Source organism: Cardiocondyla obscurior, linkage group LG02 (genome assembly GCF_019399895.1).
Source record: "Cardiocondyla obscurior isolate alpha-2009 linkage group LG02, Cobs3.1, whole genome shotgun sequence".
Lineage (NCBI taxonomy): Eukaryota > Metazoa > Arthropoda > Insecta > Hymenoptera > Formicidae > Cardiocondyla > Cardiocondyla obscurior.
In genome coordinates, this window is record NC_091865.1 from 5,197,166 (window position 1) to 5,260,959 (window position 63,794).

General features: G+C 36.3%; 2 protein-coding genes across 2 annotated transcripts; both read left to right on the top strand.

The window, feature by feature from the left end:
- Positions 1-10,033: 10,033 nt before the first annotated feature.
- LOC139109807 (lipase 3-like) lies at positions 10,034-31,902 on the top strand. The gene is made up of 8 exons (XM_070669151.1): positions 10,034-10,561; positions 10,786-10,984; positions 14,011-14,125; positions 17,577-17,820; positions 18,820-18,978; positions 27,899-27,983; positions 30,652-30,794; positions 30,988-31,902. The coding sequence occupies exons 1-8, from the start codon at positions 10,382-10,384 to the stop codon at positions 31,138-31,140; spliced, it is 1,278 nt and encodes a 425-aa protein (XP_070525252.1). The 5' UTR covers positions 10,034-10,381; the 3' UTR covers positions 31,141-31,902.
- A 376-nt stretch (positions 31,903-32,278) lies between these two features.
- Positions 32,279-34,822, top strand: LOC139109909 (uncharacterized). Its single transcript, XM_070669360.1, has one exon. It carries the CDS (start codon positions 32,279-32,281, stop codon positions 34,820-34,822), a length of 2,544 nt encoding a protein of 847 aa, XP_070525461.1.
- Positions 34,823-63,794: the final 28,972 nt, after the last annotated feature.

Genomic DNA, 63,794 nt, shown 5'->3' on the forward strand with positions numbered 1-63,794 from the left:
GAACCTAAAGAATCTAGAAAATTTAAACAATACAAACCATGTAAAACCGTACAAAAATAGACTTAGGTTTGTCCCGATGATATAACGTGGTAATGTAAAGAAAGAAAAAACAAAAAATCTTGGCGCTGCGAAACCAAATCTTTAAAATCTTAAATTATAATTTTGTTTTTTGCGTTATGCTACGCATCAGATTTGATTAGTTTCATTACCTGCGAATAATACAAAAGTTTACATGTAAAATAAATATTTTGTTAAAAATACATACGTGTTACTTAAGTTATTGTTATCGAGTATAAAATATGAAGACGAGATAAACATGCAAATAATAATACAATGCAGAGACAACTTTTTGTACGCTTCTCTGTTGCTCTTCCAACTCCAAATCTATCTGAAATTTCTTTTTGAAATATCTAGCGATTGTAAGTTGGACTGCATGAATTGAGGTAAGATAATGGGCAACAAACAAATGTGGCAGGGCAGCAATCATACCAAAATTTTGTATAAAAAGTTGAGAAGTATTTCTTTATTTATCGACATAAAAACCCTACCCTGCGTGGGAGGAAAGAAAAACCAGAATTAAACAATTAAAGAAACGTTACCTTATATTTCCTATACAGTGATAAGCACAGTAGCAATAGCCGGTGTCACGTGGCACAATAGCCGCGAGAGCAGCTCGCCTTCTTTGTTTCGTATAGCCGTACTTTTTGCCTCTTGTAAATTTCAGTAATACAGAACAGCAACCTAATCTAATCACTCTACAGGGTGATTCAGAACAATTATAGTGTCCGTGAAAGGATATGTTGTTCAGTTAATTTTATGAAGAATTTTCCTCTTCGAAAAATTTTTTCAAGGTTTCGTTTTTGAGTTATAAAATTTTATAATTAGCTACACATCGAACGGCTACACATGGTAGGCAGAGACGGCGTAACTCAACATGAGACGTGAAGAACCCGCGACCATCTCAGCTGACCTCTTACGCACGCTACACAAAATATTTCAAAGTTTATAATTACCCTTGAATTAAGCACTTGCTTGAAACGACCCGTTTGCCGTGGAAACCGAATATCGCTCGAGCGAGCTCGATCCGGAGCGCTCGTCGGGATCCCAGGATTCGGTTGAGAGGGTCGCTAAATGCACTCGAGACCGAATTAAGAAATTAGATTAGATTTATTTGGAATATCAAAATATGTACAATATAAGAACGGTTACGCTACGGTGATGGACTATAGATTATAAAGCTCGGTGACGCTTTAGATAGATACGCGGTTATATATAATATTTACAAGACGACGGGCGGTCGGTCGATCACCCCGCCGAGTGAGAGCGTCGTCAGTTGGCGCGGCGGGAGTGAGACAGAATGCGGTGTTTATACGCTTTGCGTTAACAGAAATTTAAAGCGGTTGTTACACCGCAAGGGTGCTGTGGGGTTCGTTCTCCGGAGATACTTATGTTTTGGGGAGAATAAAGTCGCCTCGTTGATATTTCCTGTTCACTTCTTTATTTCTTTCCTTCCTTTTTTTACACTTGTCGATTAATTAAAGACTTCACACGAGATTCTGGTTAGCGACTGACTGTCCGGGCCGCGGCTGCCCCTATATATCTCCTACTGTTGCTATGCCAAAAACCATAGCAATCAGCGGAATCGCGGGTGGCAACCGCGACTGGCCTCGGACTTCGCGTCCCGGCCGGAAATGCCGGGTTACCTTGATCGGCGGTATTCTGCCGATCAAGCTAAACGGTCGCGCGCGTGCGACATTCCGACGTTATTCCCGAGCCTCTGTTGCTAAGGGCTCGGGATATAACACGGTGCCGGTGAGTTTTAAAACGCGGAACAATGATTTTACGTTTGCGGAAGATTGAAATATCGCGGCTCGCGGGGTTAATGTAGAACGCGAGGATGGTAGCGCCTGCAAGGCGTCGATCAACCGAGATGTCTCGGTCGAGGCAGAGAGATCTCTACCCCGGTGTTCTCGAAGGCGTGAAGGTAGTTTTAGGATGCCATGATGATAATACGAATTTTCCTGGTACCGAGAGTACTCGACGGAGGCAGAGTGTTCTCTACCCCGCGAGCCGGAGAGTACGTAGATATCGCGTAGACTGGAATGAGCACCAGGAGTCCCTGGTCGAGGCAGAGCTCGCTCTACCCCGTGACAGTTTTTGCTCGGAGTCGGAGTCGGTATTCACTCGGAAACGAACGGACTAAAACGGTGGCAGGCAGCCCCGACATCGCCTTTTTATATGTAAAAAGGGTAGGAGCCGAGGGTTCGTGGTAGGACGCTATCGCTCGCGGCGCTAGGTTTCCGTCGCGGCGCGGTCCGAAACGAGGAGCCGCGGTGCCGTTGGCTCACTCGGGCTCGTTCGGAGCCGCTCGATTAAGTCCGCGCGTTGGACTTAGCCGCGGAACGACTCGGTGAACTGTCGTTCGTTGTATTCGAAATATGTTAGGGCGCCCCGCGCCCTATAATCCTCACCGGACAGCTGATCGGTTCGGCGGCGTCAGCGGATCGTCGGCCGGGAATGATGCACCGTCGAGGCGCATCGTTACATGTTAATTATTATTAATAATTTCTTTCCATTCCATTTCAACATTCATTCCAACATAAGAAGTCTAATAATTCTCACTTGTAACGTCATTCGGTTTTTCTTCATTATTTATTAAATAATAAAAAAAAGCTAGAATGACGTTGCAAGTGAGAATTACTAGACTTCTTATGTTAATGGAAAGAAATTATTATTAATAATAATTATCAAGTGCTTAATTCAAAGGTAATTATAAATTTTAAAATGTTTTGTGTATCATGCGTAAGAGGTCAGCTGAGATCGTCGTAGGTTTCCCACGTCTGATGCTGAGTTACGCCGTCCCTACCTACCATGTGTAGTCGTCCGGTGAGTAGCTAACTATTGAATTTCATAACTCGAAAACGAAGCCTCGGAAAAATTTTTTGAAAAGGAAAAATCTTTATAAAATTACCTGAACAACATGTCCTTTTACGGACACTATAGTTGTTCTGAATCACCCTGTATACAGTACAGCGGCTATAAGGCTCAGGCCTTCTTAACTTTACAGTCCACTTCTACCAAATCGTAAATTGAAGATAGCACAGCACAAAAACACGTTCGCTCGTGTGTCTCAGAGTCGCCATAGTGCCCCCCGTTCTCCCACCACGTTCTTCTTAAGGCAACTATGCCGACCTCAGCGCGGCAGGCCGCACTCATGGAATCCTCACCGGGAAATTTAAGTACAACTCTCTTTTTGCCAAACTCTATCGCTTACACATCTGTAATAAAATATATTTAATTTTATTCTAAATACATAATAGTAAATAATTTATAGCTTCAAGAAAAAAATAAGAACTGACAAATATAAACCTTTCATATTTGTATATTTATATTTTTACAATAGAAATATTACAATATTATATTACCTGTATAAATTAGGCGTTGCCATCATCCATGTACTTAACAGTAATTGTTTTTCTACAGATATTGGGTGACGTCCAAAATTGTCTGAGTGCCTACTCAGATGCGGAATTAATAACTCCAACAAAAATATAAATGTAATACGTTTTTTCCTGTATACAGGGTGATTCAAAACAAGTATATATTCTGTATAAAAAGAATCCAAAATTTATTTTTTTAAAAGAGGCGCGTAAATCCTCTCTAGAAATTTTTTTTTGTAAGTTGGTACTATTGTACCGAGTTGCTGTGCAACATTTGAACGAGTTTTGTTATTGAATTTATTGTCAGCAATTATTTTTGTTAACCATACTTTGTGTATTTCACGATTTTTACAGTAAGAAACTTAGTTGATCAAAGAATTAGGCTGAAATTTTGTGTTTTAAATAAAATTTCGTGTACTGAATTATTGAAAATGTCACACAAGTCCTACGGTAAATTGTGTATGTCAAAAACATAGGCATATAAATGGTATAAAGTGTTACACCGCGAGGGTGCCGTGGGGTTCGTTCTCCGGAGAGAATTGTAGCAGGATAAAATAAAGTCGTCTCTTGATTATATCGATTGATTTCTTTTATTCCCTTTCTCTTTACAGATCGTCAGTTGCACTGATTATTCTATATTATAAATTCCACGCGTGATACTTGGTAACGACTGACTGTCCGGGCCGCGGCTGCCCCTATATATCTCCTACTGTTGCTATGCCAAAATTCATAGCAATCAGCGGAATCGCGGGTGGCAACCGCGACTGTCCTCGGACTTCGCGTCCCGGCCGGAAATGCCGGGTTACCTTGATCGGCGGTATTCTGCCGATCAAGCTAAATGGCCGCGCGCGTGCGACATTCCGGCGTTATTCCCGAGCCTCTGTTGCTAAGGGCTCGGGATATAACAGAAGCATTTAAAAGGGGTTGAGAAGTGGTGGTGGATTTGCCTCGTTCTGGTGGACCTTCCACGTCTACAAACGACGAAAACATTAATAAAATCCGGAAGCTGGTGTTAAAAAATCGTCGTATGAGTATTAACATAAAAGTTTAAAAAAAAATTTTTTTTAATAAATGTCGGAAACTTTTTATACAAAATGTATAATTCCTGAAGGTACGTGTTCTCGAAAAAATTCTAAGACGATTTCTCTTTTTGCAAAAATTTATCTGAAGCTTTTTTTCCTAGTAAATAAATAAAATATTTAGCAACTCAACGATCTGATCCATGTGGTAGTCAGAAACGTCGCAATTCATCGTGAGACGGTGTAGAGCCCGCAACAATTAGCTCTTATGCACTGTTACGTCCTCGGACTCCACATCTCCTTTTTTCCGACACGCGTTCAATAAATTAGATAAAAAGAGTAAACCGTGACTATTTGGTGACGAGAGAGAACTTCCAGGCTTTCAGAAGAAATAATTTACACTTCGAAATCCTTATCGCCGGATGCTTAAATGAAACTTAGAACAATCACGGCATAGATACCGACGGAAAACTTAATCAGAAAACTCTTTAAAGAATATTAGAAGGAACCTAAAACAATTTGGAATCAATATCAAATATCTGGCGATAAGTGAAGCACTTGAGATCGCGACTACGAAGCGTAAACAAACGAAGAGGGTGAAAGCTCCGCAGTCATAAGAATATGACACGCGACCGGATCCCATAAACGAACGCGACCCGGTGATAACGAAAAGGGGGTCCTTAGGAATTTTCCCCCGACTATTAATGACAATATTCTGGAAGGTTGGAAGGGGAAGCCATGCGGGCGGAGTTTCATACAACCGAGTTTTTCTCTCGAGCCAATAGATATCGGGAACTCCTCACCACTAATTAAAAATCTAAGGACGAAAACTAGAGCTTAAGAAAATCAGAGAAGGGATGAGATCAGAATAACCAATAATTAAGAAAAGGAAAAGTGGAGGGACATGGCCGCCAAATCAGAGCACTGACTCTTTCAAAAATGAAAATCCGGCGCTAGCCCACCCCTTTTCCAAGATTATAAAACCGCGTGTTCCTGCGGGACTCGCTCTCATTTCAGTCTCTGAAATATATATATATATATATATATACATCCGAGCTATCGCATTCAAGTTTGTGACTAGTGACTTCATTGTGTCAACGAGAGAAATTAATAAAGAAGTTGTCAAGGATTCGTCCGAGAGCAACCGAAGACGACAAGAAGTAAGTTTCATCATTTATTCAACCTTATTACTTCCGCCCTTTTGAAATGGTTCCACTAAAGTTCTCAAATTCATATCTTTGAAAATGAATGACGTGGGTATTGCCAGGGTGCCGTTCGCGTTTTCCGAAGTAGGCATCTCTCTAGAATCCCTTAAGTTCTCCGCTAACTCGACTCAGTTAATGGATCTCCTCCTGTCAGAGGTTGCGATATGCCGCCAGTAAATGGTGACTATCAAAATCTTAGCTCGAGTAAGGGTCCATCCGGTCAGAGGTACCGAAAGAATCTTTGAGGCGATGTATAGAGAGATCCAGAAGGAACAATGTGGCGCGTTGCCCTGACATTTTTCCCACTAAAATCATTTCGTTAAATTAAATTCAAATTGACACCTTTTAGTGGAATCAAGAAACCTTCGGTCAATTAAGAAAAGCCGCGCCCGAAGGAATCGGAAGATCCGCGAATTACGAGAATTGGTCAGGAGTTTCTTCGTCCAATTCTTATTCGCGGCAGCGCCAAGGGAGATCACACCGGAACCTCCGAAAGTCAGATCAGAGCGGTCGTGGTCTCCTCTGCCCATCGTACCTCCCAATTCACCGAGTAACACCGAAGACATTGACTCAGAAAGGAATACTCCGGCGCGAACACCATCGCCGTCGCGTTCGAGGTCGACTTCATCGCCTCAATCTGAGCCGGAGCTGTTCCGCCCTACCACTCCGTCCTACACTCCCGATGTTTCCTTGAATTCCTCCGGACCTTCTCCTGGAGTTGCTCCTAGAGCATCCTCCTCTCCCATCCGGTCACCGTCTCCTTATCCTGGGGAACCCGAGGAGGTCGACTCCTTTGCCGAGGACGAAACCATCTCCTGGCATGAGCCTGACAGCCCGGAACATTCCCCTTCCCCCGCCCCGAGCGTAGAGTTCCTGGAGGAGCAAGAGGAACCGAGAGAAGTCGTAGACCCTCTCCTCGAACTCCTCCGGAGCACCTGCACTCCGTGGACGGATCCCGTCCCGGAAAGGGCCTATACAATAGGCCCCGACTCCTTTGATCCTGAGGAGATCAGGAGGGAAGCCAGAAGGGCGACTCCTGATCACAACATTCTCATTTATTATCCCGGTGTGGAACATCCCTTCCTGGCTCCGATCAGGTTGATCGACAGGGTATTCCCGAGGTCGACGGCCCGGATAACAGAAATAATAGAAATAGACTTAGAATATGTTCTCCATCTTAAATTATTATTGTTAGTTTTTAAATTCTATACTTAATTCATTTTCTTTTTCCTCTTTCTTTTTCGTAAATTTTAAAATGTTTAAATTATATCTTTTATTAAGTCCTCTTCCTCTTTCTTTTTATATCATTATCTCTCTAAATTCATTTAATCTATTTTTTTTTTTTTATTCTAAATTTGTATTTTAATTAAGATTAAAATTGTCCATTACATTACTGGAATTTCTGAAACAGTTATTTCATTTTAACCTAAGTATCCTTTGTTGCGAAAAACCACCTCAAGTTCTATCCCAGGGAATAAGAATTAAATTTCTTTCCCTAAAAAGAACAAATACTACGCGCTAGTTTCTCCACGCAACCGACTCGAACCCATTCCTAGTGCGTTTACGCGTGGCCCTCCAAATACGCGCTACGCAAGGATCGGCTATTACGTCACTCTCCAAGCCCTTTCCTCCTCCTTACCTACTCTCGTGCCTTTTTCTAAACATCCGAGTAGCGGTAAATGAACCCACTCAAAATTTCCAACCTTTGACGTAACAGCACGATACACGAAACGGTCACTAGTTTACACGCATTTGATTAGAAAGTGCACGCAAACAAAGCAATCGGTATTATTAATTAAATACTATCAATAATAGTTGCTCTCCATTTACATTAGCACTCAGATAATTCTCACTTGTAACGTCATTTTATCTTTCTTAAATATTTATTGAATGACAAAGATATAATTGTGTCACAAGTGTGAATTGTCTGAATTTAGATGTAAATGGAAAGTAGCAAATTTAATTCAAAGATAATTAATAAAAAAAATTGTAGTTTAGACATGTAACACACACTGCCACAATTACCGCGAGCGATCGACAATTCGCGATGTTATCGCGTAGACGTGCCCAAATTCTTTTAACGTGTTCAGATTTGTCCCTACCAGTCTAAAAATATTAATTATTAAAAAAAATTTGGATGTGAGAAATTCGGTACACAGGTGGGCCTCTGAGGGATGACACGGAATTTATATATCCCCTGGATGCTCAAGCTGCGGAACAACCGTCGCACGTGGAGCTCTCGGCTCTCACTTCTCAATCTCTGCACGCGATGCCGTGGAACCATCGTTTACAAACTGGTACGGTCATTTTGTGTTCTTAATTCGTTCTAAGAGAATTCATTCGTTCGCCATTTTGCAAGGCAAAGCAAAAATGTCCTCAAAACTCATTTAAAAAATGATTTTAAGGACAAAAGATGATATTTTTTGAAAAAAATGTTTCAAACAAAAGTTATTTCTTTTACAATGGAGGATAAGAATCTGCAATAAAAAGTTGGGGTTGCAATTTAAGAAATTAAAGATGATTTTTGCGTTTTCTTCAAAAGACTATTTGAGGTCACACCAGTATCACAATAAATTCCTCTCAAAGCAATACAACTTTTGTCTTAAACATTATTTTCTAAAGTGTTTAATTTGTGAGATAATCGAGGTGGGAACTTAAAATAAGTTTTCCTGTATGTTTGAAATTTATTTGCTATACTTATCGTGTTATTTGGTAATAATTGTCACGTAAATTGTTTATATTTGTAATATTATTTTGTTTTAACTATCATAATAATTTGATGATATTTATCAAACAAACGTTGATAAGTATTAAACTTTGTATTTATACTTATTGTAACATTTGATTGTATTTATCATTGCTTGTTAATAATTGTCCTGCGTTGTTCATATTGACTAAGTCACTTTAAATTTTATTACATTTACTTATAATTAACATTAACTAATTTGTTTTGTATCAATAATTCATGTTTATTTGAGACTATTTCACAAAAGTTCTGAATAACGTTAATCACATTAATAAATGTAAAAATGTGATTGCAATATTTCTTAACAAAAACTGCAACAAACTGCACGTACAGGCAATTCTCAAGTTACTTGATTATTTTATTATAAAACAATGAATTAAAAAATAAATAAATAAAAGTTAATAAAATTTGCAAAAAATATACTTTCCAGAATATAATAGCTTATTACATAAATTATAAACATTTTTTCTCCTGCACATATACAACTGATCACTCAAATATTTTTTTCAGCAAAATACGTCATAAAATTAGAATAACAAATTATATTTACAATTAGTCAAACAATGGGTTCAAGTTTTATAATTATCTCGTATAGTCGTGCCACTTCACTCAACTGAGCTTATGCTTATACAAAAACTATTATTCCGTTTAAAGGACAAATGTCAACAATCAGATTAAAAAAGTACGTTTTATTCTTGACAATCAAAGTCATTGTATAGTTTTTTTATTAACATAGTAACGGAACTAGTCACAAAAAAGTAAAAAAGTATTTTTTAACGTAAAATTTTGTAATTATTTTTTTAGCATTATCTTTAATAATTTGTTAAAATTGTTTAATAAACTCACAAGTTTTAGTTAATTTTATTAGAAAGAAAAGAAAGAAAAAATAAACAAGACAAAGAAAATAAAGAAAAAAGAATTAACAGTTTCAAAATTTATATAATTATATATATTGTTTTTTTGTAATTCGATAAAGTAAAGAAATTAGACAAAATTACATACTAGAGAGATAATCTCGAGTTTCGTCACTGCATACGTTACTGAGTATATATATATTTCAAGGAACGGACCTCGATTCTTTGTAGTTTTATATCATCTCTTGTAACAATAAGCGTATACTTTTAATCTTTGTGAAATATACTTGAATTGCGATAAGTATGTAAATTTTTGGTGTAACTAAAATATAAATTCTTAATTATGTGCAATTAAGAATATCATTTTTACTTTATTTTTCAAATTGTATATCATTTAACTAAAATTTTAACAAATAATATGTAGGTACTTCAATATTTACATTACACATATAGAATAAAAATATTTTAACATCAATTTTAATTTTGAAAATACAAAACGTATAAGTTGTTAAAAACATAGAATTTGTATCAATTTTTCATGAAAGAATTGTACCAGTAAGCGACAAAATAGAAAAAGTAATTTTTAATTTTAGAAATCTATACTTAAGTAATTAACATAACTTTAAAAGATTTAAAATATATATCTAATTTTATTAATAAATTTTTCGTTAATTGTTAAAAATGTGCGAAGTTTTTTTTAAACAAATATTGAATTTCAAGTTAATTTAATTGAAAGTTTTTGTACATAAACGTTTATCTCCAAAAAAATATTCAGAAAAATATACAAAAAAATATTAACTTAAATTAAATTCATAAAAAAATTAATGCATATATTTAATCTGTTCTTAATTTTAATTTTCATTAATATGATCTACCTACTACGTTATTTTCAAAATGTTTGTAAATTTTTTTTTGTTTTTTATTTTATTATTTTAATTTTAATATCTGTTAAAATGTTATTTTTAAGTACTGTGTTAAATTAATTACATCTTATTCTTATTACAGATCGCACAAGAGCATATTACAAAAATTAATTTTAAGCTGCTAACAATTGGGGGTTTTTCTTGCAATCTACTTTGCAATAAGAAGTTTTAAATAAATTAATACAAATTCAAAAATGAAATTTATATTATTTACGTTTGTAATTGTTATAATGTTTTCAGAAAAACGATCACAGTCTATATCATATTTTTTAAGCACATTTCTAAATTTTCTTTGTCCTAAGGACCCAGGTTTGATAAAAGTTAAAAGAATAAATCAAGCTGAAAGAGTGAATAATGCCAAAGTATTAGATTTCGTGAGTAAGAAATTATTTTTCATAAATGCATTTTGCAAATTTAGTTCATTGTTATTAAATTTGTAATACAGATTAAATTAAAGGTAAAACAATTTAATAGTTTTACGTTTATTTTTACGAATGTAAATAAATTTTAATTTTAATTTAATTTATATTCTACTTTTTACTAATTCTTAGAACTAAATAATTATAAAATATAAATTAAAAGGCTATATTTTATGTAGATTGGTCTAGTAGAACGATATCATTATCCTGCTGAAGAGCATAGTGTTACAACAGAAGACGGTTACAATTTGGTAATTCACAGAATACCCAGAAGTCCATTGTCAAATAACCAGAAAAGAAAGGAAATTGTTTTTCTTTTACATGGCATGATTGCTTCATCTGATTATTGGGTACTATACGATCCTAGCAAATGCCTTGGTATGTACATGTGATATGAAATTCATTGTGAAGCATCGTGTAAAATGTTTATCTAACGTCTATGCAAAAAAAAATTTAATTTTAAATTTTATCATTCAAAAATTATTAATATTAAGATCTCGATGTTTTTGAATCTGTTTTAAACTTTAGTCAAATCTTTTTTTATGTAAATGTATTAAGACAATAATACTTAATATCAATATTTTTAATATAAAATTTCGAGTGTTGTTAAGAGTAAAGCTTTTTCTAGACATTTATTTCTCAAAATGAACACAAGAACAAAATATTAAACATAATTTTGTTACGTTTCCGTCGCGTCTGTCCGTTTAAGGGTCAGTCCGGTTATTTTATCCAGGGATCGGACTAAGATTGCTCAGTCTTCAAGGCCGAATAGATAGCGGAGTTTGTAGATGCGATATCTAGAGTCGGTTTTATATAGGTGTTCAGGGGGGGGAGGATAGTTGGTTTCGAATTCGACTAATATGACCTTGTATTCGGGTTTGTTGGAAGATTTGAAATCGTGTAATTGTTAGAGTAGCTCGGAAGGGTTTTTATTTAATTCAAATATTTTCTTTATTCGATATCGGAGCCGCTTTAATTGTACCCGCTTTCCGGCGCGTTGTTTTATCCGCGTTAAATTTGTATTTGCTACAAGGTGACATCTAAACCTTGGTGGCGTCTCTTTGCTCGCTATGCAGCTAGGCAGCGGCTCGCTACGCTCTATTGTAGCGATGTTGGTCGGAGGCTCTTCTAAGGGTATTTTCTAAGTGTATGCGTTATTGAAGGAAAAAGTTTGCTCTTAATGAATTGTTGCACCGGAGAGGTGCACAGGGTTCGTCCTTCGGGACCATCGCTTAAGCGATGATTAGTTTATAGAAGTAAATCTTCCTTTTTTATTAAAAGTCGTATTATCTTTATTTTCTTCTTCGTTTCGTGTTTAGTATAATTTTCGTGGGTCGAGTTATGGGTCGCTAGCTCGTCATAACTCACTGACTTGCACGAGCTTCGGAGCTCATGCATTTTATATTATTTACTTATGTCTTGTCAGCAAAATTGCAGAAGGAAGTGGCCGAGTGCCCTACTGCTTTCTGCTGATAATGCGTGGTGTTGTAAATGCTGACGAGACTGCATCGTAGGCTCAGCAGATTCTAACGGTTTGGTAATCTGCTGAGTCTTTGTAAAAAATTGGCGCACGCAGTGTGTCAATCACCTGCGTTGACGCGTCGGGTTACAACAGAATTAATAAATATATATACCAGGCGGCTGAAAAACTTACAAAAGAAAAAGCAAAAGATTAATAAAGAAATAACACAAATTTAAGAAAGGTGTAATTAGAGGAATTTAATTGGCGTAAAAAACCCTCCCCCAACATGGGAGGAGGGAAAAAGCCAAAGAGAGAAAATTATTACAATTCTTACAAGAGTTTAGAATACATTCATGCACAAAATAACAAAGATTCAAAGGAAAGAGAGAGATTATTACTCACGGATCTGGAGATTATTTAAAAGATTGATATCCGTCTCAAAATTATAACAATTATATTCAAAACTGTGAGAGTTCCCAAATCTAGAATTTGTGTTCGTTCGTTTTAAAATTTTCTGATGTTGTAACCCGACGCATAGACACAGGTGATTGACACCGCGTGCGCCAATTTTTAAAACGAAGACTGAGTCAGCAGGAGCAGCCTGCATCCTCAAATGGGAGCAGCCCAAAATCCTTAGACAGGTTCAGCCCGTTTGATTAAATTCGGGAACTGCCCAAAAATCACAGAAACAAACTGTGTCACAAGGAACAGCTCGTTACACTACAGAAAAGCGGTTATTTCAAAGTTCCAGGAGCAGCTCGATATTGAACTCTGTCACTCCGATTAAAGGAATTCGCACTCACAATTGTAACATTCAAAACATTTACGTTTTAAATAAAATCTCCTAATATCTTTATCCTATTTGACAGATGATAACATATTATCATCTGTCAACATCTGTCAGATAACTGAACATGTTATTAAAAGAAAATCGACTAAATGTCCGTTACTAAAGAAATAGAAACGAAACGAGAAGTCGACGAAAAAAGCGCGAACACTAAGGTCGAGTATAGATTCGTGGGAAGACGAGTCTGATATCGAATTAGACTTAAATAAAATTTTATACCTTTATTTATTGCGTTCAATTCGTTATATTTTGTTGAGGCTATGTACTACTGTTGGGGTCGATATTGATACTAGTACTGATACTGATATTGCTACTGACTTAACGAGTTTTTGCCTGTTATTTATATGGAGGTAGTTCCGGGTCTCTCACTAAAGGTGCGAGCTTACCTGAGCTTAATTTCTTAAGGAGGAAGTGCATGCCGATTTAATGCTGACATTTTTTAATCAATCAATGCTCGGTTTCGTAAATGTGTCGCGATCGTATTGGAATGTGCTTAATTGCAATTTTGTCATTTCGTCGCAGGTCTACAAAATATAAAATTTGCTGGTGTTTAGGACTGTAATATGGGTGGGTAATTTAACTAGCCAAATTACCAGCACAACACAACAGGTTTATTAATTTGCGCGTACAAGCAGAATACAAAACAAAGCTTTAATATAATCGCAAGGCGAAAGCGTAAGATCTAAACGATGTGATTACAGCGAGTGCTCGAGAAGAACTGACTATCGAGATGCATTGTTTAAACGCGTTTGGGGCCCTATTCTTTATTAGCGTTAACAGGAAAGCTTATCTAGCATTAGGTATGATTTTTAAGAACTTTTATTGCGGTTCGGGACTAGCCCGGCGCCGTGCTGATACGGCATGTGCGTGCGTAAAATGATATTATATTCAAGTGCAACCGCATGGCTATAATAAAAATAAAACTTGAAAAAAGAATCAACTTTTGGCCATAGGAATAAACAATGCGTCTTGAAGTCGTTTAGCTGGCGACGTTAAGGCGGTCGCAGATAGCTGATCTGTGACAATTTAATTTAATTTAATTAATTGTAAAGTTAAATACAAATTAAAACAGTTTCTTATTATCTTATGTTACAGCCTGTTTATTGGCAGATCAAGGCTATGATGTATGGGTTGGAAATATGAGAGGAAACAGTTATTGTAGATCACATACAAATATGACGGTATATAATCCTAAATTTTGGCAGTATAGGTAATACATTATTATTGAGATTTATTTTGAAGTATTATTAGAGTTGAAACTAAGTTTTAATCTATCGCTTAAAAATAAAAAATATTTATTTACCAAGCAAGACAACAAGATAACGGTTATTTTTACTGAATGAAGTATATGTGACGAGTTATAAGCATGTAAAGTCAATAACATTTAAAGAAGAACGCAATAAACATGTAAAGCGTATATGAAAATATGAAAATATTTATAACAAATTTTATGAATATTAAATCGAAAATATTACAGTTATGTAATGTTTGCGGATGTTCGAAATCCGTTTGAATTGTTTGAATTTGATATCCGGTTCCACCTAGCGCTGAGCGTACGAGTGTGTAAGTGATAAATGGAGAGTCGAATAATCGTATTCTTTTTGGTTTCGTTTCAGTGCTCCAATGCACAATTATTTAATCGACAATTAACAATTCTACACAACAGAAACAGCAAAAGAGGTGGCTGCGCCGATGACGCGATAGTCTTTTTCGACAAATGAGTTCGAGAGCGATTAGTATAGAGCGGCACGTGTCTGCTTTAATGCTGTTGCAAGACTACTGCAATTGGAAAACCGGTAGCGTAAAAAAACCAATAAATACGCGCGAAAGAGAACAGAACAGGTGTATACCATGTATAAACAGCATGATTGACCTTGAATCGACCTCGTTGTCCGGTCGACCGAATATCGATCTTTAGCGAGCTATGCCCGGTGTGCTCGTTGGGATTCTGGGATTTGATCAGAGGAGATCCGGTTATACAGTGAGACTGGCGTTTACGAACAAAATATACGTTTATTGATGATTAAAACAAATAAGAAATAAATAAGAAAATAAATATATATATTGTGGATCGGAGACGCGGACAGATTGTGCGCGAGAATTAACAATACAATAACAGCATGATCGCAATGCCGGGATGTAACTGTGCACGTATGTTGCGGCAGTAACGTGCGGTTAGCGCAAACAAATACATAAAAGCGCGGAATCACGAGATAATCGTCGATGACGCGATTTCGAGTTAAAGGCCGCGACGATGAGTTCGAACAACACGCGGATAATAATATTTACGATCGCGGTGTATTGTATCGGGTCGCAAATCCAGGGATGGCTGCACCTGTTCGGTGTCGCGTAGCCGAGATCCCTCGGCCGAGACGGAGATCACTTCACCCCGTGGTCGGCGACAGTGCGAAAAGATTCTCTAGTCTTGAATCACGGAGGCTGTTGGCCGAGGTCTGAGAGTTCACTCCACCTCTAAAGATAGCCGTGCCAGCGATTCCGAAATTCGGAGTTTTCTGATCAGATTGAACCTCAGGATCTCCTGGTTGAGACAAAGAGTGTTTGTTTGAGGATCGGTTCGGGATATGATGCTCTGAAGCGAGCGGATCAAGAACGGTTCCGTTGAGCTCCGATATCGCCTTTTTATACCTAAAAAGTGATGACGCCGGGTTTCTGGGACTCAGCGGAGATAGTGACGATCCTGACGTGGCGTCGAGGTCCCTGTTGCGGCGCGGTCGGGAAACAACGGGTCTCGGCGTTGTCGGCGCATTCGGCAACGATCGGAATGATTCAGCTTAGCCCGCGCGTAAACTTAGCCGAGGAACGATGGTCGATATCCCGCCATTATATTTTACTTTTGACAGTTTCCTTAAAAAATGTTTGGGGCGCACCGCGTCTCAGGTCCCCGCCGGACGATCTTATGTCCGGCGTCCGGCCGATGGTGTGACCGGAACGGTGCATCGCCAAGTGCACTGTTACAACCTAAAGAGTATAAAGTCGTGATCATCTTAATTGGTTTGCGTAGCGTGAGAAACAGTCGGATTCCCGGCGGTGCACGTATCAAAAATGTGGCCGAACTTTACATAATGAGTCGCGAGCTAACGAAAACAATACATTGACGGTTAGAAATCAACTTCTAAACACATAATATTGTCTTATTTAAATTTTATTAGCAAAACCAGAGATTAATTTTTTTTCTCTTTGTTTCCTCTTTACTTTAAAATGTTTTGTATCGCATATTTTAATATCACGAGGCACGGTAGTGCCTCGCGCCAAGTATAGGCGCAGCGTACTACCGTGCCTATTATACGCGAGACCAAGTATTGAGAAATTCGTACATGTTTGGATCTCGACAATGGCTGAACCGATTGCTTTCTACATAGGTTTATTGTGTAGATTAGGGTCGATTTATATAATAAAAGTGTTTTTATTTTTTCGCTACGTTATTTACAAACGAAGATATCGCGATGTAAAGTTTGCTTGCAAGAGTAAAATCACATTTTAACGTCGTCGTCGTCGTCGAACCGTACAAGTGTGACACAAGTTTACCCCGAACTTGTTATAGCATCAATTTTATCAAACATTTTTCTAAAAAGTATCAATCGTACAGCAAAAATAGATAAAACAAAAAAGGTGTATTTTATGTACAAACTTATATATAAAGGAACACGTTTAGAAAGCAATCGGTTAGACCGTTGTTGAGATCCAAACATCTCAATAGCTCAGAATAAAAGATCTCGCGTATGATACGCTCGATCACGCTGCTTGTGCACGTAACGTAGAATACTAACGTGTCTCTAGATTATATTATAACTACAAAATAAATGATATTCCCCCCAAAAACTTATTTTTTTAAAAAAAAAGAAAAAAAAAACTTGGCGCTGCGAAACCAAATCTTTAAAATTAAAAAAAAAACAAAAAAAATTAAAATTACAATAAAAGATAAAAAAATAAAATAAAAATATTGAATAAAAAAAAATAAAAGAAAAAATAAGAAAAGAAACATAATTCTAAGAAGACAAAACAAAAATGCTGATGACTTAAAAAATATGTATATTATAACAAAAATATTGAAAATGGGCAATGCAACAAATTTTTTGCCGTTCCACTTTTACAGATTGCGGACTGTTAAATGTATTTTAAAAATACTCTTTAATATACATCCAGTGTGGTTACAAAAATCTGATGCATAGCACATCGTAAAAAGCAAAATTATAATTTGAGATTTTAAAGATTTGGTTTCGCAGCGCCAAGTTTTTTTTTTCTTTACATTATCTCATCAGTTTTATAAAGAGTATTTATTATTAAAGTACACATTTTATGTTCTATTTTGGGGGAGTTTTTTTTGGGGGAATCTTGATTTTGTTTAAATATAATTTCTATTTTCTTCAAGTTCTTGGCGCATTTAATTGATCTCATTAATTTTATGAAGAGTATTTGTTATTAAAGTACACATTTTATGGTCTATTTCTGGGGAGTATAATTTTAAGAGAGTCTTTTTTTGGGGGAGTCTTGGTTTTGCTTCAAAACTTTTTTAAAGACGCTTTTTTCGCTCGCCTATACTTAGCGCTTTTTTTGAATCTTTTTTTAGAAAAGGTTATAAGAATATGGCAGAGAAATTATATATCTTGTAAAATCGTATAATCGTAGTGGTTATTTTTCAGTTTTCACGAAGTTGGAACGAAAGATTTGCCGGCCATGTTTAATTACATTCTTAATTGTACAAAACAAAAAAATTTATATTTTATTGGTCATTCAATGGGAGCTACTTCTATACTCGCTCTTTTGTCATCAAAACCAGAATACAATATAAAGATAAAAATAGCAATTTTTTTAGCTCCGTGTGCTTTTTGGGTGAAAGTAACACCTACATTTAACAATACGATGAGTTTTCTTCCATTTTTAAAGGTATGTCTTAACATTTGCACATTTTTACTGTAAACAGAAATGTTAATACACAAGATGAAACAATCTCATTAAGATTCCGAGATATATTTGCTGTAGTCATAACATATCAAGAGGCACGGTAGTGCCTCGCGCCAAGTATAAGCGCAGCGAGGCACTGCCGTGCCTCTTATACGCGAGACGACGTTTTGAGAAATCCGTAGATTACCGGATCTCAATAACGACTCAACCAATCGCTTTCTTAATAGACTTATTGTATAGATTAGGGTCGACTTATATAATAAAAGTGTTTTTATTATTTCGCTGCGTTGTCTATAAATAAAGATATCGCGATGTTAATTTTGGTTACAAGAGTAAAATTATTAATCAAATCTGATGCGTAGCATAACGCAAAAAACAAAATTATAATTTGAGATTTTAAAGATTTGGTTTCGCAGCGCCAAGATTTTTTGTTTTTTCTTTCTTTACATTACCACGTTATATCATCGGGACAAACCTAGGTCTATTTTTGTACGGTTTTACATGGTTTGTATTGTTTAAAATTTTCTAGATTCTTTAGGTTCTTGGCGCAATTATTTGATCTCATAACTTTAATAGAAAGTATTCAATATTATAATATTGAATACAGTAAACATTTTATATTTTTTTGGGGGGATCTAATTTTGAGGGTAATTTTATTCATTTTGTAGTTATTTTAATTTCGCGCGCTTATACTTGGCGCTTTTTTATACCTTTTTTTAAAATTATATTAAACGTTAGAAACAAGAATTTTCACATTGATAATTATTTTGTGCCACTATAAAAAAAAAGATAATTGAATGAAAACATTTTACATTATTTAGCAGTAACGCGTAAGAGTTTTCAATGTGTAAATTCTTGTTCCTTCTTCTGACTATCTCATTTAAAAATTGGTAGCACATTCTTCAGAAGTGTAAGATGCTAAAGTTGTTATTTATTATGAGCTAATTATTACTATTTAAATTTTTGTTTTGCATATTCCAGGAAATTTTACGAGTACATGAAATATACGATTTTTTACCACAATCTTTAGCAACTGTTACAACAGCAAAAACTTTATGCAATGATAATGCAGTAACACAAACTATTTGCATCGCTGTATTGTTTTTACTATTTGGTTCTGATGCACCACAACTTAACACTGTAAGTGTTATATGTAACACATAAAAATATTACTATAATATTAAAATGACCTATCGTAGTTATCAAACTTCAGCCTAGTAAGCGCGTATTCGCGAGACTACGAGAATGCAGCTTGTCGGGATATCAGAGTTCGAAAGTGTAAGTCCGAAACACCGAGATTAAATTTAGTACAAAAATAGAAACCAATAACATTATTAACATTAAATACGAAATATAATTAGAGGTATCCCGTAGAATAGACAGCGGTGATTACTCGAGCATACAATGCCTTGAGCGCGATTACCCGTACGGAGTGGATGAATAAGCGTACGCAATCAGTGCGGGTGCGTTTTAAATTATTAAACGGGTACGTGGATGTTGGGACACGATACGGTGGTGCGGGTTGTCGTAGAAGGTCGTTGTTAAGAAGACGGATGCAGATCTAATACGGATCGTAAAGCTTCCGTTGAAAACGCGGTGCAGAAAGGCGGATGCGGTGTCGTCTGCCGGTTGTAAGAGGGTGTACGGCACGATCAGTTGCGGTGAGGTACGGTAGTTAAAAGCGGATACACCATACTTTTATCATTAGCTAAGAGTACTCGGCCGAGAATACTCCACTTTGTAGATCACGGTGGTGCGACGGTATAGTATTGAGTTCGATCGTCGATAGCGGGACACCAAGAATGCTCAGCGGACGCAAAGTTTGCTTTACCAGTTCGACTCGGTGACACTAGAAATGAAAGCACCAAGAGTGTCTAGTTAAAGCAGAGTGCACTCTACCCTGTTGTGGTTGCTTTCGCTAGGATGCGGAAGGCTAAAGTGTTTGCTTCGTTGAAATAAGCAATTCGAGAACTGTTCTGATGCTTCTTTATATTACTTTTCTATACGGAAAAAGGGCGATACTAGAAGCGATTCACGTTGTGAGGCTGTATTACGAACAGGTTTTTCCTTTTGTGGTCAATTTGTTTTTTCTATTTTTTATAGTTTTCAAGAAATCCATTCGTCACTCACAATTGAGATGCATCCGATTTCTCTTCATAGATACTTTGAATACGTTAGTCGATTACAAAACTCATTGAAAATTTTATAAGAGAGTTTTCTTATCTTGTTTTTCGTTATCCTTCAATCGTGCATGTAAAAATTTAAATTTGTTATTAACATTTTCTTTGGGCGCAAAAAACCTATGTCCATGTTTTGTTTAGGAGAACGTGTTTTTTTTTTACACGTGTCCAGAAATTTACTTTGATAAATGTAACTATTTATGGTGAAAAATACCAATGTGGTGGACTCAATCGCCGCCTAGCACGGGTTGTAAGGCCGTGGGCCTGTTCGAGGGATCTACACACTTGGTGGCAACTGAGCACCGGGCTAACTATGAGCTTTACTAAACTACTTTATTTGGCTTACAATAAAGCGCTTTCACAAACAATGGGCGGAAAATCGATGGAGCGGGCTACGTGTAGTCGGCTCGAGGTATGGTTGCTAACTGGGATCGGATCATGGCGATCGTCACCGTGACGCGCCGAAATATTCTACGCATGCCCAAACTGAACAGAAAACAGCGCGCAACGCCGCGTGGCCCGTTTACAATGAGCGAGGGCCCGAAAGGCTTGATACGCATGGCCTAACCAATGAATGCTTATCATATAAACTACGCAAACAAACTCTATTAATATTAAAATTATCCAATGCCGCCCGCCTTGAAGCGTCTGCGCTTCAACATTTTATGCGCTTGAAACTGAAACATTATTGCACGCGGCTGAGCTTGATTACTGGATATAATGCAAAGAAATTAAAATATAACCAATTTAACGCAGTTACAAAAAAAAAAACAGAAATATATTATAACTCGCAAATATAACGAAATATCGTTTAAGTGATATGTACACAAAGACAATCGCCGAATTGTCAACGCTGGTGAGAGCCGCTTGAATTGGACCGCAAATGAGACAACTCCTCAGGCTTAGATTGGGAATATAGCGAGCTTTGTAAGTGGCCTTACATAGGCTCCTTGAACAGTTTTTACTAGCGCAGAACGAGCACGCCCTTCTGAATCTCGATGAACTTCCTGAATACGGCCAGTAAGCCATTGCAAGGGAGGCAAGCCTTGCTGCTTAACCAATACTAATTGGCCGATTTCCAGTTGCGAACCCTTGTTTTGCGTCCATTTGCGCCTTTCCTGAAGGGAACTTATATACTCCTTGCTCCAACGGGACCAGAAGTGTTGTCTCATTTGCTCAACGATCTGCCATCTTGACAGCCTATTTACGTTGACGCTGCTTACATCATCCTCCGGAAAGCTATTCAAAGGGGATCCGATTAGAAAATGACCCGGACTGAGATACGCTAAATCATTTGGGTCCGAACTTAATGGTGCGATGGGACGCGAATTCAACACTGCTTCCACGAGACACAACGTGGTATACATTTCTTCGAACGTTAATGAGGCATTGCCTACCACTCTAGCGATATGAAATTTAGCCGACTTAATCGCGGACTCCCAAAGCCCACCAAAATGCGGAGCGTTTGGAGGTATAAAGCTTCACTCAATTTTGGAATCACGTAAATAACTCGCAACACCGTGTTGTGTCTCGTCAGATTGAATGGCATCGTACAATTCTTTGATATTTCGCTTTGCTCCTACAAAGTTCGTCCCGTTGTCAGAATAGACGTGGCTCGGTCTTCCCCTACGAGATATGAATCTCTTAAGCGTCGCCAAAAATGACTCGGTTGAAAGGTCACTCACTAACTCTAAATGAACCGCCTTGGTAGCGAAACAAACAAACAATGCGAGATAAGCCTTGTGCCTTCCCGCGTTCCTTCGTTTACCTTCACGCAGAAGGAAAGGACCGGCGTAGTCGACGCCACAATGGGAAAATGGACGGGACACCGTGACCCGGGGCGCTGGCAGCTCGCCCATTACAGTTTCAGAAAAGGAAGGTTTCGACTTGAAACAAGATATACAAGAGCTTAGAACCTTCTTAACCGTTGATTTTAATCCTATCGGCCAAAACCTCTGTCTGACAAATGCCATGGTTGCTTGAAGCCCACAATGCAGATTCCGCTGATGTTCAGATTGTATTATCATCTTGGTGATTTCATGCCCATGAGGTAGCAATATCGGGTGACACGTGTCAAACCGTACTTGAGCATTCTTTAGTCTCCCGCCAACCCGAATCAATCCTTCGCCATCTACAAACGGGGACAGCGATTTTAATTTGCTGCTATTATCTACGCACTTGTTCAACTTCAAAAGTTTATACTCTGCCGAAAAGCATTGCGCTTGCACGAATCTACATAACGCTGCTAAAGCCCTGGAAGACTCTTGAGACGATATTTGAAAATTGGGCGATTTGAATGGATTTCGTTTGCTCATCCTCAAGCAGTATGCCACGATTCGGCATATTTTGTGAATATTGGAGGTCCGAGCGAATAAATTGTTAATACCGGCAATTTCAGTAACCGTTACTGATGCTACTACGGCTCGCAATTCCGGCACGCTTTCTTCGCGAATCTCTACACTGCCAACAGGCCATTGCTGCTCTGGCAATTTTAGGTAATCGGGCCCGCACCACCACAGCTGCGAAGTCTTTAATTCCCTGGGAAACAAACCCCTAGATATCAGATCAGCAGGATTGTGAGCAGAGGCGACGTGTCTCCATGAACCGATGTCGGTGAGCCCTTGTATCTGCCCCACTCTATTTGCTACAAACGTAGACCATTTTCTGGATTGAGACGCAATCCAATGAAGAGTTATCGTCGAGTCTGACCAAAGAAAGACCGGTGTGTTTAATAAACCGACAGCCCTCTTTACACTATCAACCAGCTGTGAAAGCAACAAGGCCGCTGCCAATTCGAGTCTTGGTAAAGACGTTGCCTTTAGAGGAGCGATTCTAGACTTAGAGCACAACAATTGCGTTTGATAGTTTCCGAACCTATCAATAGTGCGCATGTAAACACAAGCGCCATAAGCCCGTTGACTGGCGTCACAGAAGCCCAACAACTGAATGGAATCAGAACTTGCGTTTGCTTTGACACAGCGAGCCACCTTGAAATTATTCAACTCATGAAGTTGAGAAATGAAATGCAACCATCTCGAGTGGATTTCTTGCGGGACCGACTCATCCCAGTCTACTCCAGCGGACCAGAGGTCCTGCATGATTATCTTGGCCCAAACTACTACGGGACCAATCAAACCTAGTGGATCAAATAACCTTGAAACTTCTGAAAGAATGTTTCTTTTGGTTATAATTCCCAATTGCTTAGAGCCTTGATATGAGAAATGGAATGTGTCATCATCCGTATTCCAAGCTAATCCTAATATGCGCGCGTTTACTTCCTGACTAATGGACAACGATCCGCTAGCCTGATTGACAACACCTCTCAACAGCTCCGGTGAGCTGGCTCGCCATTTCCCTAAATCAAAGCAGCCCCGACGCAACAATTGGATCACCTCATCGCGCATGTTTATTACATCCGAAATCGATTCCCCTCCCGTGAGGAGATCGTCCACGTAGAAATCATGCTTCACGCGAGCGGAACCCAAAGGAAAATCATTTTCATGCTTGTTTGCTATGTCGAGAAGACATCTCGTGGCTAAATAAGACGCCGAGGCCGTGCCGTATGTTAGCGTGATCAATTCGAATTCCTGAATTTGCGACCGATCATCCTCACGCCACAATATTCTCTGGAGATGAGTCTGGGAAGGATGTACGAGTACCTGGCGGTACATTTTAACGATGTCACTAGTAATGACATATTGATGTACCCTAAAGCGCAACAAAATGGAAACAAGGCTGTCCCGAATGACAGGACCTATAAACAGGGCATCGTTGAGAGAAGCTCCTGAATCTCCTTTGCACGAGGCGTCAAAGACGACCCTAATTTTACCCCCTTTTGTGTCGTTCTTGAATACTGAGTGGTGAGGCAAATAATAAGCGTTGGTCGCGACAGATCTATCATCTACTGGTTTCATGTGCCCCAGATGAATGTATTCTTGCATAAAAGCGACGTAGTGAGACCTCAATTCGGAGTTTTTAAGAAAGCGCTTCTCTATGCCGCGGAAACGTTTCAGAGCCGAGTCTCGTGAATTGCCTATGTTATTGAGAACCTTTTCCTTGACGGGAAGCTTGACTATGTACCGACCCTGCTCATTTTGAGACACGTTCTCACAAAAATGCTGTTCACATTGCAGCTCCTGCATCGTAAAAGGGGAATCAAACTCAGGCAAATCCTTTAATTTCCAAAATTTATGAACTTGCTCGTGCAATTCCGCGTCGCTAATCATGGTGTGAAACGACTGAACCGTCATTGTTGCAGGAAGGGAGTTCTTGGGGGATCCTGATAATATCCAGCCTAACCTTGTCTTTTGCAAAGTAGGATGGGCAGTTGAAGGCCTCATCTGGCCCACGCAAATGAGCTCCCAGAATATGCCTGCGCCCAAGAGTATGTCGATTTCAGAGGATGTGCAAAAACCTGGGTCCGCGAGCCTTATATTACGAGGAATTTGAAACGCCGAGCGTGCAAGGTTAACTCCCGGAATGGAGTCTGTTATGCGATCGGTTACAATCGAGTCTACAGTGAAGCTAAATGATTGGAAATGCGAACGAATGCAAAGCTGTACCATTTCACTAGAATGCGATACCTTCCCGCCTATGCCGGTAATGGAAACGCTAACTGAACGCGCAGCTAATCCTAAGCTTCGCACAAATCGCTTGGTGACGAGATTCACCTGAGAGCCAGAATCCAATAATATTCTAGCGGAACACGGCAAGCCATCCCTCGAATCAACAGAAGCTATCGCGGTGGATAAAAAGATGCAGTCCGAATTAACACTGGCAACGTTTGCAGAAACAGGTTTCGTCGGACTAGGAACTGCCGATCGAGACGAAGAGGCAGTCGCGACTGTATCCGATTTAATAACATGTTCGTTCACCGGATTGCTTGCGATGTGCAAAAGGGTATTGTGCTTTCGCGCACAAGTTTTGCAGCTTCCCGAAGAGCATTTATTGGCTACATGAGAAGATGATTTTAAGCAATTGAGACACAGTTTAAATGACCGAGCCCTGTCTATTCTTTGAGAGACTGATAAACCCAGGAATTGTTTACACTGAAATATAAAGTGCTCCTCGTTGCACAAAGGGCATTTTGCCCTTACCACTACGGTGCAAGCAGTCTTAGATCTAGTTATGTTGTGGTAGCGCGTCGTCACATGCCTGACCGATGAATCATTATTCTTTTGAGTGGCCTCAAGGATTTGACAATACCGATTGATAAAGTTAATGAATTGTTTAAACGTGGGCAAAGTGTCGTCAGTTAACGATTTTCTCCACTCCTTGAAAGTGATTGCATCCAGCTTAGAGCTGATAAGATATATTAGGAGATCGTCCCACGAATCAGTGGGAAGCTTCATTGCCTTTAGCGCTTGAATGTGACGTGAAGATCCGTCAGATATGCGGCGCAAGTCCATCGCGCTTTCCCTTTGCATTTGAGGGATTTCGAACATTGCCTTGAGATGACTCTGGACAATCATACGTCGATTGTCATACCGTTCACGTAATAAATTCCAAGCAACCAAGTAATTGTGTTCCGATATTTCGAGAGAACTAATAACCTTATGCGCGTCGTCAATCGTTGAGGCCCTCAAATAATGAAGCTTGTGAATGTCCGCTAATGACTCATTCGAATGCACCATTGACCGGAATGTATCATGGAAGGCGCACCACTCTTCATATTTTCCCGAGAATTTGGGAATATCTACCTTGGGCAAACGCACGCTATGCATGCCCGGTGCCGGCGCAATTAAACTCGTTGACGGCGCGGGTGATGACGGGGAAATCGAAACGCTAGATGATGACGGAGATCGCAGCATGGAACGCATCTTAGCGGCGAGTTTATAAAACTTGTCCTCGAAGTCATCCCTATCCGCGACTTCTTGCGGCTCAAGAAATTCCAGAGCGGTCTGAAACTTCTCGTATTCGACCCAGTACGATTCCAATTTATTTTTGCGTTCCTCAATTTCAGACAAAGTCAGCGGATTGAGCGTTTGAACCGACTCTACAAAAGTATTGATTCGCGTGACCGATGATTTCAATGTAGCGCGCCGCTTCTTCAACTGTGATACGTTCAACTGATCGGTCATGGTGAGCAATTCAAAGAAAACGTGGTATTGAGGATATGATCGCAAATACCGCTAGTAAAATATACGCGAAAGACAATATCGACACGCTAACAGAGGAGATAACACTTTGAATATACGCAAGATCGACGATTAATACCGCGCGCTAAATGAGCCTATTTGCTAATCGCAACGAAATACAATTTACAAAATAAAGATACAGACAATGACTTGCGAGCTTTGAAGATCCCTTGGGAGAATCGCCGGAGATGACCCTTGTGTGATTCTGCGTTGCCTGACGACCGGAACGATGGCACGAAGACCTCAGGTACAGCGCCGGGGAGGTGCGCAGGAACGTCCACGTGTTGATGCGCAGATGCAAAGCCGCGCTGATGCGCAGAGATGCCGTCGTATATCTGCGTTGAAGACGCGTTGCAGCGACGCCGCGCTGATTGGCAGGAACACCGCCTTAAAGATGTGTTGCAGCGACACCGCGTTGATTGGCAGGAACACTGCCTTAAAGATGTGTTGCAGCGACACCGCGCTGATTGGCAGGAACACCGCCTTAAAGATTGGGCCGTGTGACGTCACGATGAGGAGCGGGAACACCGCCTTAAAGATGCGTTGCAGCGACACCGCGCTGATTGGCCGGAACACTGCCTTAAGGATTGGGCCGTGTGACGTCACGATGATGAGCGGGAACACCGCCTTAAGGATGCGCAGAGGCGAGACCGCGCTGCTGCGCGAGAGCACTGCCTTGGAGGTTGGGATGGCTGACGTCACACTGATGAGCGGGAACACCGCCTTGAGCATGCGCAGATGAGAAGCCGCGTTGCCGCGCGGGAATACCGCCTTGGAGGTTGGGATGGCTGACGTCACACCGATGAGCGGGAACACCGCTGCGAGGATGCGTAGAATGGCGCCCCGCAAGCGCAAGATCCTTACGTGGAGAAGGCCCGATGGTTGTCGTCGGTTGCGCAGAACGGCGCCTGGGCTTTCGCTGATCTGCCGCAGCCGGTGCCTGAGCTGGATCACTGTGAGCCGGCGCTCGTTAACGCCCTTTGATCGTACGGCAGGAACGATGCCTGCACCAACGTGCTGATCACGTGATGCGAACGTGGGTGGTGATGCCAGGGCGAGCCGCGCCCGATTACTTTCCTCGAGTCGTTGATTCTTGCGAATTCCGAACGTTGCATGAGCCCGCTGTCCTCAGAGGTTGCGGTTGGGTACGCCACCGTGTACGGGTGGATCTCTGTACCTTGGCTGCACAGCCTCAGCTTCCTCCCGCCGATCGCCGTATATCCGGCTCGAAGGACCAAATGGTGAAAAATACCAATGTGGTGGACTCAATCGCCGCCTAGCACGGGTTGTAAGGCCGTGGGCCTGTTCGAGGGATCTACACACTCGGTGGCAACTGAGCACCGGGCTAACTATGAGCTTTACTAAACTACTTTATTTGGCTTACAATAAAGCGCTTTCACAAAAAATGGGCGGAAAATCGATGGAGCGGGCTACGTGTAGTCGGCTCGAGGTATGGTTGCTAACTGGGATCGGATCATGGCGATCGTCACCGTGACGTGCCGAAATATTCTACGCATGCCCAAACTGAACAGAAAACAGCGCGCAACGCCGCGTGGCCCGTTTACAATGAGCGAGGGCCCGAAAGGCTTGATACGCATGGCCTAACCAATGAATGCTTATCATATAAACTACGCAAACAAACTCTATTAATATTAAAATTATCCAATTTACTTAGCTCTTTAATCCTTTCTTATAATTATACTTTATGACTTTTTTAATCTATATCATTTATTTTTGTTATAGACAGCTTTGCCAGATTTATTATCTCATGTTCCAGCCGGCACTTCTGTACAAACATTAGACCATTATTACCAAAATATACTTGCAAGTGGGTGTTCTTTTTATAAAATATTCTAATTAATATTATTAATAAAATAACATATAAATAAAACATTTTTCTTGTTATTTTTGATAACGTTGAAAGATCTGAATTAATTTATATAGTTGTGTACAGTGACCGGCAATAATGGCCTGTCGCACTGCGGCGACGGCGGCTCCCACGCGTGAGGTGGGGTAGTGTGCGTGAAGCCTCACCGCGGATCGGGTACGTGAGGCAGGGAACGCCGAAAGGAGCGAGAGGACGGGGGAAAATTTGGTGGGAGGTGTTCTCATGCTCTATCCCGCTCGCGACCCGTGCGTATGAGAGAGAAAGCATGAGTGAACGCTAAGAAATTATTATAGGCGTACCTTCGCTCTCTCGCTTGCACGCGTTTGTGTTTATACAGGCGGACAAAGATAGAAGTATATCGCAAGAGTACGCTATTAATTCTACACTCTTAATCATGTATCTCCAAAAATTGGCGGTACATGTTTCATTTTTTTCCCTACGTAATTTTCGAGGTACAAAAACCAGTCTTAAATAATGTATCGCCAGAAATTCGCGGTACACGATTTATTTTTTTCCCTACGTAATTTTCGAGGTACAAGAACACTATCAAACTAGAAAGGACAATAGTATCGCGAAATTTGGACGTACTATTGTCAAGAAAATTTATGCGGTACTCGGTACATTCGCAATGAGTATCATGGCAAATACCACGTTGTACATCGCGGATATCAATGTTTGTTAACGATTTATCCATTATATATGGATAACAAACAAGAAACTTTTATCACTATAACGCACTTTATAAAACGATATGGTTTTTGACCAGCATTGCGTATAAGCAACTCGCAACTGCTCTTATGCGGCAGACAGGCTGCAAGCGTGCAACATATAAAACAATCACGTCACGCGAAGACGCGCTTGTTCTGTCGTTTTGGCGATACATTTCTCGGTTTGGCGATACATTTTCCGTCTTGGCGATATCATTTTAAGTTTGGCGGTACACGTATGGCGATACGTACCTCCAATCTAATGTATCGCGAAATATTTGAGAAAATATGGACCACCGAAAAAAAGTACCGCGAATTTTTAAAGAAAGTACCTCTAATCCTATCATTATATGTATAATGTATCTCGTGCATTTCGTACCTCGTGCTAATGTATCGCGAAAAGTATCTCGTATCATCGTGTACCTCGAAATTTTTTAGTACCTCCAAAAATATTTGAATTTGTACCTCTAATTTGGCGGTACTAGGCGATACATGATTAACAGTGTAGCTTATACATTAAGACATTTCGCGACTTTTGACAATTGAAATTAAATACTCATGTTACTTATATTAAAAATATATATTTTTACATTACGTATAATTTAATTTTGGGATAATTTTCGTTTTCTGTCTTGAGAAAGACAATTTTAAATGCCGTTTTCTGACTTGAGAAAGACAAGGCATTTAAAATTGTCTTTCTCAAGACAGAAAACGAAAATTATCCCAAAATTAAATTATACGTAATGTAAAAATATATATTTATAATATAAGTAACATGAGTAATTAATTTCGATTGTCAAAAGTCGCGAAATGTCTTAAAGTATACGCTAGAATTAATAGCGTACTCTTGCGATATACTTCTATTTTTGTCCGCCCGTATAAACACGAACGCGTGCAAGCGAGAGAGCGAAAGTGCGCCTATAATAATTTCTTAGCGTTCACTCATGCTTTCTCTCTCACACGCACGGGTCGCGAGCGGGATAGAGCATGAAAACACCTCCCACCAAATTTTCCCCCGTCCTCTCGCTCCTTTCGGCGTTCCCTGCCTCACGTACCCGATCCGCGGTGAGGCTTCACGCACACTACCCCACCTCACGCATGGGAGCCGCCGTCGCCGCAGTGCGACAGGCCATTATTGCCGGTCACTGTACATATTACGCTCTCGCCTGAGACACGCTAGCATTTTCTGCAATCACTCTCTCATTCTGCGTTTACATTGCGCGTCGCGGAAGAAATAACATAGACTTTAAAAAAGAATAACTTGTTTAGTTAACAACAATCTTATACAATGCTCGTACGTTAGTTTCAATTAAAAGTCCTGAGGCAGACTTAACAGCAGGCAGTAATAAAATTAAAACCGTCTTTTAGCAACAGGAAACAAACGATCAAGTTTATGAAAATCCTCATCATGCGGATCGCTAACTTTCGGTGCAGCGTGCTTTGGTTCGAGCGTACCAATATAATCATTTAATATATATTTTTTAATTGTTTTTAAATTGCCGATATGTGATATACAGGGTGTCCCATGGTAAATTATCTTTCTTGTGGGAGTAGGTAGGGCTTATCGAGAAAAATACGAAAGTCATATACCATTTTGTAACATTATCTATTGTCATTAAAAAAAAATTTATATGTTTAACGTAAGGACGACAATGAAGCTGCGGATAAGTGAGTGCGACAAGCGGCAGCGCTATTCGTCTGTTACGCTCACTCACCCGCCGATTTCTTGTGACTCTTAGGCTAGACATTTTAATTTTTTCTCAATAACATTCGATAATTTTACAAAACAGTATAAAACTTTTCTATTTTTCTCGATAAGCCCTACTTATTTCCGAAAAAAAATTTATTACAGAACATCCTGTATTTATTTATAAATGTATAATTTATATCGATTGTTGCAGATGATTTTCGAAATTATGATTATGGTATAGTTGAAAATTATAAACGATACAAACAGAAAACACCTCCAAGTTATGATATCAAAAAGATTACCGCTCCAATACATATATTTTACGCAGAAAATGATATGATTGTAGCAGAAGAGGTAACATATCTGTTCAGTTTTTTATTGTCTAATTTGTTTTCACAAATAAAAACAAATTTTTATACAAACATTACAAATCAAATTAAATGCACTGTAGTATATTAAAAAAATATTTTTGTGAATTGAATAATTTATCCATTTCTTACTCTTTATTTACTTATTTCTAATATCGTCTTCTTGTTTTAATTTTCAGAGTATACTAGAACTTGAGAAACACTTGCCAAATGCTTTCACTCAGAAAGTTCCATATAAACTTTTTAATCACGTAGACTTTGTGATGGCAATTGACGCAAAAACTTTTGTATATAATAGTATATTAAAAGTAATACAAAAATTTGTCTCTTAGCAAAATAAATTTAAACATTAATGTAATATACAGAGTATCCCATTTTAATTAAAAAGTAAACCTATAAATGACAATCACAAAATTAATAAAAGTATAAAGTCTGATTATGGTTTGTTGCGCCGGCACCGTGGCCACGTCCGCGGCCACATCCGCGACCACGGCCCCGGCCCCTATTTCGTCCTCCTTTTTGCCATCGTGGTGCTGAAAAGTAATAAAATAAAATATTAATTATTGATATATTGCTCACTTTTGTACACTGTAAAAAATATCTGAATATTCAGACAATAAAAGTATCCGAGTTTTAAGATTTGATGTTTGAAAATAAATTTAAGACAATTCTGTTTTAATAATTAAAGATTTTTTCTTAAAATTTAGAAAAATGGCACGTTGTCTAAAATATTTACAGTTGGTGTCTAAAAAATTAGACACTGTAAAAATTTTCTTAAAATTTAGACAACAATAGTGTTTGAATTTTCAGATTTAATGTCTGAATTTTCAGATTTGAGTGTCTAAAAGTAAATTTAAGACAATTTTGTCTTAATAATCAGAAACAGGTTGAAAATTTAGAAGACTGTCTGAATATTCAGAAGACTGTCTGAATTAACCACAGGCACCGGAGCAGGTTGTCTAGGCAACAAAACAAAACCGGATAAGTTTTCACGATTCACATTTGATGACCGATCTTGATGTGTAGCGTGTGTGCATATTTCGTGCTAAGAGTGAAAATTTTATTATACTAGTGGGAATAAAGGTAAGTGGGAATTAACTTTTGTACTATATTTATATTTTTTTTTGTATCTCAAAGATTTTTCTTTTTGCAAAAATTGGTCTGAAGCCTAGTTTCCGAGTAATTAATTAAAATATTTAGCGTAAGAGCGACTCACCCGCAGCTTCCTTGTCGCTCTTACGCTAAATATTTTAATTAATTACTCGGAAACTAGGCTACAGACCAATTTTTGCAAAAGGAAAAATCATTTTAGAATTCTTTCAAGAATACGTATCTTCAAGAACACTATACTTGTTTCGAATCACCCTGTATACATACAAATAGCTTTATTCATTTATATTTTCTTTGTTCTGCAGATTTGCACTTTATAAAAGAAAAAAAGCACGCGACACAATCTCTAATATTTCAATCATGTTTTCTTGTCGTTTTTGTACATACAAAACTGAAAATCTCAGAAATCATCTAAGACATCGAAAATCCTATCGTCACCTTACCTCTGCTTATTACTGCGGATATCATAATTGTAAAATTAAATTTTTAACTGAAAGTAGCCTTCGTTCCCATCTCATTCGATCGCACAAATTTTACGTTAGCCAGGTAAAAGATAAACGTACTTTCTGCGTGTCTGATAATGAGGCAAAATTTATATGCACTGTGCAAATTTGTAAAAAGAAAGTCGACAATTACAAGGCATTAATAAAGCACCTTAAAGAGCATATCGTTAATGAATTGGAAGTAACTTGTCCTTATAATGGTTGCGACAAAAAATATAAAAGAGTAAGCTCATTTACAGGACATTTGACGAAAAAACATAGAATTCTGACTAAAACTGACGATTTAAACTATAATCCTGACAATGTATTACAATTGAATTTTTTGGAAGAAGCAAATCAAAATTTAGTTCCAAACAATATAAACGAAAATAGTAGTGATGAGGAAGATATTATTGAAGATGATGAATTATTTATTAAGGCTTTGTCTACTTTCTATCTCAAACTTGAATGCCAATATCTGATTCCGGAGAGTACTATCCAATATATTGTTGAGGAGTTGAAGATTTTAATTGAGCATGAACACAAAAGAATTGAACAAAAATTAAAAGACCATTTTCAAAAAAGTAATATGTTTACTTTTACTCCAGAAGTACAACAAATTTTAAAAGATGTTTTTCAAAATAATACAAATTCTATTATTTCTAAAAAAATGCAAACTACTTTTTTACGAAAACAATTTTATAAGTCGCATTTTAATTTTATTTGGTCTAAAAAAAAAATCTTAGCAAATGGACAATTCTTGCACTATATACCTATTTTAGAAACTTTAAAGACATTGTTTTACAATAAATCGCTTGATTTCGACATTAATATGCCTGTACAACATGAAAATAATTTGTTAAAAGATTTTACAGATGGTAATGCTTTTAAATCCAATACATTTTTTAAAGAAAATCCAAATGGATTACGTTTAATATTATATCAGGATGATTTTGAAGTTGTGACACCTATTGGATCTGCAAAAGGTAAACACGTACTTACTGGTGTGTACCTTGCTATTGGAAATCTTCCGGATTATATTCGATTTCAAAAAAATTCTATTTATCTAGTGGCATTATGTAAAAAGAAAAATTTTGATCATCAAGCTGTATTTGGTGAAATAGTGAAAGATTTAAAAATTCTTGAAAGTGTTGGGATAAATATTCCTGCTTATGGTACTATTAAAGGGTCACTTGTTTTTATTGCAGGAGATAATTTAGGGAGTCATACATTAGGCGGATTTGTTGACAATTTTAGTAGATCGCTTTATTTCTGTCGATACTGTCATTTAAATAAATATGAATTTTATGATGAAAATGGTGAATGCAAAATTTTTGAAAACAGGACAATTGATTCATACAAGAATTGTTTAACAAAAGTAAAAGTTAACGATGAAACTGGAGAAATCACGTCTTATTATAGTGTAAAATTTAATTCCATTTTCAACAATTTATTATATTACCACGTATGTAATGCTGGTCTCCCACCATGTTTGGGACATGATTTAATGGAGGGAGTAATTACATATGATCTCGCACTTTTTATTAATTATTTTATAAATCAGAGTTGGTTTACGCTTAGTGAGTTAAACAATATGATTGATAAATTTTCATACTCAAAAGAAGATCGAAAAGATAAACCACTCCGCTTAAAACCAAATGTTGAAAAAATAAGAGGCGATGCATGGCAGATCTGGACGTTTTTGAGATTATTTCCTTTGATAATAATCAATCATATTGGGGATAAGGACAATGAAATATGGCAGTGTCTACTCCTTTTGACGGAAATAATTGAAATTGTGTGTGCACCTATTATACATACCTCATATTTGCCATATTTGCAAACATTAATTCAAAATTACTTTATAATGAGAAAAGAACTTTTTCCTGATGTGCGACTCCGTCCTAAACATCACTACATGTCGCATTATCCAGAACTTATTAATATTTACGGACCACTTATAAAAGTATGGACAATGAGATTCGAAAGCAAACATACATTTTTTAAACGTGTCTTGAGATCATGCCATAATTTTAAAAATATTACTTATACACTCAGTACAAAACATGAATTTTTACAAAGTTTCTGTAGATTAGGAGGAAGATATGATCTGAAAAATGTTAATACATCTAATAGGACAAAAATTTTTTTGAATATGTATTCAAAAAGTTTACAGAATGCAGTGCTTAGGGCACATCTTGAACTTAATCTGCAGAAATGTGAAACTGTATCTTTAAAAGGAACAATTTATGAAATAGGAAATATCGTGGCTGTACAGCAAGATAGCTATCAAGAAAATGTAATTATGGAAGAAATAAGACTAATACTTTTTGATATTAAAGAAAATATATACTTTGTAATTAAAACTATAAAAACCAAATTTAGACCACATAACAGAGAATATGAGAAATTGGATGGATGAAAAAGAGGAAGGAACGAGATATTTAATAGGGGAAGACTTTAATGTGAGGACGGGAGAAGAGGGCGGGTTATGGGATAATGAAAAAGGAGAAGAAGATAAGGAAGAGAGAAAAAGGAAAACAAAGGATAAAAAAATTACAGGAAAAGGAAAAAAATTTTGTAAAGTTTTGGAAGAAGCAGGATGGGGAATAGTCAATGGTTGTACAAGAGGAGATGAAGAGGGTGAATGGACATATGTAGGGGGAAGAGGAAAAACAGTGATAGACTATGTGATCAGTAATGTGGAATCAAAAGGAGAAATAGTAGAAATGAAGGTGGGGGAGGAAGTGGACTCAGACAATTTACCCTTAATAGTGACGATAAAAAGGGAGGGAGGAAAGATGAGAAGATGTAAATATGGTAAAAAAAAAGAGCACGAGACTAGCTTGGAGTGAGAAGGAGAGGAAAATTTTCAGGGAAAAATATAAAGAAAAAAGAGAGAAAGAAAACAATACGGAGGAAAATTGGAGAAGTTTTAGTAAGGAACTGGAAAAAACAAAGAAAGTAGTTAAAAAGGAAATGAAAAAAGAGGAGGGGAAAAAACCAAAAGAAAGATGGTGGAATGAGGATTGTAAAAGGAAAAAAGGTGAAGTAAAAGAAGAAATGCAAAAATGGAGGAAGGGGGAAGGAAGTGAGGAGAATTATAAAAAGAAGAAAAGTGAATATAAGAAGCTATGTGAGGAGAAAAAATTGCAAGAAAAGGTGAGATGGGAGAAAGAAATAGAAAAAATTAGAAAAGAGGGAGAAGTATGGAAAGTCGTAAACAAGGGAAGAAAAAAAAGGAAGGAAGTGGAGGAAAAAATAAAGATTGAAGAATGGGACGGATATTTTAAGGAAATGTTAGGAGGAGTGGAATGGAGAGTAAAAGAAGAAATAGGAGGAGAGAGAATAGAAGACAATGAGGAAGATATAAATAGAGAAGAATTTGAAAATGTAATAAGAAGGTTGAAAAAAGGAAAAGCAGCAGGAAGTGATGGTTTAGAAAATGAAATGTGGAAATGGGGAGGGGGGAAGTAAAAGAGAAATTATGGGAAATGTGCAAAAGGGTATAGAGGGGGGAGGGGATGCCGGAGGAATGGAGAGAAGGTGTGGTAGTTCCGGTGTTAAAAAAAGGAAAAAATGAAAAAGTAGAAGAGTATAGAGGGATAACGTTGACACAGACTGCGTACAAAGTGTATGCATCTGTGTTAGCAGAAAGATTAAGAAAGGATATAGAAGAAAAAGGAATATTACTGCAGAGTTAGGCCGGTTTTAGAAGAGACATGGGGACAGTGGATCAGATATATGTGTTAAATTACCTGCTAAATAAGAAGATAGAGGAAAAGGAAGGAAAAATGGTAATAGCGTTTATAGATATGAAAGCGGCTTTTGACTCTGTAGATAGGAAAAAATTGGTAGAAACAATGAAGAAAAGAGGGATAAGAGAGGGATTAATAAAAAGATGTGAGGAAATATTAATGGAAACGGTGAATAAAGTTAAGGTGAAGGATAAAGAAGGGAAAAGGTTTTGGACGATAAAGGGAGTAAGACAGGGGTGTCCGCTTAGCCTCAGCCTGTTCACACTCTTGTTGGCGGACATAGACGAAGAACTAGAAAAAGGAGGATGGGGGGGGGTATAAGAATAAAAGACAGGAGGGTTTACTCGCTGGAATACGCGGATGACATTGCACTACTGGCAGAAAATGAGGCAGGGATGAAAGGAATGATTAAAAACATGGAAGAATATGTAAAGGAAAAGGGATTGCAAGTGAATGTAAAGAAAACAAAGATAATGAGGTGTAGAAAGGGGGGAGGGAGATGGAAAAAAAATTAATGGGTATGGAAAGGGGAAGAAATAGAGGAAGTAAAAAGTTTCAAGTATTTTGGATACATAATCATGAGAAATGGAGAGCAGAAGAAGCATGTAAAGGACAGAGTAAAAAGAGCGGCAAGAATAATGGGGCAGGTGTGGAGTATAGGTAAAAGAAAATTCGGAAAAGATTGGAGTAAAAGAATATGGCTATTTGTTAAACTGGTATGGTCGGTTATTAATTATGGCGTGGAAATATGGGGATGGAAGGAAAGAGAAGAGGTAGAGATATTACAGAAAAAATACTTGAGATGGGTGCTGGGAGTAAGAAGATATGTACCAGGATATATGGTGAGAGGAGAACTACAGAGGGATAAATTGAAAGGTAGAGCAGGGATGAGAGCATGGAAATATGAAAAACGGCTAGAAGAAGGGAAAGGAGGAGTTTTAGCAAAATGGTGCTGGGAAGAAATGAAGGGAAGAGCAAGGGAGGGAAGAAGCAAAGGAAAATGGAAAAAAGAAAGAGAGGAATTTTTTAAAAAATTTGGGTGGTCTGGAAAAGAGGTGGAAGATCTAAGAGAAAGAGGGGAAATAAGGGGGGAATATTTGGTGGAAAAGGATAAAGAATGGCAAAGAGAGGAAAGATGGAAAAAAATAAGAGAGTCAAGATTCAATAAGTATTATAAAAAAGTGAAAGAGGAAGGGATACCAGGATATTTGAAATTGGGGTGGAAGGAAGAAAAATGACAAAGAGTGGCAAAATTTAGATTAGGGGAGGAAATGAGAGGAAATAAATATTGGGAGGGGGAGGAGAAAAGAAAATGTAGAATTTGTTTGAAGAAGGAAGAAACGTGGGAACATATGTGGACGTTGACGGTGTCCAGCCGGCGCTACAAGTCGCGCAGAATAGGGGGTCACAATTTAAGACAGAAAGGCAGACACTTGACAAATTCACAAACAAAAATCAGATATATTTAACAAACAAATAAAGAAAATAACAAGCGATAATAAACACAATAAAAAGTAAAGTACAAATTATAAAAAAAAGCGATCCTCTCATTTGAGGAAATAAAAGCGGGTCGGTATAGACCGCGTTTCACTTATCTGTATTCCGCAACGGCGGAAGAATGCTGTCAGCAGCAGACGCAAGGAACTCGCAGTTCGCAGCTTGCGGTTCGCAATTCGTGATTCGCCGTTCGCAGTTCGTGATTCGCAAAAGGCCTGGCCAGGCTTGAGCACGCAGAGTAATTCGCACGTATGCACTCGATGCACAAACTGGAACGCGGTTGAAGGAATAAAGTATAAAATACAAAGTGTCGTGGAAGACGACAGCTCAGCGATGTGCTCGCTTTGGAACTCGGAAGGAATCTGAGGGCTCGACTGACGCAACGAGCCTCCAGAGCTATTGTTCAGAGAAAGTAAATCGGGAGAGTCCCGGAAGATTAGCCGGGGAAGTCCCGAGACAAAGTCCGTTCATAGAGTGAATAAAATTAAAAGACAGGCCGCGGGATTAGAATTTGCTTCCTCCTCCGGACGGCCGGTAATGTGTGAGGTGGCGTCATCCGACGTGCGAAGTCGGAGGGATCCGCCACACATATATGGGAGGAATGTATAGACTGGGGAAACGAGAATAGTTGGGAGGAAATGGTGGAGGAAATTCTGGGAGGAGAAGGAAGGGGGGTTGATTGGTTAGAAACTTTGGAAAGAATAAGGGAGGGAAATGGGAGTGAATGAAAGTATGAAAGAGGTTAAAAAAAATAAAGAAATAAAATAAAGAGCGTCGGAAGCGGGGGTCCAAAGGTAGAATTTAAGATAAAATAAGGCGGAATATAGTAAAGGTATGAATGAAAGTGTGATCTCTCTCTCTCTCTCTCGACGCGCAAGTAATAGAATAAAAGCGTAAAAAAGCGTAGGATATAAGTTTTATTTTCAGGAATTGTTGCAGAAAGAAAGAAGATTATAAAAGTAAAAATAAGTTAGAGATAAGACAAGTTGTAATGCGTAGATATGTAAGGAGGTAATGATGATGAGAAGGAATAGTGTAAAAGAAAAGGAGAAATTTGTTAAGAAAAGGAAAAGGATATAGAAAGGAACGAAAAAGTGGCGGAAAGTATTTTGTTTTTGTTATATAAAAATATGAAGTTTTAAGATATAGTTTATGAGAAAATGTAAAACAAATCTGTGGGATGCGAAAGTCCTGTTGTACCTCTAAGGAAATGAATAAACACCTTATATATACAAAAGTTAATTCCCAGTTACCTTTATTCCCACTAGTATAATAAAATTTTCACTCTTAGCACGAAATATGCACACACGCTACACATCAAGATCGGTCATCAAATGTCAATCGTGAAAACTTATCCGGTTTTGTTTTGTTGCCTAGACAACCTGCTCCGGTGCCTGTGGTTGATTCAGACAGTCTTCTGAATATTCAGACAGTCTTCTAAATTTCCAACCTGTTTCTGATTATTTAGACAAAATTGTCTTAAATTTACTTTTAGACACTCAAATCTGAAAATTCAGACATTAAATCTGAAAATTCAAACACTATTGTTGTCTAAATTTTAAGAAAATTTTTACAGTGTCTAATTTTTTAGACACCAACTGTAAATATTTTAGACAACGTGCCATTTTTCTAAATTTTAAGAAAAAATCTTTAATTATTAAAACAGAATTGTCTTAAATTTATTTTCAAACATTAAATCTTAAAATTCGGATACTTTTATTGTCTGAATATTCAGATATTTTTTACAGTGATAGTTTTCTCGCTTCTGATCGGCTGAATCGCTTTTAATTGGTTAAATTAACTAAAAATTACGCTTAAAGCATTTTGATTGTAAATTTTTGCAATTAAATATTGTTAACTTTTTTTTTTCGCTTTCTTGTACTCTTTCCGCTTCTGATTGGCAAAATCTCTTCTGATTGGCTGAATTAACCAAAAAACGCGCTTGTAGCATTTTGGTTGTAAATTTTTGCAATTAATTTTTGCAATAATGATTGTTAATTATTTTTTTTTCTTCTGATTGGCTGAATCTCTTCAGATTGACTGAATTAACCAAAAAACGCGCTTGTAGCATTTCGGTTGTAAATTTTTGCAATTAATGATTGTTAATTATTTTCTTTCGCTTTCTTGAACTTTTTATTCTCTTTCGCTTTTTTGTACTTTTCTCGCCTTTGATTGGCTGAATCAGCCAAAAATGCGCTAGTAGCATTGAGATTGTAAAGTTTTGTAATTAATGATTGTTAATTATTTTCTTTCCTTCTGATTGGCTGAATCGCTTCTGATTGGCTGAATTAACCAAAAAACGCGCTTGTAGCATTTTGGTTGTAAATTTTCGCAATTAATGATTGTTATTTATTCTCTTTCACTTTCTTGTTGACAGTTATCTATTCTCTATCGCTTTCTTGTACTCTTTCCGCTTCTGATTGGCTGAATCGCTTCTGATTGGTTGAATTAATCAAAAACGCGCTTGTAGCACTTCGGTTGTAAATTAACGCAATTGATGACTGTTATTTATTTTCTTTCTCTTGACGGTCCGGCACATTCGCCATTTTGAAATGGAGGAAACTAAGATCAGAATAACAAAAAACGATTGCGTTTTATGGGTAAGTTTATAACAAGTTGTAGTAGTTACGGTGAGTTTCGTAACGTATATTTACATAGTTTGTGACGGCTGTCACTACAGCGAGAGTGAAATATTGTTTATGTTGTGGTTTGTGAGATTGTGAGATAGATCGCGTATAATTAACATTGACTGCGCAGATTGGGCTTAGGACTGTTCGTCGTGCATACAGTAATAACCGGGTAAGATACGTTTTCGCTTTTTCTTGCAATCCTCGCTTATTTTCTCGCTATGACTGTCATCAATTCTGTGTCGCTTTCTTGTACGAAGCTTTCGTACGCTCCGTTCCCTTCGCACGCTACGTTTTTTTCGCGCGCTCCTTTCTTTCCGTACGTTCCGCTTTTTCCGAGCTATCCGTTCTCTTCGTTCGCTTTGTTTTTTCCGAGCTATCCGTTCTCTCCGCACGCCCTGTTTTCTCCACGCTATCCATTCTATCCCTACGCTCCGTTTTTTCCGCGCTATTCGTTTTATCCGTAAGCTTCGTTCTATTCGTACGCTCCGTTCTCTCCGCACGCTACGTTTTTTTCGCACGCTCCTTTCTTTCTGTACGCTCCGTTTTTTTCGCGCTATCTGTTCTCTTTTCTCCGCGCTTTTCTTTTTTTCCGTACACTCCGTTCTCTTTGCAGGCTCTGTTCTTTTCACACGCTTCGTTTTTTCTTCGTTATTTATTCTTTCCGTACGCTCCGTTTTCTCCACACGCTACGTTTTTTACGTTATGAATGCAATTTCTTTTTTTTTTTTCAGATCGATTTGGAGGATTTTTTTTTATATAAAAGCGGTTGTGCGCTTATTTTTCTTTTTTTTTAGGTTGATTTGGAAAATTTTTTTTTAATAAAAGCGGTTGTGCGCTTACAATCGTAGGCGGCTGTGCGCTTACATACGTAGGCTGCTGTGCGCTTACAATCGTAGGCGGCTGTGCGCTAACATACGTAGGCTGCTGTGCGCTTACAATCGTAAGCGGCTGTGCGCTAACATACGTAGGCTGCTGTGCGCTTACAATCGTAAGCTGCTGTGCGCCAAAAAATATAGGCTGCATTTGCGTCAAAGAGTATAGGCCGTATTTGCGCTAAAGAATATAGGCTGCAGTTGCGCCTAAGAATATAGGCTGCATTTGCGCCAAAGAATATAGGCTGCATTTGTACCCAAGAATATATACTATATTTGCGCCAAAGAATATAGGCTACTTCTGTGCCAAAACATAGGCTATTTCCGTGCCAAAGATTATACGTTGTATCTGCACCAAAGATCATAGTCTGCTTTTGTGCCAAAAAATACAGACCGTTGTGTGCCTGCACAAAACGATTGCTTTGTTGTTTATAAATACAAATTAGTAACTTAAATAACATGTTTTCAAAACAAATAAAAGTCATTTTACAGCTTAAAAAAAAAGATAAAATTACTCGGGGAGATTGGTTAAATGATGTCCTTATGGATTATTTTAACAATCTGTTAGAAAACCATTCAGATTATAAACCTGTTTCAACGTGGCGGTTACAATTACCACAAACAATAAATCCTGTCTCTCCGAACAAAAAACATATACAAATATTATATAGTCAACAACATTGGGTATGTACTTATTACAATACAAAACGTATATTTATTTATGATTCATTAAATTCAAACAATGTACATGAAGATCATTTGATAATGTTATCAAGGTTGTTTTTAACATATAATTTTCAAAAAAAGAATTCTATTATATTTCCTTCTGTTCAGAAACAATCAAATAGTGACGATTGCGGTGTTTTTGCCATAGCTTTCGCCATGTCGTTATTATTTAATATAAAACCCGAGAAAGTAAAGTATGATTGGAGTAAAATGCGTTTGCATTTATTAAAAATTTTTGAATCTAATATGATAGAGCATTTTCCACAAGATTTGCAATGTGGCGTAATACAGAAAGTGTTACCATTAGCTGTAGCAAGAGCAAAAGAGTTAGACGCAACAAAGAAACGTATAAAACGACAATATGATAAGAAGCAATTACAAAAATTAAATAATATTAATAAAAATAAACAATGTCAGCAAAAAGACAATGTACATGATAATGACCAAGTGAATTATGCACAAAATTTAAGAACTCATAATTCTTTTGAGACATATGTGATACATATTTTATACAAACAAGGTATTACTAATAGTAATAAATCTTATATTGATAAAAGATTGAAAGCAGAACAAATTGTTTGGTGGTGTCTCAATATTAGAGATACTTTTGTTTGTAATATGTATAAAATATTAGCTAAACTCAAAAAAAGATCTGAAACATGTTTGTTTGTTGCTGCAGAATGTATTACAGTTGATGACAAAATAAGTGCATTTTGTGGTATATCTAGACATACAGCTTTGTCTTAAAATTATTTCGTTGATTCGACGTATTGTGATATTAATTTATCTAAAGTTAATGTAACGGAACCTTTAATGTTAAATACGAGAGGACAAATTGTTAATACGTTATCTTTGGTAGAAGCTCGAACAAAAAAATCGTGGTTATGCGGTATTTTATGTAAAGTTAATGATCCGCTTCTAATCGAACGATATCAAAAATTGTTAGAAGCTATAAATAAATGTACTTTGAGGAAAATTCCGGAACTAATGCAAAGAATTCACGATTGCAGTGTAACAATTTTTGATAAAAATTTAGAAAATTCTAAAAAGGATCACGCACATAGCTGTTACTTTAATTTAAATCTTTGTAAAGCTATGTTTATTCCAGTTCAATTATTATCACCGCATTTCCCAAAAGTGAGATATATTAGACGTTTGCTTTACCAACTTTATAGCTCTTATCGAAAAATGTTACAGTTGGACGAAGCATTAACTTGTGGTAAAGTTGATAAATTACAGGAAATTATACGTTTAGCACAAGAAATAGCGGATATATACAAGCATCAGCAAAGTGATACAATTATGAGCGATGATGATATTATTTCTAAATATCAAAATGCGTTTAAAGTTTTGAAGAAACATTCTCTTGATACACCACGATATATTTGTATATCGTGTAAAAGACTTTGGGTAATTATGCATAAAAGGGTAGTCCTCTTCGATTTTGATGACCTTGAGATATGTTGTCTTTCCCCTTCCCCGTTAAAAAAATATTCACTAAGAAAGTTTGAAAAATATAGCAGTTATTTGAACTATATTGACGGGGTATAAATGATTAAATAAAGGTAAAAAAAAGTGTTATATACATAAATAAATATAAGTTTTTTAAAGTGCTAAATCGTTATATTTGTTATTTGTATATTTTTTATGCATTAATGACGTGATTCAAAATTTAAATTTAACATTTCTTTAAAGTAAATACTGTGCTATAAACACGACTACGTCGACTTCGTAAATTTCTACCCAAATTCCTACAAATTTATAAAAATTATTAAATAAATATATATTATATATATTTAATATGCAATAGTTATAAAAAAATTAACTTACTTCGTGATTTAAATATCAAAACCTATCTTTAACGTTGCGTCTTCTCTCGTTTGTATAGGCTTTTTTTAATGTAAACTTCAAGATTTCGTGTAGAAAGTCTTCAGAAATAGCATTTAAATATGCAAAATTAACGACAATCATTCGATTGTAATTCTTAAAATTTTTATTCCAAAATATTTTGCGTATAAATTTAGGCCATGTTTTTGCATCACCAATAACGTCTTGCACTGCAAGTCACGGGTTCTTATTTAATTGTTCTACTGTGTAGTCCATACTGGATTAATAGTCCACAAATATTTTATTACACGACGTTCACAACGTGAAAGTATTTCGATGACTGAGAAATTATAACTGGGTACCTAAAGTTACCTACTTTACTTAAATTATTTTCAAGTAAAAATCTAACGCGAATCATGTGTATATACTAGCTTCTAATCTTGTTGATTATTTACACCCGGTTGTATTCAGTCCACTCGGCGTGTTCGTGCTTATATTCTATCATTCATTTCTTGTTACTTGTTGCTGCAAGACTGACATTAGTTACATTTTTCCAATTCCTAGTAATAACGATTTAGCACTCTAAAAAACTTATATTTATTTATGTATATAACACTTTTACCTTTATTTAATCATTTATATTCCGTCAATATAGTTCAAATAACTGCTATATTTTTCAAACTTTCTTAGTGAATTTTTTTTTAACGGGGAAGGGCCGACCTCTGAAAAGTAGTCAAGGTCACTCAGGGAGGTGACCTTGACAACATATCTCAAGGTCATCAAAATCGAAGAGGACTACCTTTTTATGCATAATTACCAGACTTTGTTACGAGAAAAATATTTCTAAAGTTATTAATAAAGTTCAAACACGTAGAAGTAATCCAATTTGAAACGAGTTAATGGCATATGTAGATCAACAAAAAATTAATCCTGAATATATGTCATTATTGTGATAAGAAATTTCGTAGCGGACTGTTGCCTGCTTATTGTATTCTAAATAATTTATTTGCAAATGATGTACCGGAGTGTGTATCTTCTCTTAACGAATTTGAGAAAATACTTATACAGAGAGCTAAAGCTTTTCAGACTGTGGTTAAAATGGGAACAGTTTTTCATAAGGTAATTCCAGAAAGACAAAAAATACAAAAAGTTAAAGGTTCAACTTTTCATTTACCAATTCCTTTAGAAGAAACTTTTAATAAATTATGTTCAAAAATTGATCCAATAAATTTAAATCACGAATTACGTATCTTAGTTAGAAATATTCCAACTAAATCAAAAATTATTTGGGAAGATTTAGTGGATTAAAAAAAAATATATCAAGCTTTAAAATGGTTGAGAGTTCATAACTTTTTATATTCTGGCATTGTACTGCCCATAACACATGTTCAATTAAATTTAGGAAGTCTTAATAACGTAGAATTTCATGCACAAGAAACAAAAAATGATGCAGAAGCTCCATTTAATGAAGAAAATGTTTTAAATAATTCCAATTTGCAAACGCAAAAGATAGCAGATGATGAAGTTCCATTACATCAACGCAAGGCTATGTTGACTCAAAAATATGACAATGAGAGTTACTACGAGCAATATACTATATATTCATTATATGAAAAAAAAAAGAAAATAAAACTGCTACTGCTTTGTATCAAATGTTAAAAATTCAAGATGTACCTTTGGATAATTGTGAAAAGAATTTGGATTTGATGTGTTTTCCAGATTTATATCCATTCGGTAAAAATGGACAATATGATGAAAAAAGACCAAACAAACTTGAAGAACATGAATTTATTAAATGTCGTTTGATGTCTAAGCATCCACAATTTAGACTGAATCAACAATACTTATTTTATTTGTTAAATAAAGCAAATATTCGTCAGTTAAGTCGTGGAATTTATCATAAAATGAATATAATTAATCCACAAAGCCGTTGTACGGCTGCGGAATATTTAGAAGCTATGTCGAAAGAACTGTTGGAGTCCAATTTAAATACTATATTTTCTGTACTTCGAAATACAGAGCAATATTGGCGTCGACCAAGAAGCGATTTAAATTGTATGGCTCGACATTACGGACCTGCAACATGGTTCTTAACGTTAAGTCCTAGTGAATGGTTATGGGACGATTTAGGTGAATATATTCGTGAAGTTAAGGAATGGCAAGATTCTTTGTTGAGTACTAGTGTACTTGTTGCTAAAGATCCTGTATCAACGTCGAGATTTCTTGATAATAAATTTCGAGCGATGATAGATTTTATTTGTTTGAAAGATTTTCCGATCGGAGAAGTAACGCACTATTTTTGGCGACGAGAATATCAAAGTAGAGGCATACAACATTTTCACTTATTAATTTGGATAAAAAATCCACCAATTTTTGGAGAATCTTCTGTAGAAGAAGTTTTAAAATTTATTTTGCAATACATTAGCTGCAAAAAGCCAGATAAAAATATTGCACCATTATTGTACGGTCAACGACACAGACATAATGATTATTGTCTACGATCAAAAAAAGTAGGACGAAAAGTTATTCGTAGGTGTCGTTTTGGATTTCCACGACCTGTTACTGAAACATTGTATATGAGAGATGTAGCAACTGCAATAGCAGGTAGAAAGCAATTGAAACATAAAAGTAGATTGTATGATCTTCCTAGAACAGAAGATGAAGTTGATATTAATGATTATAATTCCGTGCTTCTTACTGCATGGGAAGGAAATATGGATATACAATTTATTAGTGAAAAGTCGACCTTGCTTACATGGTATGTTACTAAGTATGTAAATAAAGCGGGTAAAAGTGAGTTATCTAACTTCGATCTTGAGAATTTTAAAAATAATAAAAATAAATCATTGGGCAGTGTTCTCTGGAATTATGGTTTACGATCCTTAACTAATAGGGAATGTGGAGCTCTTGAAGCTGCAGATACATTATTAAGCATTTCTTTATATGGAACCGATCGTAATACAACTATTAAATGGTTGACCGTTAATCGTATACGACAAAAAAAGTTAAAAAGTCGTAAAGAGATTGAAGCTTTTGATAATGAATTCACAGATTTATTTTGTCCAGTTTTAGTAGATGATTATTATCCACAAAGAGTGAAAGAAATGGAATCTATGTCTCTTTACGAGTTCGCCCAATGGTATGATATCACGACAATCGAGCCAAAGAATAATATACCTGAATATTATAAAATAGATAGTAAACATTTTCTTAAACGACGACGATGTGCATGTCTTATTAATCACTATAAATACAATGTTGAAACACAGCCCGAAGATTACTTCTTTTCTTTACTGCTTATGTTTAAACCATGGCGAAATTTAGACGATCTTAAAAATAATTGTGACACTTATGCAAAAGCATTTGAAAAAGCAAAATTACATCTTACAGAGGCATTGCAATATCATGAAAAAGTACAAGAATTGCAAAAAGCATTTGATAATGTAAAACAGTTGGTTCAGCAAGTTGATGAAGAATTACAACAAAAGAATGTGTCTCAGGATGATCCTGATAATCCGATTGATATTCAAAATATAGAAGCTGGTGAAGCGATGCAAGATTTTAGAGATCTTGGTGAGAAAATAGATAATATCGATGTTTCAGAAATAATAGCAAAATTAAATGCGGATCAACTAAGAGTATTTGATAGAGTCATTGATACGGTAAGGTCGAAAGATTCGATATTACGTTTATATGTTAGTGGAGAAGGTGGAACTGGAAAAAGTTTCTTAATTAAAACGATTAAATGTTGGATTAAACATAATCTCAACAAAGATACCGCTTTAGCAGCACCTACTGGTATAGCAGCGTTTAACATTGATGGTTTGACTGTTCACAGATTACTTCAATTACCTGTTAAACATGGTCAGACTTTAAAGTATAAACTATTGTCTAATCTGTATTAAAAGTTTTACGAACTGAACTTAAAGAAGTTGTTCTCTTTGTAATTGATGAAGTGTCAATGATATCAAATTTGATTTTAATGTATATACATTTTCGATTGACAGAAATATTTGATACAAATGACGTTGAAGATGGTTGGTACGGTAAAAAAACACATTCTTTTATTTGGCGATTTACTTCAATTGCCTCCTGTACGTAAAGATTGTATTTTTGCGCAATTATCAAATGATAAAATTAACAAATGCATTGGTTCTTTAACTGCTATTAATTTGTGGTCTACGTTATTTCATTACGATAAATTGACGATTAATATGCGTCAGCGAGAAGACGATACATATAGGCAATTGTTGTCGAGAATTCGTATTGGTACATTGACAACGACTGATCGTGTCGTACTTGAAATTAGAAAAATAATTTTTAAAGGTGAGTCTTTGGAATCCAGATTAAAGGAATTATGTGATTTTATTAATAATTGTTCATCGGACGATGTTTGTCTACTACCTGCACGTCATATGTGTGACGCTCTTAATACAGCTATGTTAAATTGCATTGAATCGAAAGAGATATTACTAATTGCTGAAGATGCAATTGACTGTATTTCATATTTAAAAAAAAAAGTATTAAAAGTATTATCGAATAATGACGATGATAATTCAAAAACTGTTGGACTTTCAAAAGAAATTGTAATTAAAATTGGAACAAAAGTTATGATAAGACGTAATATTGATGCTTCTTTGGGTTTAGTGAATGGTACAATAGCCACAGTAGTTTCTGTTGTACGAGATGTATCTACCGATTGTATTGAAAAAATAAAACTTCTTTTACCCTCAAAAGTAGAATATTTTATTGAGAGAGTAACCGTCAAATTTGAAGTAATGGATAAAGCATTTGTTGTCAGAAAACAATTTCCACTGTGTCTGAGTTATGGAATAACTATTCATAAAAGTCGAGAATTGAGTTTACAGACTGCTGTTATTGACACAGGCAATTCTATATTTAATTGTGGTCAAACTTACGTTGCTTTATCTAGAGTAACATCTTTGGAAGGATTGCATTTGATAAACTTTGATCCTTCCGCAGTGACAGCTGACGTAAATGCTATTAATAAGTATAATCGACTAAGATATAAGTACAAACCAGAAGCAGAATTAATTTTTATTCAAAAAGAACGTTATCCCAAAGTGAAAGATATACCATGGGTAATGTCGAAACTAGTCGAAGCTGTTCAAGAGAATGATCAGCAGATTCAAACGTTACAAATAAATAACTTAGCCGAGGAACGATGGTCGATATCCCGCCATTATATTTTGCTTTTGACAGTTTCCTTAAAAAATGTTTGGGGCGCACCGCGCCTCAGGTCCCCGCCGGACGATCTTATGTCCGGCGTCCGGCCGATGGTGTGACCGGAACGGTGCATCGCCAAGTGCACTGTTACAACCTAAAGAGTATAAAGTCGTGATCATCTTAATTGGTTTGCGTAGCGCGAGAAACAGTCGGATTCCCGGCGGTGCACGTATCAAAAATGTGGCCGAACTTTACATAATGAGTCGCGAGCTAACGAAAACAATACATTGACGGTTAGAAATCAACTTCTAAACACATAATATTGTCTTATTTAAATTTTATTAGTAAAACCAGAGATTAATTTTTTTTCTCTTTGTTTCCTCTTTACTTTAAAATGTTTTGTATCGCATATTTTAATATCACGAGGCACGGTAGTGCCTCGCGCCAATATAGGCGCAGCGTACTACCGTGCCTATTATACGCGAGACCAAGTATTGAGAAATTCGTACATGTTTGGATCTCGACAATGGCTGAACCGATTGCTTTCTACATAGGTTTATTGTGTAGATTAGGGTCGATTTATATAATAAAAGTGTTTTTATTTTTTCGCTACGTTATTTACAAACGAAGATATCGCGATGTAAAGTTTGCTTGCAAGAGTAAAATCACATTTTAACGTCGTCGTCGTCGTCGACGACGTCGACGACGAAATTGTCCTTCTCGTTTTCGCGCCGCTAGATAGCATGGATTGATTTATCGACTCTGTTTCATTTATCGACTGTGTTTATTGATGAGTGATGATCGCGTAATAAATATCTATTAAATATTACAAATTTATGTGAAACCGTACAAGCATGAACCTAGGTTTGTGTTGGCGCGACCGGTCCGAGTTTTGTGACAAATAATATTGCCGGTAGATATGGACAGTTCGTAGGTAAATAAAAACAGTCGCGTCCAAGTAGTTGCGTCATGCGCAACCAGTCTTTAATTTCTCTCAAAATGATATGGAGAGATCGGCACGACCGATCAACCAGCCGATTACAAGATATTCGGATTTCTAACAATGTGAGACAAACCTCCTCGTTTTTTATCGCGTATCAGACGATGGTTAAAATAAACTGCGCGCGGTTCTATACACGGTTGTTCCCTTGCGATTCTGACTTGTGCGTCGCGGTGCTCCCCTTTTATATCGCTCACATCAAGACTTACAATTTTCACCTTTCTGGCTTCGTTCGTTACAATTTCCTTTGTCTCCTCGTTGAACGGTTACAAGTTGAAGACTCATGCCGTTATATTTTTCTTTTTGTTATTACGACCGCTAGCCTTTGTTGTTCTCGCCGTGTTTTTAATTTTTGTATTAGCGTTCACTCTTTCTTATCACAATTATCTCGTTATTCTCTGACCGTTTTTTTGTTACAACATTTTACTTTACAATGCTCAAATTAAAAGAATGCGTCAAGTTATTAAATCTCAAACAGTTTGTCTTGATACTTTGAATAACTTTTTAAATAAAATCTTCTCTACAAAAATATTAATACGATCTAAATTTGAAATAGACTTTACAATTTTTATTAAAAAATGCGCTAATTAATTTTAATATTTTTACAATAGTTGCAAAGCAGTTTTTTCTGCTGAACGAAGCCAAAGATTTTTCTCGAGAAACTCGAGTAGTGATAAACAAAACTAAATATTGCAAACCTATATAAAAACGTATGAGGCGTCAATGAGGCGTCAAATGTAATACTACAACGGAGAGACGAAAAAAATTAATTTGGTGCGTCTCACGAGTTTGGGCGTCGGATGAAGCCCATTCTATTTTCTATAATATTACAAACACATGTCGAACTGTACAAGTTTGACACAAGTTTACCCCGAACTTGTTATAGCATCAATTTTATCAAACATTTTTCTAAAAAGTATCAATCGTACAGCAAAAATAGATAAAATAAAAAAGGTGTATTTTATGTACAAACTTATATATAAAGGAACACGTTTAGAAAGCAATCGGTTAGACCGTTGTTGAGATCCAAACATCTCAATAGCTCAGAATAAAAGATCTCGCGTATGATACGCTCGATCACGCTGCTTGTGCACGTAACGTAGAATACTAACGTGTCTCTAGATTATATTATAACTACAAAATAAATGATATTCCCCCCAAAAACTTACCTTTTAAAAAAAAAAGAAAAAAAAAACTTGGCGCTGCGAAACCAAATCTTTAAAATTAAAAAAAAAACAAAAAAATTAAAATTACAATAAAAGATAAAAAAATAAAATAAAAATATTGAATAAAAAAAATAAAAGAAAAAATAAGAAAAGAAACATAATTCTAAGACGACAAAACAAAAATGCTGATGACTTAAAAAATATGTATATTATAACAAAAATATTGAAAATGGGCAATGCAACAAATTTTTTGCCGTTCCACTTTTACAGATTGCGGACTGTTGGATGTATTTTAAAAATACTCTTTAATATACATCCAGTGTGGTTACAAAAATCTGATGCATAGCACATCGTAAAAAGCAAAATTATAATTTGAGATTTTAAAGATTTGGTTTCGCAGCGCCAAGTTTTTTTTTTCTTTACATTATCTCATCAGTTTTATAAAGAGTATTTATTATTAAAGTACACATTTTATGTTCTATTTTGGGTGTTCTGAAAGGAAAATAATAACCGTCGCTGTCACCGCTTAGCGAGTCGGGGTCGCGTGGATCACGCCGCGCCCGCGTGCTGAACAGCTGGCTTCAACGCCAGCCACGGCAACAATATTTTTAACACGCCGTGGTGAGCATCGTGTCACCTCACCTTAACTCTGTTTTTACCGCGGTCACGCCGGTAAACTCACCTGAAGCGATCTAGATCACTTCATCATAACGTGTTATCGGCGCCGGCACTTTCCAGAAAATTCTGGGCCTTTTCTCGGTATAAAAGGAGCGGCTCCTTTCGACGCGGCACAGTCGTTTCGAAAATAGAGTGCGGATTTCCCGTTTTTTGCGATCTGTCATTTGCTCGACGCGTCGAGTACCGTGAGACAAGTGTCTCGATTTAATCGCGTGCGACACGTTTTAAGTTTTTGCGACGCCGTCGCGCACAAATAAACATTACTTTTGTACAAAGTCTAAATATAGCTGCTTTAAACCGAAATTGTATTGATCCCGTCTTTTCAAACATTTAATGGTCCTTCGAGCCGGATTTGAAAGAACAACAGTGCGGTACGGTGATAAGTGCAACGAAAGCAGACGACCACAAGGATGGAGGCGTTTGTTGAGGATCAGCGGGAACTTCAGGGTCGCATGAGCCGCACCGTGGCTAATGTTAAAAAGGTCGGCGCCGCCAGAAGAACCGGTCCAATGCTGGCCTCTGCAATTGTGGCCTTGGACAAGAAGTGGGACCGATTCGAAGAGCGTCACGATTTGCTTCGACGATCGCATTGGGAAGCGTTGAAGGTACATGAATACCATCTTACAAGCGTTATAGACGTCGCGGAAAGCGTGTATCTTGACCAGCGAACAGAGTTGCTCAAAATGCAGGAAGACCTGACTGCGGATCGGGTGGTCGAGCGACCGCAGCGAACTGTGGTCCCCGCGCCTCCGCGAACGACTCTTCCTAAGATCGAGATACCGAAGTTCTCGGGGCGATTCGAGGAGTGGCCGTCCTTTCGTGATCTATTTCAAACGCTGATCGTGGATGATATTGCTTTGGCGAATGTGACGAAGTTGCACTACCTTAAGGTCGGTGTTAAAGGGGAAGCCGCGTCGCTTATTAATGAGTTTTCCACGACGGAAGATAATTTTGCTAGGGCGTGGGACGCGTTGTCCGGCTTCTACGACAATCAGCGCTTGCTGGTGCGGTCGGCGTATGCGGCGTATACCTCGCTGCCTAAGTTGAGGACGGAATCGGCGGAGGGACTGAAGTAACTTTTCCTCTCGATGACGAGCACGGTCGGGTCACTAGCCAGCATCGGGCGGCCCATACACTCGAGCGAGGATCTCTTTGTCTTCACTACCGTGGAGATGCTCGATCCGACCTCCAGGCGGGAGTGGGAGGCAGACAAAGATAGAAGTATATCGCAAGAGTACGCTATTAATTCTAGCTTATACATTAAGACATTTCGCGACTTTTGACAATTGAAATTAAATACTCATGTTACTTATATTAAAAATATATATTTTTACATTACGTATAATTTAATTTTGGGATAATTTTTGTTTTCTGTCTTGAGAAAGACAATTTTAAATGCCGTTTTCTGACTTGAGAAAGAGAAGGCATTTAAAATTGTCTTTCTCAAGACAGAAAACGAAAATTATCTCAAAATTAAATTATACGTAATGTAAAAATATATATTTATAATATAAGTAACATGAGTAATTAATTTCGATTGTCAAAAGTCGCGAAATGTCTTAAAGTATACGCTAGAATTAATAGCGTACTCTTGCGATATACTTCTATCCTTGTCCGCCCGTATAAACACGAACGCGTGCAAGCGAGAGAGCGAAAGTGCGCCTATAATAATTTCTTAGCGTTCACTCATGCTTTCTCTCTCACACGCACGGGTCGCGAGCGGGATAGAGCATGAAAACACCTCCCACCAAATTTTCCCCGTCCTCTCGCTTTTTTCGGCGTTCCCTGCCTCACGTACGCGATCCGCGGTGAGGCCTCACGCTCACTACCCCACTTCACGCGCGGGAGCCACCGTCGCCGCAGTGCGACAGGCCATTATTGCCGGTCACTGTACATTAATATTGTTTAATTATAAACTACAAAATGAATGAAATCTCCCCAAAATTAGCTGTTTTAAAAAAAAGGTATAAAAAGCGCCAAGTATAAGCGCGCGAAAAGCATTTTCGACAAATTCTTTAAGTAAAATTGAGACTCTTCCATAAAAAGACTCCTCCAAACCCAAGATTCTCTCAAACAAAGATTTCCCAAAAAAAGAACCCCCCCCCAAAACCAAAACTTCTCCCAAAAAAAGACTTCTCCAGAAAAATAATTCTCAAAAAAGACTCCTACATAAAATGGACTCCTCAAAAATAGAACATAAAATGTGTACATTAATATCAAATACTCTCTATAAAAATAATGCGATCAAATAATTGCGCCAAGAACCTGAAGAAAAGAGAAAATTATATTTAAGCAAAACCAAGACTTCTCAAAAAAAAGACTTTCAAAACCAAGACTCCACCGAAAAAAGACTCCCCAAAAATAGAACATAAATAGTGTACTTTAATATAAAATACTCTTTATTAAACTAATGAGATCAAATAATTGCTCCAAGAACCTAAAGAAACTAGAAAATTATATTTAAGCAAAACCAAGACTCCCCCAAAAAAACACTTTTCAAAATCAATCAATATCAAATATTCTTTATAAAAATAATGAGATCAAATAATAACGCCAAGAACCTAAAAGAGCTAGAAAATTTTAAACGTTATAAACCAATGTAGAACCGTACACACATAGACCTAGGTTCGCCCCGATATAATATAACATGGTAATGTAAAGAAAGAAAAAAAAAACTTGGCGTTGCGAAACCAAATCTTTAAAACCGAAAGAAAGTAAAAATAAAAATTGAATAAAAAAAGTAAAAGAAAAAATAATTTAAAAAAAATTCAAATAAAAAATATTGAAACTAAGCAATGCAACAAATTTTTCACGTCCATAAAAAAAGATGTAAAGAATGTGAGAGATATAATAATAACAAAAATATTGAAAATGGGCAATGCAAACAATTTTTTGCCGTCCCACTTTTACAGACTGTGGACTGTCGGATGTATTTTAAATTTTAATATACATCCGGTGTGGTTACAAAAATCTGATGCATAGCACATCGTAAGAAGCAAAATTATAATTTGAGATTTTAAAGATTTGGTTTCGCAACTCCAAGTTTTTTTTTTTTTCTTTCTTTACATTACCATGTTATATCATATCGGGGCGAACCTAGATCTACGTTTGTACTGTTCCACATGGGTTTGTAATGTTAACGTTTTATTATCGGGGCGAACCTAGGTTTACGTGTGTACGGTTCTACATGAGTTTATAACGTTTAAAATTTTCTAGCTCCTTTAGGTTCTTGGCGCTATTGTTTGATCTCATTATTTTTATAAAGAATATTTGATATTAATTGATTTTGGAAAGTCTTTTTTTGAGGGAGTCTTGGTTTTGCTTAAATATAATTTTCTAGTTTCTTTAGGTTCTTGGCGCAATTATTTGATCTCATTAGTTTTATAAAGAGTATTTTAGTGTAATATACAGAGTATCCCATTTTAATTAAAAAGTAAAATATTTTAAAAACTGAACCGAACAAATAAAAACGTTGTAAACAAACGTTGCATGGCTTTGAGGAAGACTTTAAATGGTACCATTGATTTAACTTTAAAATTAGTTGACGGTTACACGAAAGCCATCTTCAAGTTTTATAATGAAAGCTACACAGAGAAAAATATTACACTACACGCAAGTATATATACTTGTATTCGAGTATATGATATACTCATATATCCGCAAATCTATTATATACTTACAGTAAATATTTAATTTATGCAAAATATACTCTAAATTCAAGTGTTTGTTGTATTTTATTCAAGAATATTTACTTGAAACAAAAACTTAACATAGAATCGGCGTAAGTAAATCATATACTTAAATACAAGAAACATTTATACTTGGTGTAATATTTTCTTTTCTTGAATAAAGTATTAATTTTACTAGTTTTTAATAAACTTTTTTTTGTCACAAGAGAAAATAGCTTCAGTATAAGAATATGGTTCACTAAAACGAAGTAATTTATTAATTTGAAGCAAGAATAGTATTAAACAAATACAATAAAATCTTTATTTTATTTAAATAAATAGTAATATTGAAGTAATAATTTTGTACTTTCTACAAGAATATGATATATTTAAAATTATCATTTTAAATATTTGATTAAAGGAAGTGTGTTATTTATTTTACGAATTATATATATTTGCGAGACAAAATTTTTTTTTTCTCTTTTTGGCGTAATTTTATCTGAGTAGGTAACAATCGCTTAACTAGTACAATCAACTGGTCAAGTAATTGTTGTCTACTGAGATAAAGTTACGCCGAAAAGGGAGAAAAATATGATTAACAGTGACGTACTATATAAATATATGCAACAAAACATTATAAAAAAAAATAATAATTTATAAATTAAACATAAATTACATTTCGCTTTAAATAATTTTTTTCTTAAAAAAGAAATAGAAACGTATTTTATTTTTTTAACAGCCAAAAAATTATTAATATTTTGGAACAGGAATCATCATCTGACCTGTATGAATAACATGTATATTTACTGGAAGAATGCAAAGTAATTCATCAATAGAACAAAATAATGTTTCATTCTTTTCATCATTAATCACTTCATAAGCATGAAAATGTTTATTATAATTTATTGTAATTAAATTTTTGCAATACAGATAACAACTCTTAACCGATTTTTTCGTAAAACATATTTTATTTTGCAAAATTATGGTAAACTAGAATTACTTTATATTCTAATGACAAATGAAGGTTTATAACAGATACCATTTTTTTTCATAATACGTACTAAATTCAAATTCTTCAAATTTTATAGTATTTATCTCATTTGTACAAAATTCAAGTACAGAACCCCACTGAATATCGTCAGATAATCCTTTTCTATTTAAATATCTGAAAGTTAACTGTAACTGATTTCGATTGAGGATCGTGAAAGGTAAGTTAACGCGACTTTTGTGTTGTAACCCGAACCCCGTTACAACACGTAACATGACGTAAAGCATTTCGACATAAGATCTCGTAATAAAATAACATTGGAGGATGCGATATCAGCAAGCCTCCTTAAGCAATTAAATAATAAGAAATAAAAGAGAGAAACAATTGCGAGAACTTATTGCCGAAATCGCTAAGGTTGCATTCGCCGAACAACCGAAGTTCGGCATTGCAACCCGATGACGCCAAGGCCCAGCGTCACTATTAAATAGCCGCGGACCGTCACGGGCGGGCAGTCACGTCAGAGCCAAAGGAGGAAGAGTCCGTGTAGTAAAACGATACCGCGTAGTGATTCAAGTTCGGTCGCGTGCCGTGAAAGAGGAGACCTTGCGAAGCCGAGGACGCGTGATAACGCCGGAACGCGCACCGAACCAACTAAGGAAAAATTGAGGGAAGCGAAGGACTTGTAACGCAGAATCAAATAAAAACTAAGTGTTTATTTCTCTATCTAAACTTTATCGCCCTTTCCCCACGGATCCCGAAGGACGGACCCCGTGCACCGGCTGCGGTGCAACATTTGCAATTTTGAACAATTGATTTTAACTCTTTATACTTAGCTTCAAATCTCATTGATGATAAGTAATGAGGAAGTCCAATTATTTTAATATTACCAGGATAGTGTGTCAAAAAATGATGTTTCGGTTTCAGATCGCCAAAAAGAGATATATACAGGGTGTCCCAGATCAGTGGACGATGCCGAAAATGATAGGTAGATTTAATCGAATTAAAACGAAAAGTCCTGTACCATTTTGAAAAATTCTCAATAGTTTTCAAGAAAAAAATTAATTTATGTACGCGTAAGAGCGACGAGGAAGCGTGGGCTGAGTGAGCGCGACAGACGACGGTGCCATTTCTAGTCATTCGCCTGTCGCGCTCACTCACGCGCAGCTTCCTTGTCACTCTTACGTCTATACATTTTATATATTTTAATTTTTTTCTCGAAAACTATTGAAAATTTTTAAAAATTGCATTTGACTTTTTGTCTTAGATTTCAATTTTCTACCCATAGTTTTTGGGAGTGACACATTGTTTGGGACACCCTGTATACAGGGTGTCTCACCCCATGTGTCGAATCCGTTAGGAATAGACAAAACTCGGGTAGACAAATAAGAAAGTCCCACACCATTTTGCAAAATTCTCAATGGTTATTGAGAAAAAAATTAATTTGTCTAGCGCAAGAGCGACAAGGAAACTATACGTAACTGAGCGCGATAGGTGACGGCGCCATTCCTAGCCATTCGCCTGTCGCGCTCACTCGCCTGCAGCTTCCTTGTCGCTCTTGCGCTAGACAAATTAATTTTTTTCTCAATAACGGTTGAGAATTTTTTAAAATGTTAAAGAACTTTTTTATTTATCTCCCTAAGACCTACCTATCTGTATAGGATTTTACACATGGGCTGAGACACCCTGTATATATAACTTGTTATGTTCCGAAACATAAAGACTTAGTTGTTTAATTGTTGTTATAGATATACTTTTACTAGAAATAATTTCTGTTATTTTTAAAGATAACAAATAAAAGTCCCAAATTTTATTTCCGTGTGGAATTATATTACCAACAATAAAACAAAAGTTATTTATCATTATGCTCATTTCAGCTGCTGAACAAATTATACTCCCATTTTTTTAATGACTTTCTATAATAGCTGGAGGTATGTTAATTTTATTAGGATTATATAAGTTGTACTTGATTTTAAAATTAAGAGACTCTAAGGTAAAATACTTAGAGTCTATTAATTTTGATATAATATTTGCCATATAATATCTTAAAACATCTTCATATAAATCATGCATAACATCAACACATTGATTTGCATAAATATGATAATACCCCAAGTCATTAAAAATACATCTCTCTTTGACGCCAAACTGTTCGTTTTCTAAATAATTCACGTAATCGTTTTTTAATCTTGAAAGATTTGATTTTTCCGTAAGTAACTCTTTTGCAAGTTTTTTTATCAGCTAAGCAAAATCGACAGTAATAATTAAAAGAAAAACTTTCGGTTAAGCCAAGTATCAAATGTAGGCCTAAATTATCTCTTAACATGAAGCAAAATGCAAAATATATATGTTTTTTTTCACACTCTATATACAGGGTGTCCGTGTTGATGTAAAAGTTTTTAATGGTAGGTTGGGCTTCCAAAAATAAGTAGAAAAATCCTATACGGATTTGTAAATTAGGCGTTAATAACCGAGAAAACAATATTTAAAGATTTGACACCCCCCATGCAAGTAAAAACGCACCGTTTGAAGCTACCGAGACGTCGGTGGACCTAGAGATGTGGCTTATTTTACTCTATTCACAAAGATTTGGGTAATCTATGAATCTCTGTAAATAAAGTGGGATGGGCCACACCACCTCTCTATTTACAAATCCGTACTATCTACTTATTTTCGGAAGCCCAACCTACCATTAAAAACTTTTTTACATCAACACGGACACCCAGTATAAACCTTCATTTTCTAAAACTTTGAACTCATCTATAAGATGTTTACTAACAGAATTGTTTCCATAATAACATCTATCTGAAGTGTAAAATAATGTGGAGATAAATATATTTTCTAAATGACTACTGTACTTTGGTGGATTGGTCGGTATACTGTAATATATACAGCCGATCAAGAGGCACGGCAGTGCCTTGCGCCAAGTACAGGCGCAGCGCACTATCGTGCCTCTTTTACGCGAAACAAATTATTGAGAAATCTGTAATGTTCAGATCTCAACAATGGTTGAACCGATCGCTTTCTAGATAGGCTTATCGTGTAGATTAGGGTCGAATTATATCAGAAAAGTGTCGTTATTTTTCCGTTTATGTAACTGCAAACGGAGATATCGCGATGTAAAGTTTTCTTTCAAGAATGAAACTCTTTTCGTCGTCGACTCCAAAAAACGTCCTTTTAATTTTTGCATCGTTAGATGGTGCGGTTGCGATGTTCTGTTTTATCATTGATTAATCGATACAGTTTATTGACATGAGATTGACGTGTGACGTGTGAGGTTAGTGATCCCTTGAGGTAAGTATTTAAAAAATCATAATATAATCATCCCAAACATAATTTTTACTTGTGGATATAAAAAATTTGCAATAATTAATTTATATTAATTTATTTGCAGATTGTTTCCCAAGAAAGTTTAACGATTGGTGATTATGTGTTTTTAAATTACATTTTTTTGAAAAAATTCTTATTAAAATATTTCAAAGTTCAAATACTTCTAAGACAGCTGCATTTGGAATTGTGCAAAATATCAAGGATAATATGTTCTGCTTTCAGAGTTCAAGTAATTTGGGAAATAGGAATAGATATTTTGTATACAATTCAAACTTTATATACTTTATATAATCGATACATTCTACGACTACTAAAAAGTGCAATAGAAGACGTACATATGACATTGACTATGTGCATTATTAACGTTATTATAATTTCTCTATTAAGTCGCGCCTGCAAAAATGCAGCCAAAGAAGTAATTTATTATGCCCATCGTTTAATAAAATGTTTAAATATTTAAGAGTGTTTATTTCCATTTTTGGAGTACACTTGACTTTCGTTTTCAGTCTCATTTACAAATTTACATTTTCTACTTCTACTCTATTACTACATTATTTTACTTTACTACATTTTACTATTTCAATAACTACTTTCACACCCATACATTCCATTTTCCATTTTTCTTATATTATTCCTTATTTCCTTTACACTTTATGCCCAAAACCTTTCCTTCCATTCTACTTTCTTTATACATTCTTTATGCCGCTTCTTTTACTCTTAACCATCTCTAGACCCATGCAACTATTTTCAATTTACAATTTTCTTATCTTCTTTTTACATTTTCTCTTCTTTCTTCACGCCTTCTTCTTTTTCCTTTACCTGCAAAACATTACAAAAAACAACGCCTTTTTTCCGCCTTTTCGCACGCTTTTCTTACAATTACGCCAAAAACGCACGAGAGAGAGAGAGCGAGAGAGACCACGTTCACCCATACCTACAAACCATGCCATACTTTTCTCATCCATCCATCTTGGACCCTCGCTTCCGATGCTTTTTCTTTTTACCTTTTTCTACATTTAACTTTATCTCCAATTTTTTATCCATTCATACTTTCATTCATACCCATCCTTTTCCTGGTTCTTTCCAATATTCCCAACCATACTTCTCTCTTTCCTTCCTCTCCCAAAATATCTTCTACTACTTTCTCCCAATTTCCCCCCTCTCCCCAATCTACACATTCTGACCATACATGTTCCCATGTTTCTTCCTTTTCTCCGCACATCCTGCATTTTCTTCCTTCTTCATTTTCCCAGTATCTATATCCCTTTATTTCATTTCCTAATCTGAATCTTGCCATTCTCATCCATCTCTCTTCCTTCCATCCCTTTTTCAAATACTGTGGCACTCCTTCTTTCTTAATTCTTTTATAAAACTTATTGAATCTTGATTCTATTATTTTTTCTTTACTCTTTTTTCTTTGTATCTCTTTATCTTTTTCAATTAATACTTCCCCCCTCATCTCCCCTTAATAAAATGTTTAAATAATATAATAATAACTTTTAGGGAAATAAAACTGTCGAACTAATTCACACGACTTATGGTTACAATACAGACATCGATATGTAGGAAGAGGTTTGTTTCTTAAAATACATTTACATAATATACATTAATTTTTAATATTGATATTAATTACAATTGTTTTAGATGCAACAATTTCGTATTCAAATTTTGCACAGGCCAGTGACATTCTACTTATTTGGTCTGACAATGGATAATCATATCTTAAGTATGGTTTGTATTAAATTATATGATATAAAATATCGAAACTCAAATAATTAAAATAATTAAGGTTTTTTTTAAAATTATTATAAGTTGTATCGATCTTTCCATCGATTTACACTACATATTTGTATTATTTTTATAGATGTTGTCAACTGTAACGAATTATAAGGTTATCATAATACAAAAAAGCAATACAATAGAATCAAAAAGTGATTTAAAAAATACACATTTTTAAAAAACTTCTGTCACATAATTATTATTTAAAAATAATTAAATTGCAAAAGTATCAATGTTGCATTTAAAAGTATATTGCAATGTGTTACTATAATTTTAATATCAAATATTCTCAATAAATCGATTATTATAACTACAAAATGAATGAAATTCTCCCAAAATTACCTTTTTAATAAAAGATATAAAAAAGCGCCAAGTACAGGCGCGTGTTAAGCGTTCTTTAAAAAGTTTTTAAGTAAAACCAAGACTCCATCAAAAAGATTCTCAAAAAAAAGATCCAAAAAATTACACTCTCCCAAAATAAAACATAAAATGTGTATTTTAACATAAAATACTCTCTATAAAAATATTGAGGTCAAATAATTGCGCCAAGAACCTGAAGAAACTAGAAAAATTTAAACAATACAAACCCATGTGGAACCGTATAAACGTAAATCTAGGTTCGCCCCGTAACGATACCATACCATACGATACCATATGTTATCATTCAAACGTAGACCTAGGTTCGCCCTGAATTTAATAAATAAATACTTTTTATAAAAGTAATGAAATCAAATAATTGCGCCAAGAATTTTAAGAAATTTTTGAACATGACAAATCCATGTGAAATCGTATAAATGTAGATATCGGTTTGCCCCGATGATATAACGTGATTAATATTACAAACCCACGTGGAATCGTACAAACGTAGACCTAGGTTCGCCCTGATCTTAAATAAATACTCCTTATAAAAGTAATAAAATCAAATAATTGCGCCAAGAACTTTAAGAAATTTTTGAACATGACAAACCCATGTAAAACCGTACAAACGTAGACATAGGTTTGTAACATTACAAACCCATGTGGAACCGTACAACCGTAGACATAGGTTCGCTCCGATATGATAACATGGTTGATAACATGGTAATGTAAAGAAAAAAAAAAATTGGCGGTGCGAAACCAAATCTTTAAAATCTCAAATTATAATTTTGTTTTTTTTTTTTAATGTATTGGTTCGGCAAGAAAGTAATTTCGGTAATCATTACATCGTTAATTAGTGCAAACCGAAATTATTGTCTTGCCAACCCAATATATTATGATTATATTTAAAATACATCCGACAGTCCGCAGTCTTTAAAAGTGGGACGGCAATGAATTTGTTGCCCATTTTCTATATTTTGCTTTTATTTTATTATATATATTAATTTTCACCCCTCTTTTGTTTTCTTCCTCACTCTCTATTCATTTTTCTTTGCAGTTTTATTTTAATAACCTACGGCAATGCTCGGAATTAGTTGCACATTTCGGCCCGATTCCAAAGACGCCGCTTCTTTTCCCCACTACACTTGACGATCGGCCGACCGAGTCTTCAAACCGCGCGCGCGACGCTGTTTCTCAGGAGCGTTTTGTTATCTAAGAAATAGACTGGGGTAAGGGATATATTTAATATCAATTATAATAGTTTTCCACATCACCTACGAGGTACTATTATTGATGCGTATAGGCCTACTGGGGAAACCACTTAAAAAGAACGCATTAATAATAGTACCTCGTAGGTGATGTGGAAAACTATTATAATTGATATTAAATATATCTCTTACCTAAGTCTATTTCTTAGATAACAAAACGCTCCTGAGAAACAGCGTCGTGTTCGCGGTTTGAAGACTCGGTCGATCAATCGTCAAGTGTAGTGGGAAAAGGAGGCGGTGTCTTTGGAATCGGGCCAAAATGTGCAACTAATTCCGAGCACTGACCTACGGCATCTCGCATAAGAGAAGCTCGGTAAAACGTTGCGCTATACTTGGCGAAAATGCATTTTTATTTATTTTGTATTTTTTTTTTTCGATTTTAAAGATTTGGTTTCGCAGCGCCAAGTTTTTTTTTTCTTTACATTACCATGTTATCAACCATGTTATACCATATCGGGGCGAACCTTGGCCTACTTTTATACAGTTCCACATGGGTTTGTAATGTTAACCACGTTAACATTACATCATCGGAGCAAACCGATGTCTACATTTGTACGGTTTCCCATGGATTTGTCATGTTCAAAAATTTCTTAAAATTCTTGGCGCAATTATTTGATTTCATTACTTTTATAAAGAGTATTTATTTATTAAATTCAGGGCGAACCT

Coding starts and splice junctions, on each gene's coding strand:
- LOC139109807 (XM_070669151.1), top strand. CDS start 10,382: ATGAAATTTATATTATTTACGTTTGTAATTGTTATAATGTTTTCAGAA. Junction 10,985..14,010: donor CGATCCTAGCAAATGCCTTG/GTATGTACATGT, acceptor CTTATGTTACAG/CCTGTTTATTGGCAGATCAA. Junction 14,126..17,576: donor CCTAAATTTTGGCAGTATAG/GTAATACATTAT, acceptor GTTATTTTTCAG/TTTTCACGAAGTTGGAACGA.
- LOC139109909 (XM_070669360.1), top strand. CDS start 32,279: ATGTTTTCTTGTCGTTTTTGTACATACAAAACTGAAAATCTCAGAAAT.